Source organism: Pseudonaja textilis, chromosome Z (assembly GCF_049901715.1).
Source record: "Pseudonaja textilis isolate UNSWEBS1 chromosome Z, rPseTex1.2, whole genome shotgun sequence".
NCBI lineage: Eukaryota > Metazoa > Chordata > Lepidosauria > Squamata > Elapidae > Pseudonaja > Pseudonaja textilis.
Window position 1 is genome coordinate 107,545,552 of NC_142008.1, and position 72,089 is coordinate 107,617,640.

The 72,089-nt window shown below is 39.0% G+C and overlaps 1 protein-coding gene across 1 annotated transcript; it reads left to right on the forward strand.

Annotated features, from left to right (window-relative positions):
- The first annotated feature begins 9,174 nt into the window (after positions 1 to 9,174).
- On the forward strand, positions 9,175 to 49,711 carry LOC148124227 (vomeronasal type-2 receptor 26-like). The gene is made up of 6 exons (XM_087916064.1): positions 9,175 to 9,593; positions 43,657 to 43,948; positions 45,029 to 45,886; positions 46,316 to 46,543; positions 47,482 to 47,608; positions 48,810 to 49,711. The coding sequence occupies exons 1-6, from the start codon at positions 9,175 to 9,177 to the stop codon at positions 49,709 to 49,711; spliced, it is 2,826 nt and encodes a 941-aa protein (XP_087772190.1).
- The last annotated feature ends 22,378 nt before the right edge of the window (positions 49,712 to 72,089 follow it).

Below are 72,089 nucleotides of genomic sequence, written 5' to 3' on the forward strand. Positions count from 1 at the left end.
CCAATGACAGCTATCAAATGGTTCTCAGGATCATATTTGTAGTTGGGGATAAACCTGTTCTTTGTGGAAAGCAGGCGCAGAGTGGCATCATATGTGATCTGTCTACTACAGTAGTTATCCAAGATGCGCAAACCCAAAGTGACATTGGGAAGAATTGTGAAATCCTCATTGATCTCTTTTATTGCAAATACAAGAGCCAGAATGTACTGGTAGTTCTTTGGCATCACACTGCAGATTACATAAAGTGTAGCAAAGCATGTTTAGAAAGAATACATAGAGTACTTTAGTAAATCAAAACTTTTTTCTTGTACTATAAACACTAGCAAATGTAGAATGTCTTAAACTGTGTAGACAAAATCTAGCATGCCTGAAAGAAATAAAGTAACAGAATAGTAGAATAACAGAGTTGGAATGGACCTTACTTGTCCCACCATTGAATTACATTTTCTTAAATAGGACCCAGTGTTCAAGGCTATTGAAATCCTTCTGGATCTTGAACCTATCTTGTGGAGTGTTGGCTATTCCTGTCAGCTTGGTATCATCTGCAAATTTGATAAGTTCCCCTTTTATTCGCTTGTCTAAATCATTTATGAAGTTGTTGATGAATACTGAGCCTAAGACAGGACCTTGGGATACTCTACTGCTTACTTTTCTCCATGTAGAAATAATTCCATGAAGGACTACACATTGACTGGGATTTGTTGGCTAGTTATGAATCCATCTGGCAGTGATGTTGTCTATTCCACATTTTTCTAAGTTAGAAAACTGTGTTTTTTCTAAGTTAGAAAATGGTGGCTTAATTTGTCAAATGCCTTACTAAAATCCAAGTATACTATATCCACCACATTTTGCTGATCCATTAATTTAGTCACAGTCAAAGAATGAAATAAGATTTGTTTGGTATGATCTGTTTTTGACAAACCCACATTGGCTTCTGGTTATAACTTTGCTTGCCTCAGGTGTTCAACAAGTTTGTTGCTGATCAAGTAATTTAAACAAGGATGAATGTGTTCCCCAAAATTGGGCAAATACACTCACTTGTTTATTGTGAAGCATGCTGATAGGCATTTCCCTATATTCATTGTTGCTTGACATAAAACTTTCAATACTGGATTCAAAGTTCTGAAACAAAACACACTCAAACATATGTTAGCTTGGCAGGTTTTTTTTTTTTGAAAAAAAAATACCTGTCACTACTTTATTCTGAAAAGCTACCGATATAGTGCAGAGTTCTTGTGTCAGAAGTCCTTGCCTATAGCTGGATAATATGCTGAGAATTTTGGAAGTATCATTAAATATATAAGTACATTCATAAAGCAGGGAAGAATTTGGTAAAAAAAGAAGGAATGGGGAAAAATAATTTGCAATGGATTAAAAATACCTGACAATAGAGCACAGCAAAGCATGAATAAAATGTGGAACTTTGAAGAAATGAAACTAAAGAGCTTAATAGCTTTTTTTCAATACGGAAAAGTGAGAAGCTCGGCTTAGTAAAATAAAATAGGAGGTGAATGAAAAAATTAACAGGCAAGCAGTTGATAATGAAAAACTACTGTAATACATTTTGAGACCCAGAACCAAAATGATATGTCAAATAATATATTTTACTTTTTAGATTGCCAGTAAATATTGTCATCAGAAATAAATGAATTTCTAACAAAATACTGAAAATAAAATAAATGCAATTCTCCAGGAGTTAACAAAGGCGTAATACAAAGAAGCAAACAACAATAATGTCATAAAATGAAAGTATGCAGTATCTTAAATTCATAGAAGTTTCTCATGTTCCAATTATCTTGGTCTTAATGAATGGATGCTTACGGAAGAGGGAGTTGGCAGAAAAAGAGAATGAAATGCTTACATGGCTTCCTTGATACTAAACAGGGATGGTTGCTCATTGAAATTAATTGAAAAGTGAAGGAACAAGATTTGAGAAACAATCTGTCCAATGGCAAAGTTTCCCAGCTGATAGAATTCATGTGAAATTTTGACCGGATCCTTTATGTTGCATATAATGGAAGAAGTCTTAGTGTTGTTAGAAAAGGAATGTGTCTTGAACACGATTTGATATAATAGCATGAATAATATTAACATTTTGAAATCAGGATTACTTTGCAGATTAGTATTCTGGTTTCATCAGTAATGTCTAAATTGTTATATCATTGAAGGAAATATCTGCACTTAATGATTGCCAATGTTCTTGGTATTCATACTTTGTTGATTCTAGCTTGATTTTTTCAAGCTATAATTGTACTATTCATTTATTTCTTTTTACTCATTTGTAGGTTATGTTAGGTTACATATATGTTTCCTTTCTATAATTCACAAGACCCCAAGTAAATCCTTCAGATATATTCTGGTTTCTGGACATTTATTCCATCACATACAACTAGAGAGAGTTCTTATGGGTCTGTTTCTCTCAATTCCCTTTGATCCTCATCTAGTAAATGAAGTAATTAAAGTTGAGGATATAATAATGAATTTTAACAAGTCCTCTGGCACTGAAAGTGCAGTTGACATTAGGGAAATGTTTATTCTCAACTTAAAGATCATGCAGTTGATAAAAATGGTTTCTCAAAACACAAAAGCAGGATGTGTAAGTAATTTAATATACCCAAATGCTCTTTGGGTATAGCCAAAGTGAGAGAAACCTACTATAATTTATGATGGTTATTGTTGTGGTTGCAGTTGCTGTTGGGTATGTGTATGTGTATGTATGTGTGTATGAGGGTGCATATACACACATATACATTCTGATATGTGAAGGAGGGGAAGCAATTGATAAAAGGAGTACTGTGCTGTCATGATACAAGTTCAACCATTTTTGTATTATATCTCATTCACCTATAAAAGCAGTGGATTATGATGCGTCAGATCTTATGGAATGCCTCTATATTTTAGACAATGGACAAATGTATAGAATGGATTCCATCAATAAATGAATTTGATAGTCCATAAATTGAGTATATGTAAAACCTTCTGGTAGTATGTAGTCTGCTTAGCTATGGATCATCATGGAGAGCTGTGGTGGAGCAGTGGTTAGAATATAATACTGCAGGCTAACTCACTGCTCATTCCAGGAGAGAGCCTGGTGTCAGGGTTCTGACAGTTACTCTAATTAAATCATGAACCTCAAGCCATACTCCCAAAACTAAAAAGGATTTATTTGAAGGTAACATTCTACATCTGGCATTAACCTGGGCATAGCCAACTCTGAGGTATATAATTCACTGTTACCCTTGATCCTGCTTTCCCCTCCACCCCTCTGGGTGTATCATCCAATGAAAAACATCCATAGCTAAGAGTCATCAATCATGCTCTCCAATTAGATTTTTTCACAGCAGAAGCTTCAGCCATCTAATCAGTCTTTGAAGAAAATATGAACGGAATGTACTTTTGATTTCACACTATTGCTTGTCTTTGAAACTCCCCCGCTTCTTTCTGTTGTCAACTATAAAACATGTATACAAAATGTTTTATGAGTTGACATTCGGCTCCCCTCACTTCTTGAATGTGACCTGTATAACACACACAAAATCAATTTGATTGCAGATACCCTCCCCAAGGTTTGGTTGGATTTTCTGCATGGAACCTTGCTACAAGGTGATCATCTTGGATGTTCCTACTCTTTACCCATGATGTCCCTGATAAGGGGTAGCCCTTCCACTTGATTAAATATTGGAATTGTCTTCTGTATCACCTCAAATCGAGGATTCGCTGCACCTCATAATGGGTTTGGCCTCCTATGACCATGGGATCTGGGGGCTCATGAGGTAGGGGCCTCAGCATTGATCCAACCACAGGTTTTAAAAGGTTACTATGGAATACCGGGTGTATTTTCCCTAACAATCGGGGCAACTTCAATTGCACTGTGACTGGGTTGATGATCTTTACTATGGGGAATGGTCCCATGAACTTTGGCCCCAATTTCTTGCTAGGGAGTCTTAACCCCAGATATTTGGTGGAGAGATAGACCTTCTCCCCCAACTGGAATGGTTGATGTGGGGCTCGGTGTTTGTCTGCCTGTCTCTTATAGGTCTGTGCTGCTTTTACCAGTGCTTTTTAAACATTCTCCCAAATTGCTTTCAGCGTTGACATCCAATCGGTCAGCTGACTGAAGGGGGATGTCCTTGGATACTCAGGCATTGGGACCAAGTCCATGCCACTCACTACCTTGAAGGGAGTTTGTCCTGTGCTATTTTGAACAGCATTATTGTATGCAACCTCTGTGAAAGGCAGGAGGTCGGCCCAATTGGACTACTGATAATTCACATAGCACCTCAGATACTGCTCTACCATGGCATTCAATCTTTCTGCCCCCCCCCCCCACTGGTGCTTGGGTGAAATGCCAAGCTAAGACTCTGGGATGACCCAAGAGACCGTAGGAACTCCCTCCAAAATTTGGCTGTGAATTGGACCCCTCTGTCTGAGATAATTCATCATGGTATTCCATGCAGGCAGTAGATGTGCTTCAGGAACAGTTTGGCCAACTGGTGGGCTGAGAGTACTCTGCTGCAAGGTATGAAACGTGCCTGTTTGGAAACTAAGTCTATTACCGTGTTTCCCCCCACTTTTTGGCATCTCCACTATAAAGTCCATTGCAATCTCCTCCAATGGCCTCATCGGCTCCACTACCATTTGTAGCAGTCCAGGGGGGTTTCCTGGTCATTTTTTCACTGCAGTGCAGATGGTGCAGCTTTTCACATAACTGTCCACATCTTTCTTTGTGCCAGGCCACCAGAACTGCCTCCGAGCCAAGTGTAAAGTCTTTAAGAACCCAAAGTGGCCTGCCAGTTTGGCATTGTGGCTTCTCTGAAGAACTAGTAAGGATTCTGGGATGTAGAGTTTTGTCCCCTTCCATGCCAGGTTATCTCTTTTTGTCAAGATGTGTTGATAGTCATGCCTTTCAGACTACAGGGCTTCCAGCTTTTTATGGTTGGTCCAGACTTCAAATGGTCTCTGCCCCCTTCCAGCAGGTGGTGCCAGGTTTGCAGTGCCCATCTCACTGCGAAAGCCTCTTTTTTCCCATGCAGCCCATCATCTCTCTGTGACTGTGAGATTGCGGGAGGTATTGGCACAGGGCTGTAGGCTTCCTTAGTTGTTTCTTTGGAGTTACACTGCTCCTACTGCCATATCACTGGCATCTGCTTGAATGATGAAGGGATGTTCGGGGTCAGGATGCTTCAGTACTGGTTCTTTTGCAAATAGTTCTTTCAGTGCTTCAAATACTTTTGGCAGGTTAGGTCCCACTGTCAGGGTTGTCCCAGGTGATGTTTCATTCCTGGACTCCCTGTCTTTAGGGGGTCTGTCATGGGTTTGGCAATATTCGGAAGGAGGGGATGAATCATCAGTAGAAGTTTGTGAACCCCAAAAAGCTTTGTAGTTGTCTGCGGGTACGAGGGAACTGCCAGCCCAGAATGGCTTATACTTTGTCTGGGTCCATCTCTATTCCCTCATTGGAGACTTGGTAGCCCAGGTAGTCCAACTGTGCACAGTGAAACTTGCATTTTGACAGCTTGACATACAGATTTGCTGCTAGAAATTTTTCTAGTATCTGGTGGACTAGGGGTATGTGGTCATCCATCGTTTCAGTGTAGATGAGAATGTTCTCCAAGTAGACGAGAACCCCCTTATAAAGATGTTTGTGTAGCACCTCATTTATTAACTGCATGAACACCGCTTACCATCAGGTCATTTTCACCCTCATTGTCACTGTCATAAGAATCTGGCAACTGGGTGGGGAGGGACCTCTGCCACATGAAGGGACATCTGGGATATGTTGGTAGCACATCTGGGGCCCCATTCTGGTCATGCTCTGGGGGTTGGTTCCAGACTTGGTTTCAGTTCTGGGGTTGTGCATGTCCTTGCCATGTGCCCTACTGCCCCACATCAATAACATTTAAATGGATTTTATGAGAGGGGTGATTTCAGGGCTGGTCATGGTGCTGCAGTATCCCATTGGCTGGGTGGACTCTGATCTGGCTGCCCTCTCTCTTTGGCTCCCAATGGCTTTCTCATATCGTTAGCATGTAATGCGCCATCAACTTTTATGTCCACTTGGAACCACTTGGAGAGTTGGTTCGGGATGTCCCAATAGGCAGTTACTTTGCTAATTTGCTTGTCTAGGCTGGTTCTGAAAAAATGAACCAGCATCCACTCAGGCAAAAAGGGTATCTTCCCACTGATTCTCCTGAATTCATGGATGTGTTCCTTGATGGGCCGTCTTCCCTACTTTAGGCTGCTGAGCTCATCTTCCGTATACAGGTCCTGCTCTGCCTCTTAAAATCTGACCTCTATGTCATGTAGTTGGGGGCCCCTTCTCTTGTGGAGGGTTGCTAGCCATCCTCTTGCTTCTCCCTATATCCCCTCAGAAATGGCATTCACCGTGGCTCTAGGGAAAGGATAGAGATGTCCATAGCATTCCAGGTAGATCTCAGCTGAGTCAAGGAATAAAGCTAGCTGGTCTGGGTCTCCATCAAATTTCCTACTGAACTGGGGTGGTTCATTGGGCTCTACTCCTTCCTCTCCCTGTTGCCCTATGTAAGCCTGCACTCGAAGTGGCTGACCTTCCTCCCCAGCTCTAGTTCGCACAGGAGGAAGGGACTGCCTGATCTCACTGTGGGCTCTTTTTCCTTCTGATATGTAGAGAGGAAGGGCTGTGGTCTTGCCTGCTTCTCCCCACTTCAAAAGGCTCTGTAAAAATTCCCCTGTTTTGGGTGGCTGTCATCTTGAATGGTGGCCTGTTCAGATCCCTCCCTCAGCTGCTCTATGGATCTCCCCAGGGATTCCATCAGGTACCATACCTGGGTCTGCAGCAAAGGTGCTTGGTGGGGGTAGGGAGCTGTCCGTGCTCCACCATGATTGGCCATTAGGAGCAGCCTGGTGGCAAGGTGAGTCTGCCCATGGGCTGCTCCTAATGCCCTTCACCCTTCTCCCCCACCCTTCCCCATTTTGCATGCTTTAAACAGGCCCAAATTTTGGGGCTGGGGCTTAATTTCACCTCATGCCTATAAAACATGCTGGGCCTTCCTATTGGCGGGTGCGTATTGTTGGAGAAACATGGTAGTTAGAAATCCTGAATATAGCATTTAAACCATTTATTTTTAAATTTGAACAGAGTAGACTAAACAATTTGGTATGTGGTCTTAAGGCCCATATTTCTCGAACATGTAAAGAAAACCACGCAGGCAGATCAACTATGGACAAGATAGTTGGAATAGTCTTCCAAACCAAAAGTCCCAATGGCTATCTCAATCCATCAATCAGAATAGAGCTGGAAGGGACTTTGGAGGTCTTCTAGTCCTGCCCTCTGCTCAAGCAGGAGACCCTATATCATATCTGTAATTGCATCCTATATAGTACATGCTTAATTGCATACATGACTTCTTTTCCAGATCTATGAGGTTCTGTAGCATTGTTCCTTAAAATATAAGATTGAAAATATATGTCCCATCTATCTCCCATCCATGTTCTACCTAAGGACTACAAAGTAGACAATAGGGAAACTTGATTCTTCATTGTGCAGATGGCCGAGAATGCTTTCAGAGTCTTACCAGTAAATGCATTAAATTGAATGTCATAGTATCTATAATCTGTGAGTTTGCCTGACCAATGGAACAGCATTTCTCCAGAAATCTCTGTGAGTCTGGCCCTGTTGTATTTTTACATATATTTAAAGATTCAATAACTTTTTCAATAGGTCCTAGAATTGGGTGGGTGACTATGATCTATTCCATATTAGCCTGGAGTTATTTCTTGCTTAAGGTTGCTTTTTGTGCTTTATTCTCCCCTAATAGACTATAGGTTACTGCTATTTATTAGTATTAGTATGATGTTGTGGAATATGTATTTTGTTTTTGTTGTTTCATACATTTAGTCCTAATATGTAAGTCACCTAGAAATTTCTTGTGGCAGGGATGTCTTATGTTAGATATTTACATAGTCACCTCTGATTGGTTGGTCTGCAGTGGCAGGAAATTAAAGAGCCATCACTGGTTGTAGCCACGAGCAGCTCTACTGTAAAAGGAGCTTCCGCAGCTGCCGTGGTTGTTCTGAACAATGTAATAAAGAAGCTAAGCAATTGGAGCCTCCCACATTATCTGTCACCCACAACATAACACTGGCAATGATGATGGGATACTGAGAGAAGTGGGACCACAAACACGTGGCTAACCAACCAGACAAAGAACTCAACATGGCCGGAAACAATACGCCACCTGCACCATTTGTTCTGATGACCGAGGACTGGGAATCCTATGTCGACTGATTCCAGATGTTCCTGGAAAGCAGCGACCTGATGAACATTACAGAACAGAGGAAATGAGCTGTCTTCCTCAAGCACTGCAGCCCTGCCATTTTCACAATGGCTAGCCCCAAGTGATGTAAAAACGATGGCCTGGCCAGACTTAGAGAGAATTCTGAGGGCCCATTACACACCACCAGTATCCAGTCTAATCAAGAGACTTGAGTTGGAGAGACCAGAAGGACAGAGAGAGCATGAACAATTTTGTTGTGAGCCTGAGGGACCTTGCCGGGGCATGTGAATTCCTGAATGTGGACAAGGAGATGAGGGATCACGTAGTCCTTGGACTCAGGGACCTGACACTACAGAGCCACCTCCTAACAAAGCCTAAAATAACATTAAAGGAGGCCATTGAAGAAGCATCAGCTGTAGAAACATCCCAGAAATTTGCTGCAGCCATGAGGAAGATGAATAAGACTCTGCAGCCCCCGCAGGAAGACACCGCCTCCATTTACCATGAGGACCTTGAGTCTGAGTTGGGATCGGCCAATGACGAGGAAGTGAACCAACTACATCCAGAAAGGCACCAAAAAAGCCAAGAAAAGAAGCTGAAGGAATTTTGGTGTGTGGGATGTGAGGGGAATCACCTCCAATTGGAATGCCATTTCTGTGATGCTGTTTGCCAACAATGCAAGTGGAGAGGACACATCGTGAAGGCATGCTGAGCATTCAAGCCCAACAGCAGAAGGCCAAGACAAGGCACACCTCCAAGGAGCTGAGAGAATCAAACTGAGAACTGACAGAGCCAATTCAGCCAGAGCCGATGAAACAACCACGGCAAGGAGCAGAACACACCAGACCATGACAGTGGACCATTCCAGCACGACAAATGCCAGAAAGGTCAGTGTGCAATTAACTATAGAAGGTAAACCATGCTGGAAGTGGATTCCGGATCTCTTCTATCAATGGTGTCGTGGGACACTATCAAAAGTGTAATCCCCAATCTGACACAAGACCAGTTGCACAAACAGAAACTAATCCTGAAAGACTATCAAGGGAACAAGATTCCTGTCATTGGCATAGGGAAATTCCGAGTGACTTTATGTAACTACTCTGGAATTCTGCCTTTAACTGCGGTCGACTGGAACCAGCCAAGCCTGCTGGGACTCAAGTGGTTCAAGCCTTTGGGGATCAACTTCACTGGAATATACAGCATCACTGAAAGCAAATGGGAAGACAACCTTATGGAGGAATTCCGGGATGTGTTCGATAGAAAATTGGACAAGTATTTGGCGTTCCCAATTTCCTTCAACATAGACCCAAACATAGCCCTAATCAGACTAAAAGCGAGGTGAGTCCTATTCGCACTTAAACCAAAAATAGACGAGTAGTTAGATAAGCTCATTTCCCAAGGAATAATAGAACCCATAGACCATGCAAAATGGGAAACACCTATTGTCACACCTATAGATGGGTCTCTGTGCATCTGTGCTGATTATTGAGCCACACTTAACCATGGCCTATAACAGAGTGCATCCCCCGTACCAGTGATGCAACACCTTTTACACTCCCTGGGGCAGGGGAAGATTTTTGCAAAGCTCAATCTCGCACAAGCCTACCAGCAATTGCCAGTAGATGATGAGACAGCAGAAGCCCTGTTAGGAATAACAAGGTTACCTAACGTAGTTTGGGTAAAATAATATATATATAAACTATGATAGTAAGTTTAAGTGTGTGTCACTTTAAATTGCAAAGCATGTAATTTTGGGTGCGGTGTGAAGCCGCCATAAGAGGGAGCAAGAGAACCTGACGATTCCTGACGATTGATGGTTTGATGGATTGATGGTTTGCTAACTGCATGTTTTCCCTACTGCTGAGTTGCTGAAGGAAGAAAGGAGGTGTGACTTCTTCATATCTCTACTGCGAGGAGATATATTACTGAACTGATATTTGTAAGTTTACTGACCTCTTTTTCGACACTGGAATTTGCAACTGAATAACCCCTGGACGGACTGAATTAGTGAATGATATATGGACTGTTTGACTATGCTAAAACTCTTGCTGGAATAAACTATTTAATTAGTACAGTGTATCTGTTTTACTGAGTGTAAGCTACAAAAACGTTTATCTCACATATTTTGCCTGCCTGCCTGACTGCCGTGCAGATTCTGCTAGGGTGTATCCCTAACACTGCACAGTCAGACTAACCAGGATATAACAGGCTTATATAAAGTGAGAGTTAGTGTAGTTACACAATACTGTAAACAGACAGCTGTGTTTTATTAATTATATTTTAATATCCAGAGAAAGATGGCAGGTCAATTTACAAAGTTTGTCTCTAATATCCAAACTGAATGGAACAAACTATGTTTCATGGTCTATGAAATGCAGCCTACTTCTACGCAGAGAAGGTTTGTGGAGTATAATTCAAAACCTACCAGAGGTAGATGCTTGGGATCCGGAAGATGAGGATGATGCCCAGAAAATACAAGAATATAAACTGAAGAATGAGCAAGCTCTCTGTATAATAGGACTGACACTCTGTGACCAGCAGGTTGTCCGTATTCGTGGAGAAGAAACAGCTGCGAAATGTTGGGAGAATTTAAGGAAGATTTATGTTCGAGACAGTGTAGGATCACATATAAATCTTACACGGAAGCTGTTCAGAACACATCTTCAAAAGAATGGAGACATGTTGACTGATATAAACACTATGAAGAGGATTTTTCAGGAACTGCATGAAAAAGAACTTATCTTCACTGAACTACATCAGGTTTATATAATTTTGTCTTTGTTAGATGAGAGCTATGATGACTATGTAACTTCACTGGAAGTACTGCCAAAAGATAATCTCACATTAACTGACATTACTGGCAGATTAATTGAAGAAGCCAGGAGAAGGCTTGAAAGGGATCAACTGAGAAGGGAACAACCACAAGAAGAGAAATTATCTTCATCAGCCTACACAATTAGAAAATGTTTTAATTGTGGAAGAAAAGGACATTTGGCTAGATTCTGCAAGAAAGTAAAAAGCCACAATGCCAGCCAGAATGCAAAAAGGCATCAAAAGGATAAAAAAGGCTAAGAGTTAGCCATGTATAGCAACCAAACTGTGAACAATAATAATTTTTGGGTTGTAGATAGTGGAGCATCGCACTGCATAACGAAAGATAAGAAAAGATTTATTAAGATGTCCACGAGTTCACAACAGATATCGTTAGCTAATGGCTGGAAACTGAAAGCAAAAGGTCAAGGTACTGCATATTGTTCTTGCATACAAGAAAATGTAAAAATGTTATATGTACCACAACTTAAGTTTAATTTGCTTTCGGTTAGAGTTTTGATTAAACTAGGTTATATAGTTACCTTTAGGGGAGAAAACTGCATAATAGAAAAGGAAGGTAAAAAAGTGACTGCAACTTTAAAAGGTGAATTGTATGTGTTAAATGATAATCAATTAGAGGTGGCTAACACAGTGTATAATAATGTTAAACCTCATGATGAATGCATACATTTGTTACACAGACGTTTAGGGCATATAAATTTTAAAATGCTCAAGCAAACGGTTGAACTGTCTAAAGGTATAAAACTGAAGCCTTGCAGTAAGTATTTGCACTGCAATGCTTGCAGTCAAGAAAAAAGAAAGGTAATACCAGCAAATAGAATTAATGGATTTAAGACTAAAGAGCCTCTAGAGGTCGTATTTGCTGATATTATAGGTCCTAAAAAAACAAGTGTGGGAGGTGCTCGTTATATATTAAGTATAATGGATCATTATTCTAGATATGGTTTCTGTTATTTAATGAAGAGTAAAAAGGAAACATATCAGAATTTCTTTAATTGGTTAAAGTTTGCAGAAAGAAAAACTAAAAGGAAACTAGTAACTCTTGTAACTGATAATGGTACGGAATTTACAAATAATAAATTCCAAAATAGACTGAAGATGGCAGGTGTAGAACATAAAAAGTCTGCACCATATAGGCCACAACATAATTCCTTTATAGAAAGACGAGGCCAAACAATACAGGCAATGGCTCGTACTATGTTGTCGGATTCAGGATTACCTGAAAATTTGTGGGGAGAAGCAATAATGTGTGGTAATCATATATTGAATAATGTTGTTAACTCAACAACAGGTGAATTACCATTCACACGGTGGCATGGTAGAAAACCTGACCTAAGCTACATGCACACATTTGGAGCACCAGTATGGGTGCATATTCCTACACAACTGAGACATAAGGGGCAGCATAGGGCTAAAAGATTATTTTTTGTAGGTTATGAATCTAACCACAAATCATACAGGTTCTGGGAAAAAGGTACATCTAGAGTTTACTGTAGTGCTAGTGCACAATTCCTTGAACATGTAAGATGGGAAAAACTGGAGCAAGATTCAAGCAAGGATGTAATTATAGAAACCTACAAAAGACCAAACCACCATATCAGTAATAAGAAAATTCAAATTAAAGAGGAAGTAAAGGAAGAGCAAATAGGACCAGAACAGGAAGAAATAGGTAAACAGGAAGAAATGGATAACCAGGAACAGGTAGTACATGAAAGTCCACCTGTAAGCCCTGTAATACCTAGACAGTCAACACGTGAAACCAGACCACCTGACAGGTACCAAGCAAGTGTAGTTTGCCAAGTTAGTAAAGTTCCAACTACTGTGGAAGAACTTAGAATGTATCCTGCAAAGGATCAAGAAAATTGGCATAGACAAATGGAAAAGGAACTAAATTCATTAAAACAGATGGGAGTTTATGAGAATGTTAAATTACCTCCAGGTGAAAAGTCCATTGGCTGTAAATGGATATTTAAATTAAAAACAGGTAAAAATGGGACTGTTACCCATAAGGCTAGGTTGGTAGCTCAAGGATTTAATCAAACTGCATGTGATTATGATGAAGTGTTTGCATCAAGTCTAAAAGCAACAACCTTGAGAGCAGCTTTAGTGTGGGCAGCTAAGAAAAACTATATCATAAATCATTTAGATGTAGAAACTGCTTATCTGCATGCACCATTGCAGCACACTATATACCTAAAGAAACCTGTAGGAATTAAGGATGATAAAACTAATAATGACTATTGGAAACTGAAAAAGAGTCTCTATGGATTAAAACAATCTGGTTTTGAATGGAACCAATATATTGTTAAGGAGTTAAACAATATAGGGTTTAAAGCAGGTTTAGCTGATCCATGTTTATTTAAGAAAGAGACAAATGGAATAGTGTCATTATTATTGTTGTTTACAGATGATATTGCTTTAATTACAAAAACTAATAATGAAGCTACTGAAATAATATCATTATTAGGTAAGAGGATAAAATTAAAGCAATTAGGAGAGATAAAACAGTATTTAGGATTGACAATAAATAAAACCAACAATGGCTATAAGATATCTCAAGAGGATAAAATTTATCAATTACTAAAAACATACAAGATGGAACTTTGTAAGCTGGCAAAAACTCCAATGGGTAAGGAATTTGGCCACACTGATGCTCAAAGTTCAAAATTCGATAAGACTATATATCAATCGCTAATTGGAAGTTTATCATACATTAGTAATTGGTCAAGGCCAGATATTGCCTATAGCATTAATCAATTGGCTCGATTCAACGCTGAACCCACTGAACGACACTGGCAAGTGACAAAGCGTATCTTAAGATATCTTAAAAGAACAATGCATTATGCATTGTATTTGGAGCCAAAAGATGATTTGATTTTAAGTGCATATGCTGATGCAAGTTTTGCAACAGACATAAACACTAGGAAATCAACTTCAGGAATGGCTATACTGTTAGGTAAAGCATTGATTGGTTGGAGGTCAATTAGACAGCAACACATAAGTATGTCCACAATGGAAGCAGAATTTTCATGTCTATCTTTATTATGTACTGATTTAATTCTGTATAAACAGTTACTATTGGATATGGGAGTAACTGTTAAAGATTCCATTGTTGTGTATGAGGACAATCAAGCAGCCATACAGATGGCTACAAATATTGCTGTGAAAACGAGATCTAAGCATACAGATCTTAGATATCTGAATGTAAGGCAATCGGTAAAAAATGGTTTAATAAGATTGGAATATTGTTTGACTGAACAAAATATTGCCGATCAATTTACAAAAGCCCAAGGTGCAGTCAAACACAAAGAGAGTTGTGATGACTATGGGTTAAGGTTGTAAATAGATATATATATTATTATATTACCCAAAAGGGGAGAATGTTAGGAATAACAAGGTTACCTAACGTAGTTTGGGTAAAGTAATATATATAAACTATGATAGTAAGTTTAAATGTGTGTCACTTTAAACTGCAAAGCATGTAATTTTGGGTGCGGTATGAAACCACCATAAGAGGGAGCAAGAGAACCTGATGCTTGCTGACAATTGCTGGTTTGATGGATTGATGGTTTGCTAACTGCGTGTTTTCCCTACTGCTAAGTTGCTGAAGGAAGAAAGGAGGTGTGACTTCTTCATATCTCTACTGCAAGGAGATATATTACTGGACTGATATTTGTAAGTTTACTGACCTCTTTTTCGACACTAGAATTTGCAACTGAATAACCCCCGGATGGATTGAATTAATGAATGATATATGGACTCTTTGACTATGCTAAAACTCTTGCTGGAATAAGCTATTTAACTAGCACAGTGTATCTGTTTTACTGAGTGTAAGCTACAAAAACGTTTATCTCACATATTTTGCCTGCCTGCCTGACTGCCGTGCAGATTCTGCTAGGGTGTATCCCTAACAAGCCCAAACAATCATAACACACTGAGGGGCTTTCAAATGTAATTGTCTACAATTTGGGATCAGCATTGCCCCGGGGCTATTCCAGATCCTCATGGAACAACTATTACAAGGGATAAAAGGGGTGATGCCCTATTTTGACGATGTTCTCATTTCTGCAGAGGACAAAGAACTATTACAAGAACATTTAATGGAAGTCCTAAGCTGATTCAAAGAGGTGGGGCTTAAAGTAAAAAAAGAAAGATGCCAGCTAGCAGCCAACAGGGTAGAATTCCTGGGCTATCTAATGTGAGGGAATCCACCCCATGGATTCCCTCACATTAGATTAGATTTAAAGCAATCAAAGAAGCCCCTAGGTCAACCAGCAAAACAGATTTGCAAGCCTTCATTGGCCTCATTAACTTCTACAACATATTTTTACCACAGAAGGCAATAGTGGTGGAGCCACTCCACAGACTCCTGGACAAGAAGGCCGCCTGGGCCTGGGGGCAAAAAGAAGCAGCATTCCAAGAAATATATAAACATAATTACATCAGATCGCGTACTAATCCAGTACGAGACCTTACCCATAATATTAATATGTGACGCATCACCATTTGGGTCAGCATGATAATCAGCCACATTTTATCAAATGGAAAGCTAAGAATAGCATTGAAAACACTGAATGGAAATAGCAGACACTTACCAGACACACAAAGGCAGGAACAGGCTATGGAAGAGATCAAAAGGGCAGCATCTAGTGAAGATAAAATGACTGCCCTAACTAGAAGGTTCCAGGAGTTTCCAATGGAGGGAGAAGGAGAAGCAATGGGTCCATTTGAACAACTCAAAGACCAGCTGATGACAGAACTGTGCAGGTCCAGTCATACCCATAAGAGTCCTGCCTATCTACATGATTACGTGCATTAGGTAGGACAGGATTGGGTGGACCGGACCAGGTGGGGAGGGGTGATAGATATTTACATAGTCATCTCTGATTGGTTGGCCTGCGGCGGGGGGAAATTAAAGAGCCGTCACTGTTTGTAGCTGCAAGCAGCTCTACTGTAAAAGGAGCTGCCATGGCTGCCATGATTGTTCTGAACAATGTGATAAAGAAGCTAAGCAATCAGAGCCTTCCACTTTATCTCTCACCCACAATATAATAGCTTACATGTTTATTAAATTAATCAATCAATATTGCCATTTTGACACATCAAGGACTCCCTTTTTATTTACCCTGTTTTTGCAAGTGATAGTTTTAGTTTTTACAATCCATCTGTTTCCTAGAGCAAGAAAAAAAGTGTTTCCTTTTTCAAGAGATGGCAACCTGGGACATTAGAGAGGCAGCCAAATATATTCCAAGCATAACAAACAATAGGCCCTCCTGTTAAAACATGTATCTCAGCTAACACTAGATGAAGGTCAATTTTTTTTTTACATATTTTAAAGACTAAAAACTCTAAATAATTTAACATGTGGCTTTCACTTTGTGATGCATAATTGCACTGCTCTGGCATAAAGAAAAAAGTAAGGAAAGACATAAGTAAAAGATCCAGCTGATTAGAAAACGCTGATATTTGATGGAAATTCTTCCTACACTTTAATAAAAATAGTCTAATCAAAGGGAAATAGGAGGAAACATCTCAATCCTTATACATGATTTTGTTTTCCTAATCAGTTGCTCTTTGTTCAGTTCTGGTCTGAAGAAGAGGATGTGGTATTTAGGGAAAAAGATGCAAACCAGTAAGCCAGCACTGGAGCTTAAAATAGAGTAGATCTCTACAGCTACCATATATTTCCCTTTTATGCTAAGGTAAGTTGGCACAAAGGAGACCCAGACACTTCAATAGACCAATATGCTAAAGGTGGTAAATTTGGTTTCATTGAAACTGTTAGGTAACTTTCTGGCAAAGAAACCCATTTCAAGGTGACAAAAGCGAGGAAGACCTTATAACTTAAAACCCAGAAGAACAAGAAAGTTGACCCTACTGCAGTAGGATTTTTCCATTCAGTGAGTGCATATCCCTATCAGGAAACGGGGGACCCATACATAGTCAAAGAGTTGAAATTCTCACTTGAAGAAAGGGGAAAAAAAGGAAGATAGTAATTGTTATTTTTTCCCCACCCACCTTCTCAGTCTGGATTCTGGTCTTATAGCCATAAAGGCTAGAACAACTAAAATGGTTTTTGTCAAAATACTGGAAAGACACACAGAGAAGAATATAGCAAAAGCCATCTGCCGGAGAAGGCAGGTTAACTTTTTTGGATGTCCAATGAATAGGAAGGGGCAGAAAAAGCAGAAGATGTGGGAGGTGAGAAGAATGTAGGTAAAGCTTCGGTTGTTGGCTTTGACAATGGGTGTGTCCTGGTGCTTCAGAAAACCTCCAAGCACAAGAGCTGTGATGAGAGCAAGAATGAGAGCTGAAAGAACAAAAGTAATTCCAGGGGGTTCTTCATAAGAGAGGTAGCTGGTAACCTTTGGAATACATTGGTTTTGACCTATGTTTGGATAGTAATCTTCTAAACAGTCAATACAGGCATCCATATCTAAAAAAAGTTAAATCAATGTAGACCAACAAGCATAGTGTAGTTACTTTACTGTTGGCATAGCATGTTAGCATAGCAAACTTTCTTATTGATACAAATGTATACATGTATATGAATTTAATATTTGCAATTAAATACCTTAACAACACAGTGGGTTTTCAGTATATCATAACTCCATCTTCTGCTTGGTTTCTGTAGTTTAAAATGGCTCTTCTCTACCTGGTTAAATTTTTTGTGCCATACAACGCTTTCATCCTGAATCATTATGCCTCCAAATAGCAAAGTCGAAGGATCCATCCTTCTAACTATGACTCGAAGAGAAGACTGATTTTGGCAAGTTATCCAGTTTGAAATCTCAAATCCTGTAATTAACTCTTGATTGTTGTCATATGATATGGCACCTCCAACACTGTTGTGTTATGAAATTTTCCTGAGAAAATGATGGAGCTAAATTCAAAAGAACATGGAATAAGACACATGTTGCTTTATCTGCCCTGAATCATGTGGATTTAATATTTTTTAGCCAAGGATTTAGTCACAAATTATTCTAGTAAATGTCTTTGAGAAGAACAGAGGAAAGAATGAATGAGGAAGATGAAAAGAAGAAAAAAGGAAAAAAAATAATATAAAGTGAATGGACATTTATAATTTGGACATGAGGAGGAGTTATCATTCAATTGTTATGGTCTTTTATTTTCTTCACAGAAAGAAGCTGTTTTGTGTTATTCTCAAGCAATAGCTCTGAAATGTTCATGTTATTGACCACAACCAAATAACAATAGCTAGATTATTCAGCAGAAACATGATTTCATTCTTAAACAAGCAAACAAAAAACCTTCCAGTATAACAGCATTGGAAGGGACCTTTGAGGTTTTCTAGTCCAATACTCAGGCAGAAAATTCTATACCATTTCAGACAAATGGTTGTTTTATCTCTTCTTAAATACTTCCAGTGTTGGAGCATTCACAATGTCTGGAACAAGTTGTAAATTCTAACTGCCAGGAAATTTCTCCTTGGTTCTTGGTTGTTTATCTCCTTGATTAGTTTCCATGTGTGGCTTCTTGTCCTGTACATATAACACATAAAGAATGATTCCAGTAATCATTCTTTATGTGTTTTAGCCTCAATCATATTTATCACTCTTCTCTGCACTCTTTGTAACATCTTTTTTACATCATGGTGATCAAACATCTTTTTTTACATCATGGTGATCAAAACTGGATGCAGTATTCCAAGTGTGGTCTTACCAAGGCATTATAAAGTGGTATTAACATTTTATGTGATCTTGTTCTATCCCTCTGTTAATAAAGCCTAAGATGGTGTCTCGTTACAGAATTGCTTACAATTGATATTTTCCCATTAGTGAATAAGTTTGAATAACCAGTTTCTTATAATTATATTTCTGGTAGTAAGACTTGTTGAGTCTTGTCCATAAGTTTGGGATAGAACTTGAAGCTCATGCCTACTAACTGCAACACAAACTTTTCCATTGCTATTTCATGAAAAGAAAAAGCCCTTATGACATCAACTTGCCTTTAAACTAGTAGGCAAAGTAGTTTTTAATAAGATAAACTTCTATTGATAATCTATGACAGTAAACAGATTTCCCAGAGAAAGGTGCTATAACTTACAGTTGTTTTTTTTATAGAGTTTTATTTGGGTTTTCACAAAACAAATAAAATATCTTTTTTTGAGAACAGCATGCTCCTGGGTTATCACTTCTCCATACAGACATAAATCAATTACATATTCATCTTATGTATTCTAATCCATATCTTATAACTATTTTTGCAGTTTTCTCAATAGTTTTTCTCTTTCCTTGCTTTCTGTAATCTTATTTTTAATTATCTCATTCCTTTCTAAGTTCATTTACATATCTTTTTCTATTTTTCAGTATCTTTCAAATCAATATTTTTATACTTTTGTCTGTTCTGTTTACAATTTCATTTTTTTTCTCATAAAACAAAATTTCCCCTGTAATTACTAGACTGGAATGTAACACCTTTGTATCTTTTAATTACTATCCATTCAAATCTTCTTTAAAGTTTAAATTATGCCTTTACAGTTATACTATTCTTTTTTTGACCTCTATTTTATAACACATAACTACTATCAACTGAATTCTGCTTGGTACATTCCCTTAAAAATACACACTAAGTTCTTGAATATATATATATATATATTCTTAAGTTTTCGCGGGTACTTACATATATAGCATTCGGCTTTGTTTGGGTATTTTCCCACGTCATAGTAGTTGTGCTTTTAAAGTTGTAGCGACGTTTCAGCAGAATCTCATCTGCCATCATCAGGCTTCTGTATAGTGTTCATCTGTGAGTCAGGCTTTTATAGTGGTTTCAGATTTAAATTTGGGGCAGCCTATTGCTGTGCCAGAATGGTTTTTTCTTCACCCTGATTGGTTGGGAGTCTTGGTCTGTGTTTATTGGTCTTGGAGTTCACTGTGTTCTGCTTGATTGGTGTTTCTAATATCTCCTGTCTGTTTTTTGTCTCTTTTTGTCTCTTGATTGGCTGGCAACATTGTGTTACTTTATTGGAGGCCTTTAGTTAGGAAGCTAGGTTTCATCTGGGTGCCTGGTTGGGGTGTGTTTGAGCTGGAGATATCGGGGGGGGGGTCTGTCTGTGCCCAGGTGTTTGCCTGGCTTGTGGTGTGGAGATTTTTTTGTTTGTGAGTGCTCGGAGGGGTTTGAAGTGGGTAGCCACAGTGCGGCTTCTGGTCCATGGTCGTGTCTCATCTTTTGTGTGGGTGTGAGTCTGTTTTCTACGTGGAAGTGTGGTGGTGGCATCTTGTGTGGCTCTCATGGGTGTGGGTCTGGACCAGAGGCCGCACTGCAGCTGCATCACTACCCACTTCAAACCCCTCCGAGCCATACATGAAGCAAACCGACACCCACCATGAAGATACGGCACGACCCGCAGACTCGAAGCAAGCGGCAGGATCACAGCTCACCAGCTCAAATCCCCCAGCAACTAAGACTAACCTGAGCACAACCAAGCCCCCACCTGAACAGAATACGCCTCCAGCCAATCAGAACACGGCGAGCCCCCCAACCAATCAGAACACAGCGGTTTTCTCCCGCATAAGATCTTAAAAAAAAACCCAAATAACCAAAGATCCACATACAAATATCCGTGAGAACCTCAGAAAACATATAATTAATATATATATATATATATATATATATATATATATATATATATATATATATATATATATATATAAATATATATATATTTGTTTTCTGAGGTTCTCAAGGGTATTTATATGTGGATCTTTGGTTGTTCGGTTTTCTCCCGCGTAAGATTCAAGTATCTAGGCAACGTTTCGATGAAGTCTCATTCATCATCTTCAGGCTTCTGTCTCCGGCTCTGTGCTTCTCAGAGTAATGTGAGATTGCAGCTGCTTCCTCCTTTTAACTGCCAGTGGGGGTGGGACTTGATTGGGTGGGGCTTGGCTGTGTTCTGATTGGGTGGGGGTGTGTTCTCATTGGTAGGGGGTTTGGTTGTGTTCTGATTGGTTGGGGGTTAGCCGTGTTCTGATTGGTTGGAGGCATGTTCTGTTCAGGTGGGGGCTTGGTTGTGCTCCGGTTAGTATTAGTTGCTGGGGATTTGAGCTGGTGAGTTGTGATCTTGCTGTTTGGCTTCTAGTTCGTGGTCCTGCTGCATCTTCATAGTGGGTGTCGGTTTGCTTCATGTATGGCTCGGAGGGGTTTGAAGTGGGTAGTGATGCAGCTGTAGTGCAGCTTCTGGTCCATGGTCGTGTCTCATTTTCTGAGTGGGTGAGAGTCTGTTTTCTACATGGAAGTGTGGTGGTGGCATCTTGTGTGGCTCTCATGGGTGTGGGTCTGGTGTCCTTTCTTCATGTTAGGTACTGCCTGTTCATGAGGGCGGGTTTCCAAATGGCTGGAAGGCGGGAGGTGTCATCTCGTTTGTTCATGCTGTGTGGGCGTTTTTTATCTCTATGGCTTCTCTGATTATTCTGCTGTTGAAGTGTTCGGTTTTGGCGATAGTTCTGGTATTTTTAAAATCAATTTCATGTCCTGTGGCTTTGAGGTGTTGGACCAGAGAAGAGGTCGTTTCTTCTTTTTTGATTGAGTTCTTATGTTCTTCAATGCGTGCATTTATTCTTCTGTTAGTTTGTCCAATGTATGTGGTAGGGCAGCAGTGCAGGGGATTTCGTAGATACTCCTTGGTTTTCTAATTCGATTTTGTCTTTGGGGTTTCTTAGGATGGTGGATATTTTTCTGTTTGTGCAGAATGCTGTTTTGATGTTGTATTTTTGGAGGATCTTGCTAATTTTGTCTGTAGTGCCTTTTATATATGGGAGGAGGGCTTTGCCGTTTTCCTGTTCTCTGTCTTGGATTTTGGTTGGGGTTTCTTTTTGGATTAGGTGGGTAATCTTCTTTCTTTGGAATCCATTGGCTGTAAGTACGTTGGTGAGAGTGTGTAGTTCGGTTTTTTGGTGTTGTTCATCGGCTAAGCATTTTGTTCTGGAGATGAGTGTCTTGGCTACGGAATTGATCTGTGCTGGGTGGTGGTGTGAGAGTGCATGTAGATAGCGGTTAGTATGTGTTTTCTTCTGGTAGATGGTGTGTCCTAGGAGCCATTGGATCTTTTGTATACCAAGACGTCTAGGAAGGGAAGTTGGTTGTTGGCTTCTGTTTCCATGGTGAATTGTATTTGGGGTGTAGGCTGTTGAGGTGTGTGAGGAAGTTGTTCAGTTTTTCTTTCCCATGTGGCCAGATTATGAAGGTGTCATCTACGTATCTGAGCCAGAGTTTGGGTTTGTGGTCGTATTTTCTAGAGCTTGTGTTTCAAAGTGTTCCATGTAGAGGTTAGCGATGACAGGTGAGAGGGTGATCCCATGGGTGCTCCTTCTATTTGTTTGTATTTTTGTCCATTGTAGGTGAAGTATGTATTGGATAGGCAGTGGTTGGTTAGATCTAGGATGTGCTTGGGGGTTGTATTTGTTTTGGATGGCTGTCAAGGCTTCTTTTATTGGCACTTGGGTGAAGAGGGATATGACATCGAAGTCTTACTAGTAGGTCGCTAGGTTGTAAGTTTTGTTTCTTTATGATCTCGATGAACTGGAATGAGTTTCTTACGTGTGAGTTGATGGATTCTGCATAAGGTTGTAGTTGTTTGGCGAGAAATTTGGCTAGGTTTTGTAGAGGTGAGCCTATGGAGCTGACTATTGGTCTGAGTGGGGTTCCTTCTTTGTGTATTTTGGGGAGACCATAAAGCTTGGGGCATCTGGATGATTTTTCTCTGGGTATGATTCTTTGCTGGATTACTTCACTGACGGGGAGGCTTTTATTTTGGATTTGGTAGTTTTTCTAGGTAGGTGGTGGGGTCTGTCTTTAGGGGTTTGTATGTGGGGTCTTGGAGTAGGTTGGTTAGCTTGGTTTGGTAGTCAGATGTGTTCATAACCACTGTCGCGTGCCTCTTGTCTGCTGGTAGGATTATTATGCTGGTGTCTTCTTTCAGGTTACGTAGTGCAGTTTGTTCTTCTTTGGATAAGTTGCTTTTGGGTGGTTTGCTAGTGCAGAGGATGTTGGTGATTTCGAGTCTGATTTTGTTAGCATCATCAGGGTTGGTTTTGGTCAGGCTGGTTTCAACTCCCATATGATGGTTTCTGTGGGGATGTGTTTGGGAGCGACAGCAAAGTTGAATCCTTTTGAAAGGACCTTGGTTTCAGCTTCAGTGAGGATCTTGTCTGAGATGTTGTGCAATGTTTGTTTCATGTGTGGCTGTGGGGGAGGGGGAGTTGGTTTCTGGCATTGTTGTAGTTTCCTGAGTTTGTTGGTGTGTGTCTGTCTTGAGGGTGGTCTGTGTTTCTGCTCTCCAGACAGCGAGTTGTTTAGATTTGTCCCAAAGTAGGGGGTGAATCTTGTTGCTGAGTCTGAGGTGGAGTGTGAGGAGATCTTTGTTGATTTGGTCTAGGAGAAACCTTTTCGTGTGAAGTTCATTTCTAATTAGGGCCAGTTCTGTTCTTTTAAGGATGCGTTTGGTGGCTGCTGTGTTGGTGTGGAATTTCAATTGGAAGCTTGTGGGAATTAAATTTTGATCTCGGCAGTTGCATAGGAATGCAAGGTCACATAAAATGGAGGCTCTTTGGACTTCAAGTTTTTCATAAGTCCTGGTCAGATGGTGGGTTTCCTCCCGTAGAGGTGCAATATTTGTTTTCTGAGGTTCTCGGGTATTTATATGTGGATCTTTGGTTGTTCGGGTTTTCTCCCGCGTAAGATTGAAGTATCTAGGCAACGTTTCGATGAAGTCTCATTCATCATCTTCAGGCTTCTGTCTCCGGCTCTGTGCTTCTCAGAGTAATGTGAGATTGCAGCTGCTTCCTCCTTTAACTGCCAGTGGGGGTGGGACTTGATTGGGTGGGGGCTTGGCTGTGTTCTGATTGGGTGGGGTGTGTTCTCATTGGTAGGGGGTTTGGTTGTGTTCTGATTGGTTGGGGGTTAGGCGTGTTCTGATTGGTTGGAGGCGTGTTCTGTTCAGGTGGGGCTTGGTTGTGCTCCGGTTAGTATTAGTTGCTGGGGGATTTGAGCTGGTGAGTTGTGATCTTGCTGTTTGGCTTCTAGTTCGTGGTCCTGCTGCATCTTCATAGTGGGTGTCGGTTTGCTTCATGTATGGCTCGGAGGGGTTTGAAGTGGGTAGGTGATGCAGCTGTAGTGCAGCTTCTGGTCCATGGTCGTGTCTCATTTTCTGAGTGGGTGAGAGTCTGTTTTCTACATGGAAGTGTGGTGGTGGCATCTTGTGTGGCTCTCATGGGTGTGGGTCTGGTGTCCTTCTTCATGTTAGGTACTCGTCTGTTCATGAGGGCGGGTTTCCAAATGGCTGGAAGGCGTGGAGGTGTCATCTCGTTTGTTCATGCTGTGTGGGCGTTTTCTATCTCTATGGCTTCTCTGATTATTCTGCTGTTGAAGTGTTCGGTTTTGGCGATAGTTCTGGTATTTTTAAAATCAATTTCATGTCCTGTGGCTTTGAGGTGTTGGACCAAAGAAGAGGTCGTTTCTTCTTTTTTGATTGAGTTCTTATGTTCTTCAATGCGTGCATTTATTCTTCTGTTAGTTTGTCCAATGTATGTGGTAGGGCAGGCAGTGCAGGGGATTTCACAGTTATGCTGTCTATAATGCTATCCATGTTATGGCATGTAAATGTAAAAGATTGCTATCAATATTAATGGCAGAGCTGAACTCAGATAGAATAATTATTTCATTTACTATTGTTATACATATACATATACATAAACATATGTTTTCTTAAGTTTTTGCAGATATTTATATGTATGGTATTCAGCTTTGTTCGGGTATTTTCCCATGTCATTATAGTTGTGCTTTTAAAGTTGTAGCAACGTTTCGGCAGAATCTCATCTGCCATCATCAGGCTTCTGTATACTGTTTGTCTGTGAGTCAGACTTTCATAGTCGTTTCTGTTTTAAATTTGGTGCTAGCCTACTGCTGTGCCAGAATGTTTTTTTCTACATCCTGATTGGTTGGGAGCCTTGGTCTGTGTTTATTGGTCTTGGACTTTGCTGTGTTCTGCTTGATTGGTGTTTCTAATATCTTCTGTCTGTTTTGTAGCTTTTTTTTGTCTTGATTGGCTGGCAACATCGTGTTTCCTGTATTGGAGGCTTTTTAGTGCAGCTTGGCTCCGAGTAAATGAATAGCTATCATTTATTAGGAACCTAGGTTTCATCTGGGTGCCTGGCTGGGCTGTGTTTGAGCTGGAGATATGGGGGTTCTGTTTGTGCCCAGGATTTTGGCTGGCTTGTGGTGTGGATATTTTTTTATTTGTGAGTGCAGGCTTCCAAATAATTGACAGTCTGGTTGAGTCATCTCTTCTATTCATGCTTTCAGGTCTTTTTTCAATCTCTATGGCTTCTCTGATAATTCTGTAGCTGGGGTTTTCTATAGTGGCTAGAGTTTTGGTGCCATTGAAGTTGATGCTATGACCTGTGGCTTCCATGTGTTGGACTAGTGAGGAAGTGTGTTCCAGGTTTTTACTGCATTTTTGTGTTCATCCAGGCGGGTATTTATTCTTCTATTGGTCTGTCCAATGTATGTGGCAGGGCATGATGCATAGGGGACTTCATATATGCCTTGGTTTTCCAGGTCAATTTTATCTTTGGGGTTTCTTAGGATGGCTGCTATTTTTCTGTCTGTTTTGAAGGCAGTCTTGATGTGATGCCTGTGTAGTATCTTACTGGTTTTGTCTGTAGTACTTCTTTTTTTTTTTTAATATATAAATTTTTTATTGTTTTTTAACATACAAACACAACAACAAAACATAAAAGCATCAGCTCCCCCATATTTTTATACAAACAGTAAGTTGGTTGGTCCATCAGTTTTGTGCATTCATCTCATAGTCACAATTACAATTACCTTATATAATACTCTTATTATCAATACAAATTTATAAATCATAGTATCACTATTAAAAAAAAAAAGAAATTTGACTAAACTTTTATTCGATCATGCCTTTATGAGATAACTATATTTTAAATAATTTATTCTAAAACAAGTCTTATAATCATACCAATTCTCTCCTAAATAGAAAAGAAAAGAAAAAAAAAGAAACAGAAAACTATTATATAAATATAGTATCAAACACCAATAAGAAGAAAAGAAAAATAAAATCAATATTATTTCTTATTGTCTAACCTTTATATTTTAGTATTTCACCATTCAACCATTGATAGAAGAGATCCCAAACTATATAAAATTGTTTATCTTCTTGCTCTCTAATTTCAAAAGTCAATCTACTCATCTCAGCACATTCCAATATTTTCTTTACAACTTCTTCTTGCAATGGAATTTTCTCATTTTTCCAATTTTTTGCAAATACAATCCTAGCAGCAGTCAATACATTTACAATCAAATATTTCAACTCTTTACTATAGGTATCTGGTAGGATTCCCAATAAAAAAAACTCCGGTTTCAAGTCTATATGCTTCTTTGTCATTTTTTCCAACCACATGTGGATTTTAGTCCAATATTTTCTAGCATCCTCACAAGTCCACCACATATGGTAGTATGAACCAGGTTTCTGATGACACTTCCAGCATTTTTCAGATTTATTCTTGAACATTCTTGCTATCCTTGTCGGGGAAAATGCCTCCTGTAAAACATCTTATACAAATTTTCTTTATAGGCTGTAGACATTGTCATTTTATAATTTTGCAACCATAAATTCTGCCATTTCTCTAAATCAATCCCATATCCAAAATTCCTCCCCACAATCATAGTTTCTTTAACTTGTTCTTCCTCCAGCTTAATTTCCAATAAATAACCATACAGCTTTTAATCACCTTTTCATCAGTACCCATCAAAATCTTATCTAAATCAGTTTGCTTATCATAAAATCCCTCTGCTTTGGAATCCTCATAGTACTTTGAATGTATTTGCAGATATGAAAACCAATTCATCTGTATACCTTGTTCTTCTAGTTTTTGCATCGATTTAAGTTCACCCTTTTCATCTAGTAATTCCCCATAACTAACTGTTTGTTCCTTTTATAAATTATAGGATAAGAGAACGCTTCTATCGTCGATAACCAAACTGGAATTTTCAAATAACACTGTTTTTTTGTCTTCTCCCAATTTAACCACAGAGACTCCGGTATATAATGTCTTCTAAAATACCCTGTGTTTTGGTTCCTTGTACCATAAAAAAGCATGCCAGCCCAACAACAAATCATGACCTTCTAATGTCAACAATCTGGTTTTCCTTAATGTTATCCATTCTTTAACCCACGTCAAATTTGCAGCTTGGTAGTACAACTCCCAATTAGGCAGACCAAACCCTCCTCTAAATCTAGCATCCTGTAAAAGCTTTAACTTTATTCTTGCTTTCTTGCCTTGCCATATATACTTCAAAACAATTTTATTTAAATCCTCAAAGTATTCTTTTCCAAGCCTAATTGGTATTGTTTGAAACAAAAATAAGATTCTGGGTAAAATGTTCATCTTAATTGTTGAAATCCTTCCTATTAATGACAGTTGTAAGTTTTCCCATTTTTTCAAATCTTGGGCTATCTGTTGTTTAAGTTTAATATAATTGTTCTCCTTCAATGTACTACATCTTGACGTCAAGTATATCCCCAAATACTTAACCTTGTTTGTAACTTGAATTTTTAACAGTTCTGCCAGCTCTTCTCTTTGTTTCAGCAACATATTCTTTGACAAAATCTTTGTTTTATCTTTATTTATTTTCAAACCAGCCACCTCCCCATAGGCCCTCTATCTTTTCCAATAGCTTGAGGCTGTTTCTATAGGATCTTCCAGGATGAAGACTAGGTCATCTGCAAAAGCTTGTAGTTTGAATTCTTCCTTTTTGATTTTCATTCCTTTTATAGTTTTATCTTCTCTGATATTTCTATTCAACACTTCCAAAGTCAATACAAATAACAAAGGCGAAAGAGGACAGCATTGTCTTGTACCTTTTCTTATATTAATAGAATCTGTAAGTTCTCCCTCCATCATTACCTTAGCTGTTTGTTCACTATAAATTGCTTCTATTGCTTGAATAAATCTTCTAGCAAAGCTCATCTGTTCCATTAAAAGTACCATAAACCTCCAATTTACATTATCAAATGCCTTTTGAGCATCTAAAAATATCAAAGCCATTTGCTTTTCAGGGTGTGCCTCATAATATTCCAAGGTGTCCAAAATTACTCTCATATTATCTCTAATTTGTCGCTTTGGCAGAAACCCATTTTGATCTGGGTGAATAAAGTTATTCAAATACTTTTTAAGTCTTTCTGCTAATATTGAAGCAAAAATTTTATAATCTGCGTTTAATAAGGAAATCGGTCTATAATTCTTGATTTGAAGTAGATCCGCCTCCTCTTTTGGAATAAGTGTAATATAAGCCTCTGACCATGTTTTAGGAATTATCTTTTTACCATAACTTCATTCATAACTTCTAACAGTGGAATACACAATAATTCTTGAAAGGTTTTATAAAATTCTACAGGAAATCCATCTGGACCTGGTGCCTTTCCATTATTTTGTTTCTTAAGTGCTTGACTTAACTCCATCATTGTTATATTGCTTTCTAGCATTTCTTCAATCTCTTTAGGTATCTTAGGTAGATTTACATTCTGCAGGTATTGTTTAACTTTCTCCTCATCAATATCTTCTTTCTTATACAAATGTTTATAAAAATCATAAATAATTTCTTTTTTTCTCTTTGCTGCCATGACAAGTTTTACCTTGGTCATCTATTAACTGCAGTATTTTCCTCGATTCTTTCTCCTTTCTCAGTTTGTATGCTAGCCATCTACCTGGCTTATTTGCATCCTCAAAATAATTCTGTTTAGCATTCCTAATTTTCTGTGCCAGTTCTTCTTTCTCTATTAAGTCCATTTTATGTTTAGTTATATCCAGTTTCAGTTTGACATCTTTTCTGTGTGGTATTTTCTGTAATTCTTTTTCAAGTCTTTTATATTCATCATCCAAGGCTTTAAAAGTTTGCCTTTTCCTAATATTCTTTTTTCTTGTATAGTCTATTATCAAGCCTCTAGCATAAGCCTTCATTGTGTCCCAAACTTTCTGTATTGAAGTGTCTTCTTTTCTATTCTCTTTAAAGAAAAAGGGCAATTCTTTCTCCATCCATTGTATAAATTCCTTATCCTTTAAAATAGTATTATTTAATGTCCATCTCGATCTTTTCCTTTGTCCCTTCCATTTAATTGTCAATGGGTTGTGGTCAGCCCAATTACTTGTTTCAATATTTACTTCTTGGATACTAGACATTAAATCTGTTGAGATCCAAATCATATCCAGTCTGGACCATGATAGATGCCTATTTGAATAAAACGTAAATTGCTTAAGTTTATTATTTCTTTCTCTCCATATGTCTTTTAAAGTTAATTCATCTATCATTTTAAAAAAGGATTTAGGAAGAGTTTTTCTATTATGTTTTACTGCTATTGCAATATAATCAAGTTTATTATCCACAATTCCATTAAAGTCTCCCATCATAATTGTATTAGCATAGTCCAGTTCAGCCATCTTAGTATGTAGTTTTTTATAGAATTCTTCCTGTTTATCATTCGGAGCATAAATTGCAGTCAAAAGTATCTTTCTATTATTGTCCATTATTTCTACCATTAATATTCTCCCATCATCATCTGTATAAATCATTTTTGCTGGGATGGCCTCTTTAATATATAAGACCACCCCTCTTTTCTTAGATTGGGTCAAAGAGGTAAACAATTTCCCTAATTTTGGTTGTGATAACAATTGTTCATGTTGCTTTTTAATATGAACTTCTTGTAAGCAAATTATGTCAAACTTTAGTTTCATTAATTTATGGAAAATCTTCCTTCTCTTAGCAGCTGAATTCAGTCCATTTATATTCATTGTAATCAGTTTTTTCTCTTCCATGATTATGTTTTATATTTAGATTTAACCACTCTCGTGGGTCTTGCTTCACGTTGATCTTTAATATCCACTTGTCCACCTACTGCACCTTCTTCTTTTCCAATCTCCATTTGTTCCTCTTGGGATTCAATTGGTGGAACCTCCTTTCCTGCCCCTCCTTCTCTCCCTCCAAAAACTTCTGCATAAAACAGTTCTGCTTTCTCAATTGAATCAATTCTATGTCTCTGTTCCTGCCACGTAAACATCAATCCTTCTGGGATCAACCATCTGTAAGACACCTCTTTTTCCAATAACCTTTTGGTCAGGAATCGATATTCTCTTCTCATCTCTCTCACTCTTCTAGGTATTTGTTTTAAAACCAAAATTTCTTTACCTTTGTATTTCAATGTCTTCTCTCTTGCCACTTGTAATACTTGTGTCTTCATAGATTTTTTAATAAATCTAATATGAACTTCTCTGGGTAGGTTATTTCTCATCGCATATCTTGTAAAAACTCGATATATCTCATCTATTCCATCCATCATCTTCTCTTCTGTTATCTCCAGCGCATCCGCCAAGATTCCTACCATTATCTCAGCCAGATCTTGTCCTTTTCTTCTTCTATATTTTGAAATCTGAGATAAAATTCTGATCTATCCAACTCCCACTTCAACATCTCACTTTTTTCTTGTTCAATCACTGTTAATCTATTATCAATATATCCAATCTTCTCCTGTCTTTGTTTGCCCCCCTCTTCAACTTTTTGAAGTCTCTCCTCATATTTTCCCATCATCTGTTGGATACTTTCCACTTTTTCCTCCATCCTACCTGTTCTTTGTTCAATAGTATCTATTTTTACCTTAAGATCTTGAATTCCTTGCATAATCATCTGAAAGGATACTCTTTCTTGTTCTTTTTCTTTATCTTGCTTTAACAATGTCTGAATTGAGCGCTGTCCAGATGGTGGGGAGGCAGAAGCAGACATAGAGGCACCGAAGATATAAATTTCTTACTCATTTTAGGTGGTTCCAGCTCTTCAAATTCTTTCAAATTTTAATCCAAAAAAAAGTATGAAGTTATAATCCAAGATAAAAGGGCCAACAATAAAAAAGCCAATAATGAGAGAAAAAGAAGAAAAATTCTTCCTGACCTTAATCCAATTAAGAAAAATAATCCATAAAAGAGAGTAAAAATAAGAGTAAAAACCCAGTGATAATAATAATGAACAAGACAAAGCCAAAAAAGAAAAAGGAAAAAAGAAAAAGAGAAAAAAAAAACAAAGCAAAAACCAAGAAAAATAAATTTCTTCAAATTCCACACCTTAGTCCAGCCAAGAAAAAAAAAAAACCTCAATTGAAAAAGGAAAAGAAATAGTCCACTGATGTACATTAAAAAAAAAAAAACAGGATCCAAATAGAAAGGAGAAAAAATAAAGCAAAATAAATCAAAATAGAATAAAAATAAAGGAAAAATTCAGAGGCTTCCCTTTGCAAATAAATCAAACTTAAAAATAAAGACCTTGATGTTAGTGGAGGGGGTGGCGGAACTAAAAAAAAAGAATTAAAAAAAAGGAATAAGCAACAATACACTGCACTCTATTTAATTGTCCAAGGCTCTAATTATAACTCCCTTCTCTTTCCCACAAGCTTCAAAGCTAAGCCATAAATATCCAGAAAGACACCTGTAATAATATTCAACAAAGTGCTTTCCTCTATCTTATCAGAGGGTGTCCTTGAGAAGAAGAGTTTGTTTTTTCCAGTTCAAGTAAAATATTTCCGAGCCTCTAGTTGGCAGTGTTACAAAGTTTCTTAGTTCTCACTTTCCCCCCTCCTCTCTGAAGAGCATAAAAAAAGGGGGAAAGGGAAAAGCCGATATGGAATACACAAAAGCAAAAAAAAAAAAAAAAATCAAAGGGAGCCTCTAGCCTAAAAATAAAAAATCCAAAAGAAGAGTAAAACATATAAATATAAAAAGAAACAGTCCAGTTATCCAGTAAATAACAATAAAGTCCGGAAGCAAAGAAAAAAAAAAGTAAATGGATTCTCTCTTTGACGTTTCCCTAAAAAACGCCGCTTAGTCAGTTTTGTCAAAAAAAAAAAAAAAATCACACAGGTTTCTTCAAGTAGTCAGAGTGAACTTTCAAGGCTCAAAAAGTTAAATAAAGAAAAAAGGTTCTCACCCAACCGACGAACTCTTTCTCAAACTCATTCTATCTGGAGCCACCCCGGCTTCAGCAGCATGGGGGCTGCCTCTCCGCCGCTGGCAAGAAGAGCTTCACCTGGGCTCTCCAGGGATTTTGCGTGTATCCCCGGAGTCCTCAGGGTACACTCTTCACGATGGCTACCCTACGGGACAGCGTGGGTCCGTTGGACCGGCCGGTAGCGGAGATATCGGCTGCAATCGAGGAGCTCGATTGCAGACCGTATCGCCACGGCGCAGGCTCCTCCCATCTCTTGTCTGTAGTACTTCTTATGTAGGGCAGGACAGCTGTTCCATAGGTCTGTTCATCTTCATTATGTCTCAGTTTTTTGTGTGTGGATCAGGCCAGTGATTTTGCTTTTGTGGAAGTCATTGGCTGTCAGTACTTTAGTCAGGGTGCATAGTTCCATCTTTATGTGTGTCTTGTCTGCCAGGCATTTGGTTCTGGCAACTAGTGTTTTGGCCATGGAGTTTATCTGTGCTGGGTGGTGGTGGGATTGGGCATTGAGGTAGCAGTTGGTGTGTGTTTTCTTCTCGTATATGGTGCGTCCTAGTGTGCCATCTATTTTTTTGTAGATTAGTACATCTAGGAATGGTAGTTGTTTGTTTTTTTCCATTTCCATGGTGAATTTGATTTTGGGGTGTGTGGTGTGTAGGTGTGTTAGGAAATTGTTTAGATTTTCTTTTCCATGGGGCCAAATAACAAATGTATCATCAATGTATCTTAACCATAGTTTGGGTTTGTGGGTGGCATTGGCTAGGACTCTGCATTTGAATTCTTCCATGAACAGGTTTGCAATGACGGGTGACAGTGGTGATCCCATAGGGGCTCCTTCAATTGTTTGTATCTTTGTCCTTTGTATATGAAATATGTGTTGGTTAAGCAGTATTCTGCTAGTTCCATGAGGTGTTTGGGTGGTTGGTATTTATTTTTGATGATTTCTTGGGTTTCTTTTATCAGGACTTGAGTGACTAGTGAAACTACATCAAAACTTACAATCAGATCTTTTTGTTCTATGTGTAGATCTTTGATCATTTCCAAGAGGTGGTATGAGTTTTGTACATGTAAAACTGCTGCTTCAGCATGGGGCTGTAGCTGCTTTGGTAGGTATTTGGCTAGATTTTGTAGTGGTACTCCTCTGGAGCTGACTATGGGTCTGAGAGGTATGCCTTCTTTGTGTATTTTTGGGAGGCCATATAGTTCGGGGCATCTGGAAGATTTTTCTCTTGAGATGATTGTCTGTTGGATCTCTTTGTTCATGTGGCTGGTTATAATTTTCTTCTTGGTTATTTTTTCCAGATATGTGGTTGGATCCATGTTTATGGGTTTGTATGTGCACTCACAAACAAAAAAATCTCCACACTACAAGCCAGCCAAACACCTGGGCTCAAACAGATCCCCCCCATACCTCCAGCTCAAACAAACCCCAACCAGGCACCCAGATGAAACCTAGCTTCCTAATAAATGATAGCCATCTGTTTATTTGGAGCCAAGCTGCACTAAAAGCCTCCAACACAGGAAAGACAATGTTGCCAGCCAAAAGACAAAAATAAAAGCTACAAAACAGACAGAAGATATTAGAAACATGAATCAAGCAGAACACAGCAAAGACCAAGACCAATAAACACAGACCAAGCCTCCCAACCAATCAGGATGAAGAAAAAACCATTCTGGCACAGCAGTAGGCTAGCACCAAATTTAAAACAGAAATGGCTGTGAAAGTCTGACTCACAGATGAACACAATACAGAAGCCTGATGATGGCAGATGAGATTCTGCCGAAACATTGCTACAACTTTAAAAGCACAACTATAATGACATGGGAAAATACCCGAACAAAGCTGAATACCATACATATAAATATCTGCAAAAACTTAAGAAAACATATGTTTATGTATATGTATATGTATAACAATAGTAAATGAAATAATTATTCTATCTGAGTTCAGCTCTGCCATTAATATTGATAGCAATCTTTTACATTTACATGCCATAACATGGATAGCATTATAGACAGCATAACTGTGGCCTGTCATGCTCATTTCAAATAAACTCACTGGAAGACTCTCCAGATTTTTTTCTCCTGTACAAATTGGTTAGAGATTGTCTTTTCCATTAAGATTTTTCAAAGAACACTTGAAGACCTTCTCCCAGAAATCATGGAAACGAGGATCTTCTTTTGCCCACAATGAATTGACACGTTGAAGAAATGTCCTGAATCCTGCAGGTTCTTTTGAATGAACTGACATGGAAAGGGCATCTTGGAAGACTTGTATATCCCAATCCATCTGGCTAGTGGTTCCTTTGAAAGCCCAGGATGTGGTAACAATCAATACCTCACCTAGAGATGAATCCAGGAGATTTGGGTGAAGGTATGCATAAAAAGTATACATTGGTAAAGTAACAAAGCTGATTACAAACACATGGCTTTGCTTTTGGTGAGAACTGAAATTGTCTTCAATTTATTAGAAAATAATGCTGGCATTTCATTAGCACGCATGGGTATCATTACAATGAAATCTGTACAGATTCCATGGAGGTAAAGCAGAGATGGTACTATTTCTAAAAATCTTACTCTAAAGATGTGTTCCCAGGAAATCAGCCCAATCCAAGTCCACCTGAAATGAAGAAGCAATTGGACAATCCCAGAATACTCCAGGATTTCATTAGGGACCATCTGATACAAGTTAAGATATAGCCTTTTGTCATTGAGACTTAGGTCAACAGATCCATAAGGGAACTGTGTAAAGAAATAAATATATTACAAATAAAGTATAGAAACATATGTTCTGTACCTGCATTCAGTACATGGTTAATATGCAATTCTTTGCCTTTGAACTTGTACGAAATTCATAGCATAGTAAATATCTCTTTCCTCTTTTACAGAAACATTTCAATTCTGTGATATTTTGCAAGACAATAAATTTAAATAACTTTCAAGTGACCTTAATCCTTAGCTGATCCAGCTACACACTCAACCAACCCACATTTTCTCTTGAACAAATAAATTTGAAACTTGTTTTATTGTGCGTATTTCAAAATATTTACCTGAGGTATTTTATAGGTATTTATAAGAGTAGCTAAGTTGTGAGATGATATAGAGGACATTCCACCAATGACAGCAATGAACTTATTTTAAATGATGCATTTGTAATTAGGACCATGCCTGTTTTGTGCAGAAAGAAGATCCAATGCAATCTGATAAGTCATCTGAGGATTACAGAAATTATTGATGATATGGAACCCCAGTGTAATATTAGGTAAGATTTTAGGATCACCATTAATCTTCTTTATTGCAAATATAATGGCCAGAATTTGCTGGTAATGTCTTGGTATTAGGCTGCAATAAAATATACATTTTGTGTAAAAGAATATGAAAAGACTTTTAATTTTTTTTAGTTACTATTAAATATAATTCTTATGTTCTCCATGAACTGACTTTACTCAAATATTTATTTCAACCCTATTTTACTCTTTCCTGACTTCTAAGTATTACATATTTTGGATGAGAAAGCTAACTTTTGAACATGTGTAAGACACAATTGGAAAAAGTAACACTTTGCCAAGATGGTTAACTTGATCATAAAATAGTTTTGAAAAAATGGAACTGAGAAGATATGGGGTAGGAACAAACTGCAGCAATATTAATGTTAGAGATGGGTAGGTAGGACAACCTTAAGGGCAATCTTACAATTAAATTAAAACTGCAAACAATGTTCATACTTATATAGAACAGAATACCAAATGTTAACTATGTGTGTTTAGGATAATATATTCACCCACCCACCCACCCATCCATCCATCCATCCATCCATCCACCCATCCATCCATCTATCTACAGCTGTGTGAAAAAGTCCTGCATGCTTTATGGTTTATGGTTTATGACATTTTTTGGATAGGCCATTGATTTTATATTTTATGCTAACTTCTATGCAAATATTGTTATATTTAAATAAATACTGATGGTTTTTAAGTGAAAAGCATAAGTTTTTTGCAATTAGGTACTGTTTGGATGGGGATTGTGAATTTTCTTGCATACTTACAATGCATGCTTACAATGACTATGAAAACAGATTAACTGATGCAAACCCAGTGGCATACGTGTTGCAATTACTCAGGTCAATGCTAGTGTTTTGTTAACATTTTTATTGTTTGTGGCCCTGAAAAGGACTGATTAGTTACCAAACATGGTTACTAATATGAAATTGGCCAGCCCTTATTGCTTATCACCAGGCGGCATCACTTCGGCACAGACTGTATAAACCTTTCATGTGATCTTTGATGACAATGTGGTGCCAAGCTGCAATAATGGATTCAATTAGCTCCTGCTTGGTCTTTGGATGTTTCTTGCTTATTTCGTAACTAATCTTGGCCCACAAGTTCTCAATTGGGTTCTAATCTGGGCTCTGACCTGGCCAATCCAGGAGTCGAATACCATGCTTCTTCATCCACTGCTGGACGGACTTGGCTCGATGACAAGGAGGGTTGTCATCCTGGAAAAAGTCCTTCCCTACAAGTTGCTGAACTGAAGGAAGCATGGTCTTTTCCAGGACTTCAACATACTGCTTGGAATTCACGATTCCCTGTACGATTTGTATCCGACCAATACCAGAAGCAGCGATACAGCCCCAGATCATCACATGCAATGGATGCTTCACAGATAGATTGAGGCAGTACGGCCTAAATTCTTCAGCTGGAAATCTTCTGACGTACTTATTGCACTGATTCCCAGTCAAGTAGAAATTGCTCTCATCACTGAAGATGACCTTGGCCCACTGTTTGTTGATCCACTTGGCATACTGTACAGTCTATGCTGAACTGATGCCGCCTGGTGATAAGCAATAAGGGCTGGCCAATTTCAAAAAATAGTTTTGTCACATTCAAAATCATGCAGTTTCTTATCAGCTTTAAAATGTTTTGTGAGTTGCAAATATGAAAAATATTGACAGTTGAAACTTCTAGTGCCATATCTTCTCCAGATTTTAATTTAATATCAACTGTATAATATTCCAATAATTTTGCACATCTTAACTAATTTTGTTTAACCCTCATTTCCATTCTATAATATGTTTCATGTGGGGAAAAGAAATCATACGGTATTTTTAGGCATAACCTCATTTTATATTTGTTTCAAATTCTGAAAATGGGTCACCTACTAAAGTGATTTCTAAGGTCAACATTTAACTTTATAATACCATATGTATGCATCAGTGGTGGGTTTCAAAGAGGTTTACCACTGGTTTGGTGGGTGTGGCTTGGTGGTGCACTTTGTGCATGCACACACACACTTTGTGCATGCATGCGTGCCAAACATGTACTTTGCGCATATGCAGAGGCTTTCCTAGTCACCTCCTGCAATCCTTGTAGTTTCAACAGCTGATGCGCGGCAATCTGCTGTGCTGCACAAAGCAGCTGTGCTTCAAAAGCAGGGAATAAAAGTCAGTATGGGAGCCTGGGTGGGTGGGTGGCCCCAACAGCAGCTCCTCAGAGAGAACTGGTTCAGTCTCAGCTGATCTTCGGTGCTACCTGTACACCAGAACCGGGCCGAACAGATAGAGTAGCACCACTGATATGCATGGCTTCAAATCTCAAATCAGAATGGGACAATTGGTTACAGCCACCAGGCAATGCCCACTTCACACCGGTCCCCTTGCCCCAGTTGATCCACTGCAGGCATCTGCCCCTTGCTGCCCCTTTCCCAGCACTCCTCCCCAACCACTGGTCCCCTGCTGCTCCTCTTCTGCCTCCTCACCTAGGCAATTGTGCTTTGGATAAATAACTATGGCTGATTCATTGTGCAAGACAATTAGCCCCACATTCCAGTGTCTACTCTGCATGCCAAAGTGGCCCTCCCATTCGATGAGGTCTGTAGAGAGGGTGCCACTTGGAGGCAGGCATCAGCTTCGGGAGCCTCCTGCCCTCATGGCCACTGCTTCTCCAGGGTTTGGTATTGTAGAATCAAGGGAAGGCTGACCAACAAACATACTGAAGCCTCCCCATGGCCTCCTGATACTGAATTCTTGCAGAAGAGCATGCCCCCACCTGGAGCCTCAAATGGCCCTGGCTGCAAGACAAGGCAGCGCTTAAGTCTCCTGCCCCTCCTCCAGGTGCTGGTAAAGTTCTTGGTCCTGCCTTGAGCCACTTTGCTATGTGGTAGATGCTTCTGCAGAAAGGTACTGAACTATCTGGAGATTGTTCAGAACACATGCATTCTGTTTCTGAGGAGGCTTGCCTGAAATGAGAGGGGCCATCACCAGCATTGGCTTTTGAACAGCTGACACCAGCCACATTGAAATCCACATCTCTTAAAGTTGCCAAAGGGGAGCAACACTGCTGAAGAGCACCTGAGCATCTCAAAAAACAAAAACAAAAAAACCCACCACCACCAACCCACCATTGAAGGTGCTTTTCAAAAGGCAAATGGACTGTTTTTTTTTTCCTTGAGAAAGAAAATGACTTCTCATCCTAGAAGCTTCATCAGTTCTTGCAGGATGGTGGGGGCTATGGAGGAATTAGTTCTGACAGGATGGAGGAGGGAAGGTTGAAAGGATCATATTTCTTTATAGTCATCTGGTTTTAGCAATCTCCCTGAGAGCTCTTGGGGCCATTTGGGGAGGTTTATCTATGACCCCAAGGTCACCTGTATCAGAGTGGAAATGGGGGTGGAATCTTGGAACTGATGAAAGGATTGCATTGGAGATAGGAGATAGGAGACAAGTGGAATCTCTGATTCTGTTGAGAGATTCCTCCTCCTCCTCCTCGGAAAAAGCAGTCCACTTGCCCTTGAAAAAGCATCTTTGAAACAATTATGACCTGGATGACTGAGAATCTACACAGATGTTCTTCTATTGAAAGGAGCCTCAAAACCAGCTCCTATCAGAACCAGCTCAGATCTGAGGCCAGGACGTTATATGTTTTTGAGCCAGTTTTATGCCTTCCCATTGGTTTAGAAATATTCTTTTCTGAATCGTAGAAAGAATACTTATAACAATGAAATTGCTTTCTTTCTTTCCTTTATTTATTTAACTTAGATAGTAATTCTTTTGATTCAATGACATGAGTCATTTAAAAAAACAATTGAGAAATTTTAATGTTTTTTTCCTTGTGGATCCTTTTAAAGCTTTTAGTGCTTTTGGATGAACATAGTTAATATATACATTAATACAATTTCCTTTCATATAATCTTTTTCAACATGGAAAGATTTGGAGAACATCTTAGCAATAACAATAGCACTTAGACTTATATACCACTTTATAGTGCTTTAAAGCCCTCGCTAAGTGGATTACAAAGTCAGCATATTGCCCCCAACAATTTAGGTCCTTGTTTTACCCACCTTGGGAGGCTGAGTCAACTTTGAGCCTGATGGGATTTGAACTGCCAAATTATAGGCAGCTGGCTGCAGAAGTAGCTTGCAGTACTGCATTCTAGCCACTGCACCACAGAGGCTCCTTGTTGGAGATTTTGTTCCCTCTCCATAGTTAGTGTTGCCTGAGGAGAGCTGCTATCATAAATAAACTTTTGCACTACATTGAAATCACATAATTGAAACAATCACAAAACAAACCATAAAACAATATTATACATATACACTGTGCATCTTTTTCATATTTCATGGACCAGATCTATTATCTGAGGAAGCTTCAGGACTTGGTTAGAAGTCAGCCACTTTAATCAACTAAACTTTATTATATTAACCAGAAAACAATCTCTTCATAAATACTGATTTTATGTCAGAAACATAATTTTGTTGTCTTTCACTTTTGAATGCATCTCAATCTTTTTGTTTGGCAAATTAATCTGACCCAACAATATCCAAGCAAAATAAAAAAATCAATGTATTCCAAAAGTGTTTAGCTATCTCTCATATAATGAAACTTTGGGAATCCTCTTTATTACATTGGCTATTGTTTTCTCATTGATTACAGTCCTTGTGTTTGGAGCATTTTGGATGAATAGAGTGACTCCAATTGTCAAAGCCAATAACTGGAGCCTCACTTGTATCCTTCTCTCCCTTCTTCTCTGTTTCCTCTTCTCTTTCCTCTTCATAGGAAGGCCTAAAAAGATGACCTGCCTTCTCCGACAAACAACTTTCAGTATTATCTTCTCAGTGGCCCTTTTGTCTGTATTGGCAAAAACCATGATTGTGATTCTGGCATTTATGGCAACTAAACCAGGCTCTGGAATGAGTAGGGAAAGGGTAGGGAAAGGACTGGCCAATTGTCTTTTTTGGGTTCCTTTATTCAGGTGGGAATTTGCACTATTTGGCTGAGTATTTTAATTTAATTTAATTTAATTTAATTTTAATTTTATTCATATACAAGCCTTATGTAAACCTTGTTAGAGTTGATATTCTATCAAAAATAGATGTTCTTTTATTTCACTGACCAAATTTTAATAAGAGAAGAAGAATTACTGATTTATACATTTTTAAAAGAATTTTACTTTGTCTTCAATTGAATGTAAAGTATCATGTTTTATGTACTATAAAAGAACAAAACAAAGAAGACCGTTTAAAAGAAGCCACCATTTGTCAAGAACTGATAAGGACAAAAAATGCTTATTGCCTTTTTTGACATAGTGAGTAAATTGGAAGGCAATACAGTTTATTAGACTTCAGAGAGACTTTAAACAAAGTAGATCATAGCTTGCTTACTGGTAAGATAAAACAATGTGGGATAGATAGTACCACCACCAGATGGATTTGCAACTAAATGTTCAACCACACTCAACAGATAGTCCTGAGTAGAGCTATGGATGGAAGCATTCAGCTGAGTACCTCAACGTTCTGTCTTTGGTCCAGTACTCTTCAACATCTTCATAAATGATTTAGTTGTGGAGATAGAAGAGGAACAAATCAAATTTTCAGTTATCAATTTGTAAGCTAGGGGGGAATAGTTAATATTTTATTTATTTAATTAGCACATGGTGTATCATATATCATATATGGACTTGTAATATAAATTAATATTTCAACTAAATTACTAAAATCCAATAAAATATAAATTTCTGGACCGATATATGTCCTCAGCTTATCAGTTGATCATGATGTGATCTACATTTTGACATAAAATTCATTAGAGATTTTCAGGTCATGTTTGTCCCAAGAGTGCTTTTTCAGGAGGCAACTGGAGTTTTTTGTTTTTTCTTTTGAAGATGTTTTGCTTCTTATCCATGAAGCTTCTTCAACTCTGGCAGGATAATGGGAAATGGAAAGATTTATATTCCTTTCAGATATCTGGTAATCTGCATCCTTTTAGAGGGACACATTTACCTGCCCTGTCATCTGACAGTATTTTTTTTAGTATTTATTTGATTTGTCAATCACTTACAAAATACAGGTATAAGAATAAATATAGTTTTGAATACATGAGATAGATACTTATAAGAAAAATAAAAAAACCAAAAGGACAGGGATGGTAGGCACGATTGGTGCGCTTATGCATGCCCCCTACAGACCTCTTAGGAAGGGGGTGAGGTCAATAGTAGACAGTCTAAGACAGTGCTCCTAGTTCCTGTAGTCTGCAAAGAACTTTCTTGTTCTTTCTTTTGAGGATGTTTCACTTCTCATCCAAGAAGTTCTTCAGCTCTGACAGGATTATTTCAAGAAAATCCAGTTGCCTCCTGAATGACCTGGATGACAGAGAATCTCTGCAGACTTTTAGCTATACAATTTGGGATGAATACCCTTTGAATGATGTGGGAGTCGTAATGGACTTCCAGAGGAAAAATTGCAGACTATAGGAACCAGGAACACTACTCGGGTGACAGGACACAGACAAATCTTCAAATACTTCAATGACCCTCTAAAAAAATGCAGATTACCAGGTGTCTACAAGAAATTTAAATCCTTCAATTCCCCAATATTCTGTCAGAGCTATAGAAGCTACTTGGTGTAAAAAAAATCAAAGCAAATTACAGTAATTAAATACACATTTCAATCCCTTTTCTCAGGAAAGATGTGCAAAATATTAAGAATTGGAGAGGACTTGATTATTTCCCCAATGGGCCAAATTATATGTTCTTTATGAAACTGAATTTCCAGAAGGTCAACTTATTGTGAGTGCTTTTACCTATCTTCAAAATATATTTTTGGAATATATAGACAGTTATCATTTGAAGTATCTCCATTCAAATCTTCATTTCATGTTCTAAACTGTTTTATTTCTATTTTATTCTTAATAGTTTCTGTACTTTTTTCTCTCTCTCTTTTGTTCTCCCCTCTCCTATTTCTTTGTAGTACAGGGCCAATCGTCTTAGAGACTATATATGTAAGGATAATGAAAAAAGAAGCAATGTAGTTTAATAGGGTAGAGATAGGATATTTTTCTGTATAGGGACATCTACATTTTTCAGGATGGAAAATATTAACACTGGGATGGAGTTGATAGCAATGATGTTTCTTGTGTTCCTGTTCTGTATTACATGCAAAACATATGCTATGAATTGTAGCATACCAGATGATCCTCTTCCTATAGCCCATCAATTTGCTCAGCCAGGAGATGTTATCTTTGGGGCAATTGTCTCTCAAGCTTTCTTCTTTCATAAAAGCCCTTCCTTCACAGAAGATCCCTCTTGTACATTGAACAATGAAGTGTTGTAAGGAATTCTATTTTTTTCTCTTCAGACTAATAATTGAGGGAAAAATAAATTCTCTTCAGACAAAATAATTGGGGAAAAAGAGTTAAGCAGCAGGATTATGGTGATAAGTCTCTGAACATTTTCATACCTATAATGTCATTGGGAATTTTCTGTTAATTAGTTTTCTCTCTTTTTGAAGTATAAGAATTGGCTACCGAGTAGAAAACTTCATGTACCTTCACACACTGCACCAAATTTATATATGATTCTATTGATGTTCAATTTATGATTAATAAATCATTTGTAATAGTTTATGATAATTTGTCAGAAGGACAGACTAATAATATCAGTGCTTCTACCTATTTTCAAAATATCATTTGTTGAACAGTGTATAGAGAAGTTTCATTTGAAACCTTTCTATACTAATCCTCATATAATATTCTGATATAACTCTAAGGAGAGTTTGATTGAAACAGCAGTAAGATACAGACTCAAAACTCAGTGGAAAAAATATGTTTGGACAAAACATTCCAGTAATGTTAACTTTTTCTTCCCAAAGACAAATTATGCAAGGAGATTAAATAAAAAATAACAACTTTCTTTTTCTTTGGACAGGTAGAAATTGTACCTCCTTGTCACCTCAAGGAGGTACAAGCATTGTTTTCTCCTAGTCCATTCAGGCACTGATCTGAGATGACATTGAATTTTTCCTTGAATATTTTCAGTGAGGCAAGGCATAGCAACTCTTTTGAGGAGTTTAGTTATTTCAGAGTTTCAGCATCTCTTCCACCTATTACTGTTGAGTTTCAGCAACTGTAGCTTCTGGTGACTGCCTCTCAATTATTTACAGGGCTAGTTTATGGATGACTTTGAACTTCATGGCATTCAGTTTTATAGCTTTGAGTATACATGAACAAGAGAAGGACAGGAAACACTTTAGTTATATTGATAGTTCTTGTTGCAGCTGTCTGCCAAAGATGTATCAGCAAATCCTTGCTTTGGTGTTTGCTGTAAAGGAGATCAATAGGAACCCTGAGCTCTTACCAAACATCACATTGGGTTTCCATATTGTGAACAATTATTTTCCTGCAAGGATTACCTATAAAGCAGTCCTGAGCTTACTTTCTACCCAGCAGAAGTTTGTTCCCAACTTTACCTGTGATTTAAAGAAAACATTGATTGCTGCTATTGGAGGACGTTTGACAGGGACCACATTCAACATGGCCACAGTCCTTGCCAACTACAAAGTTCCACAGGTATACCCTTGAGATTGCTCCCTAGAAATCCCAATTTCTTTAATTCCTTTCATTCTTATAGCACCTTTAGGTCACTTTCTAGAGTCTACTTTCGTAGTGGAAAATCTAAGAGAACACTGTATTGTACATTCAATTAATATAAATACAAATACTCTATAGGGATAGTAATTATTTAGAAATTAAGGACTCTGTGGATTCCCACAAATAAAGAAGAATAGCAAATTCCTGTTGGCATTGGATTTCAAAATGCTTGGGCCACTACAGAAAATACTCTACCTCTCCTACATGCTACTTAATTCCCTTCAGATAGTCAAGCAATAGGACTTTTGCAGATAATAAATGCCTTGCTTTCAATTTTGTGCTATGTTTTAAGTGTTTTCACATTCAGTTAATAAGTGTTGAGACATAGATAGACAATATTTTAAACCAGTGGTTGCCAACTGGTGGGCCGGGGACCACTGGTGGTCTGAGAAAAATTTGGTGGTCCACAGAGAAATGTCCCTCCCAAAGCAATTAATCCAGGCTATGCAGGAATACAAGGCTGTGCCGCCCACATGGCCTGCCCACCCACTTGCCCCCACCCTTCGGCCAAGCACAAACCTTACCTTGAGTAGAGCCATGAGAACTGGAACTGGAAGGTAAGACGAATGGCGTCCTATATTCCAGAGCTGCAGTAGTCACAAGACTGGCCCTTTGGTCACCCGGAGCAGCTCCTCCAGTCCATAGGAGGCCGGTGCATCTGGGTGGAGGAGCAACTGCTCTGGGATGACCAAAGGACCAGTCCAGTGAATACTGCAGCTTTGGAATATGGGACCAGTTTTCCCACCAATGTCAGCAAGCCACTGTCAGTCAAAATTCATATTAATGGTCTACGGGATTTAAAATTTTGAGTTTGGTGATCCCTGAGGTCCAAAAGGTTGACGACCCCTGTTTTAAACTGATATAATATTGCTGGCATATGACTTGACTATTTCCATCAATATTTCAGTGCTGCCTTTCTGATTTACCTATGATGACTATGAATCCCATTTCATATTCTTATGTAATGGTTTGGATTATTTGCTATATATTGACTTTCAGCTTGCCTATGGAACATTTTCTTCAGTACATGGTGAGAAAAATGTATTTCCATCCTTGTACCAGATGGTCCCGAATGAAATGCACCAATACACTGGGATTATTCGATTACTTCAGCATTTTGGATGGATATGGATTGGGATCATGGCTGTAGATGATGACTATGGGAACATGTTTTTGCAGAAAATTGAACCATTGCTTTCCCAAAACAGTATTTGTTATGCTTTCATACTTAGAACACCACCAAAGGCATATCTAGATGAATATATACAGTTGATTTCATTGGAGTTAAGATATAATCAACTCTTTATGGATGATAAAATTAAAGTGTGTTTAATATATGCCCTAACTCCAGCCATGCAAAATCTGAGAGTGATCATCCTCGTAGCATCTTGGACTTCATTGCCATCTTTGGGTAAAGTGTGGATTGTTACATCCCATTGGGATTTTGAATCACTGTCCTTTCAGAGACTTTGGGATATACAGAGTTTCCATGGTGCTCTATCATTTGCAGTTCGTTCAATGACGCCCCCTGGATTCCAAGAATTTCTTCGCACTGTAAGGCCATCCTGGGCAAAAGAGGACAATTTCATTCAGAATTTTTGGGAGCAGGCATTTGACTGCCCATTACAAATTTCCAGTATAAATGAAGATAGCAAGGTATTGTGCACTGGGGATGAGAAGCTAGAGAGTCTGCCGAGTATATTATTTGAAATGAGCATGAGTGGACACAGTTACAACATTTATAATGCAGTCTATGTTATAGTGCATTCTTTGAATGTCTTACTCAAATCAAGATCCAGATGTAGAAATGCAATAGGAACAGAAGAAGTAATGTTTCAGGATTTACAACCGTGGCAGGTATTTTGTTTCATTTCTAATATATACATTTTTAGTTTAATTGCACTATCATGTATTAGGAATGGTGTAACACATAAAGGTACTGGGAATATTGTTATGCAGCACTGTTATACCAATTAATTTGGTTGAATAAAAAACACTTCTTTTTGAAAATAAAAGTTTTTATAGTAGTAGTTGTTTTGTAGAGATATTTCTTTCCTAATCGTGTAACAGTATAACTACTAATTTAAAACATCTTTGGTTTAGGAGGAAGTGTTTTTCTATTTTGCAGAATTTATTAGACCCACAGCCTTTATATAGAGATGGCCATAGTTGTTTTCTCTAAGAACTGTAATTTTACAGATTAATTTTTTGGGGGAATGTAAGAGCTGTAGAAAACATGATTACAAAGTCTTACTGTTAATTTCTTTCATTAAAAAAAAAATCTAGTTCCATTCTTTCTTGAAAAGCATCGTATTCAACAACAGCATGGGAGACACTATTACATTTGATGAAAACAGAGAACTGATTACAGATTTTGATGTTGTAAACTGGATTACTTTCTCCAATAATTCATTTTCTCGAGTGAAACTTGGAACATTGGAATCTCAGGCTCTACCAGGCAAAGAATTAGCTCTTAATGACAATCAAATTGTATGGCACAGAAACTTTAACCAGGTGAGAATTCTTAACTAATAACAAAAATAAAGCGCACTTTGTAGCAATTGTCAAATACATGGCAGTAATTAAAGAAAATGACATTTCTGCCTTTTGGAATCTTTCATGATGATGAGGTATAACATTTTCTATATATGCAATTGAGCATTAATATGTTCATAGAAAGTTTATGGCAAATGGTTCTGATTGGGCTTGGGAGACAAAAATTACCAATATAACTGCGGATAGTCCTAGAAATACAATTCTTCATTTAACCACTGAAAATCTGAAAAAGAAAGCCCTTTATGACCTGTCATCAAAACAGAGACTGCTGCCTAGCTTGTTGTCATATGATCACATTTCAGGCGCATGGTAAGAGGCTCAGATTTATGAACAGTTGCATTGTTCCATGGTTACATAACCATGATTTGCAGAATTTTTAGTTTGTTCCCAGCAAAAAAAGCCTATTTGGCAGAATTGTTTATTTTAATGAATACACAATTAAATTAACAACCATTTTGCCACCATTGCAAATATGGCTGCAAAATTAAATTTTTCACATAGTATCCTGACTTTCAAGTGCAACATCTTATGATTGAAACCCTGAACTCATTGTGATTGTATGTCTGGGACTATGAATAGGGCCATTTTCTGGTTTTAAAGTCTGGCTGCAAAGATCCTGTGTTGCATTTGCTCATTTTCGAAAAACAAAACAAAACTAATGAATCCATTAGGAGTAATCCAAACACATGTCACTTCCAATGCAAACATAATTTTCTGCCACTCCAGGTTTTCTGCCAGAATATTCAGACATCAATGCCAATTCCTTCTTATTAACTCAAGTTTCTTCATTTTCATTTTCTTCTGCTTCTTCAGCCTGGATGGGAGTTCTTATTCGGGAAATTTGTATTAAAGCAGATGTTTTATCCTCTGATTCTCTCACACCCATTACTGTTCAGGTGCTTCCTCTTTCTGTGTGCAATGACCACTGCTATCCAGGCTCAAGCAGAAAGAAGAAGGAAGGAGAGAAATTTTGCTGCTATGATTGTGTGCCCTGTTCAGAAGGAGAGATATCTGATGAAATAGGTAGAGCAAAAAGATGTGAGGACTTTGGCTAGCTGAACAGCAAAAATCCAGTCCAGTGCATGTATGTATGTATGTGTGCATGTATGTATGTACCGTATGTATGTATGTATGTATGTATGTATGTATGTATGTATGTATTTGGAACTCATCCAATAACTTCTTGTAGTTTAAGTCAGCAGTGCTTAAATTAATTTTAATGAATCCATTCATAGACAAAGGCCATCAGTTTTAAATGAACTGAGTAATCTAGGCCATATACTTATCCTTCCAATGTTGAAGGTTAAATAGGTCTCTATAAAAAAAGAAAATCATGTGTGAATGATTTCCATTGACTCTGACAACTAATGTCCCTTGATGCCTCCAAAATAGTTGAAGCACAAGGGCTGTAAGGGAAGAGAAAGCAATAGCCAATGTAATAAAGAGAATTCCCAAAGGTTAGTTATAACGTTCATTGTAATAGAGATAGGTTAACACTTTGGGAAAACACTGGTTTGTTGCCATATTCAATTCAGCTATTACTTTCTATTTATTGGAGATGTAGTTAAAAATATGTAAATATGTAACTATTTGAAAATATTAAATTCCACCTCATGGTGAAATAAATACAAATGAGAAATATATACGACGTCAGAAAAATATAACTTCATGAAGCATTACTCTCTTCACACCTGCAATAACAGTAACAGTTTTCTAATAAAATACAGTTTGATCTAATAAAATAGGTTATGATCCATTAAATCATTTAATCTGGTTGTTCTGATTGATTTCCATAGTTTAGGGTTCTCCAATTTCTTGTTCTATCTGTTCCTTAAAATACCACATCAAATTGATCTATTATTATTGTTTATAATATTTATTTCCGCAAACATATTTGTCTCTAAAACTGCAAATATTGCTTGTCCAAACTGCAACAGCACTTAAGAATCTATTTGTAACTCTCTAACAGTACAAAAGAAGATAGCAGACAGAAATCATGTTTATTTACTTTTGTTTTTCAAACAATACCATCTGTGTATAACAAAGGATCTCAGGTTTAAATTTATGTTATGAGACTGACATATACTTTGGCATTAAAAAAATAATTGCTATCATCTCTTCACAAAGTAGATAATTTATATCAATGTCAATTTTATTGCATATATTTTATACTGATGGAAAGTTTGCTAGATTGGAAAAAATATATTCTATTTTCTTTTTCTAGATATGGATGTCTGCATGAAATGTCCAGAAAATCAGTATCCCAACAATATAAGAAATCAATGTATTCCCAAAGTGTTTAGCTATCTCTCATATAATGAAACTTTGGGAATCCTCTTTATTACATTGGCGATTGTTTTCTCTTTGATTACAGTCCTTGTGTTTGGAGTATTTTGGATGCACCAAGAGACTCCAATTGTCAAAGCCAACAACTGGAGCCTCACTTCCATCCTTCTCCTTTCCCTTCTACACTGCTTCCTCTGTTCCTTCCTCTTTATAGGAAGGCCTACAAAGATGATCTGCCTTCTCCGGCAAACAACTTTTGGCATTATTTTCTCAGTGGCCCTTTCGTCTGTATTGGCAAAAACCATTACTGTGATTCTGGCATTTATGGCAACTAAACCAGGCTCTGGATTGAGGAAATGGGTAGGGAAAGGACTGGCCAATTTTATTGTCCTTTTGGGTTCCTTCATCCAGGTGGGGATTTGTACAATTTGGCTGAGTACCTCTCCTCCATTCCCAGATACAGACCCGCATTCGCTGAAAGGAGAAATCATAATAGAATGCAACGAGGGCTCTGTGATTATGTTTTATTGTGTTCTGGGTTACATGGGGTTCCTGGCCATTGTCAGCTTTAACATTGCTTTCCAAGCCAGGAAGCTGCCCAGCAGTTTCAATGAGGCCAAGTTTATCACTTTCAGCATGTTGGTCTTTTGCAGTGTTTGGCTGACATTTGTTCCAACCTACCTGAGCACCAAAGGGAAATACATGGTAGCTGTGGAGACCTTTTCTATTTTATCCTCCAGTGCTGGTTTACTGGGGTTTATATTTTTCCCCAAATGCTATATCATTTTACTGAGACCCGAGATGAACAAGAAAAACTATTTAATAAGGAAAGAAAAGTAATTATCATTTTGTATTTATATTTAATGAAATATTTTTAGATTAATGTTGACTCTTTTTGTGGCGGGAGGGTTGTCATTCATCCTGATGGAATTTAGAACAATTTCTCTGACCTTGATTTATCTTCATTCATACATAAAATTTGACTTTTGGAAAACAAGTATTTAAAAGGAGATGTGTTTCAAGATCAAAGAATAGATGTATCCTACCCAGTTTAATTTGAATGATGGAATTTAAATTGTGATTAACATGATTAGATGTGTCCATATAATGCCCAAAGCTGCAAGAGTTGACATATAGAAATATGAAATTTTATTAGATTGTGTGTGGCCCTTTGAATATTAAAGGAAAAGTTTATTCTGAAGCATGTTTATGTTTTATATGTTTTTAATAGTGGTTCATTAAAAAGAGTTTATTTGAGTAGGTTCCTTCCAATATTAATTGCCACGTTTGCCATGTAATATGCAAATCTTGAGATAAATTCTCACTCCAAGCTCAGATATTAATTTTAACTAAATCATATACTCCTTTGAAGTAATCCTGACTATTTCTGTGTACGGTAAGTGCTGGGTTATATTACCAAAAATATGTTTAATGCCTACCCAGGAAGAATGAATAACCAAGTTGTGGGATTAGGCTTTGATATTTAAAATAATTATAAATTTAAAAACTTATTTAAAATCAAAGTATGCTTTGCTGTTAAAAAAAAAACATGTATTAAAAATATATTTCAAATCTATTTTGATTTTAATTGCATTAGAGAACCAAGAGAGACCTTTACTGGAATGTGGGTTGTTTCCTTTGAAAGAATGCAATATATAATAACAAAGTTCCATTTTTAAACTCTTTGAAACTTTTATTTTCAGTTTTTTATATTTATTTTAAGAATCTTCCAAATTAGGATAAAAATCTGATTCCAATATTTTTGCTTTGTCATGCGTTCACAATTCTTCTTTCTTAATCTTTAACCCCTTTATTCCTGGGTTCTGCCTAATTTGCATAAGTAGTGTTTCCAAAGATTGTATGAAGAACAGGGGAGATAGTGGACATCCCTGCCGATCTCCTTTCTCTATTTTTATTGAGCGCATGTATTCTCCATTAATTATGATATTCACCTTTTGTGAGGCATAAATGATGGTTACTATGTTTTCAAATTTAGTGCCTAAATTCATATTATAATTTTGTTGAATTAAAAATTGCCAACTTAAATTGTCAAAGGCCTTCTGCGCATCGAAGAATACAAGGGCTATTTGTTTTTCCAGGTGGGCTTCATAGTATTCCAAAACATAACAGATAATCAGAGTTGGGAGGGACCTTGTACGTCATCTAGTCCAACCCCCGCCCAAGTGGGAGACCCTGCACCATTTCTGACAAATGGCAGTCCAATCTCTTCTTGAAATTCTCAAGTGATGGCGCTCCCACAACTTCCAAGGGCAAGCTGTTCCATTGGTTGATTGTTCTCACTGTCAGAAAGTTTCTCCTCATTTCCAGTTAAATCTCTCCTTGTTCAATTTCCATTCATTATGGATGGATTCCATCCATTATTGTCTGGCCTACAGGTGCTTTAGAAAATAGCTTGACCCCTTCCTCCCTGTGGCAGCCCCTGAAATATTGGAAGACTGCTGTCATGTCTCCCCTGGTCCTTCTCTTTACTAGACTAGCCAAGCCCAGTTCCTGCAACTGTTCATTGTATGTTTTAGTCTCCAGTCCCCTACTCATCCTGGTTGCTCTTCTCTGTACTTTTTCTAGAGTCTCAACATCTTTTTTATAATGTGGTGAGCAAAACTGGATGCAGTACTCTAGGTGTGGTCTTACTAAGGCTTTATAGAGTGATATTAGTACTTCCCTTGATCTTGATTGTATCCCTCTGTTTACACAATTTAGGATTGCATTAGCTTTTTTGGCTGCTGCTGCCCACTACAGGCTCATATTTAGCTGTTTGTCCACTTAGACTCCAAGATCCTTCTCACAGTTACTGTTATTGAGCCTGCTTTCACCCAATCTATATGTGTACTTTTGGTTTTTCTTGCCTAAATGTAGGACTTTACTTTTCTCTACATTGAATTTCATTTTGTTAGATATAGCCCACTGTTCTATTCTGTCAAGATCCATCTGGATCTTAAGCCTAACTTCTTGGGTGTTAGCTATTTCTGCCAGCTTAGTATCATCTGCAAATCTGGTAAATTCCCCTTCTTTTCCCTCATCTAAGTCATTAATGAAGGTATTGAAGAGTACTGGGCCTAAGACGGAACCTTGTGGCACCCCACTGCTTACTTCCCTCCATGTAGACTTAGACCTATTAAGGATTACTTGTTGAGTATGGTTTGCCAGCCAGTTGCGAGTCCATCTAGTAGCGGTGCTATCTATTCCACTATTTTCTAGCTTACTAAAAAATAGGTTGTGGTCTACTTTGTCGAATGCCTTGCTGAAATCTAAATATATTATGTCCACAGTATTTTGCTGGTCTACTAATTTAGTCACTGTGTTGAAGAATTGGTTTGGCATTTAACTATTCTTAAATTATTCCTAATTTGTCAGTTGGGGGAAAATCCATTTTGGTCTTTATGTATATATTCATTCAAGATTCTTTTTTTTTTAAAATAAACTTTATTAGTTTTACTTTTTAAAAAACAACAACAACACAGCTACAAATTATATACAACAAAAAGACGAACAGGTCTTGGCATAGGCCAAGAGGGAAAGAGAGGAAAGCTTGAGAGAGGAAAGAGGGGAAGGGAGGGGAAGGGGGGGGGGAAAGTGGGGAAAACAAAAGTAGAGAAAACACTTATGATAAAACCACATTTTTGTGACTGACTGTAAGGTCTTTTCTTCTTCAAAACTATCGTCGGCAGTGCTTTTCTTTATCTCTGCCTCGGAGGCCTCGGCCTTAGTTTTCTTAGAGGTGATCTATCTTTGATTAAGCCAAATGTACAAAGGATTCCAATTGCTATAATAGGTTGAAGATTCTTTATTTTTTAATGCTTGGGTTAGTTTGTCCATTTCGGCGCATTGTAAAATTTTCTGAATAACCATAAGTTCAGTGGGGATAGAGGGTAGTTTCCAGCACTGGGCAAATGCCAGTCTGGCCACGGTTAAGATATGGATTGTAATATACTTCAATTTTTTGGATATTTGTTTATCAAAAATTCCTAGAAGAAAGGACTCTGGTTTGTAGTCAATTTGTTCCATGGTTATTTCCTCTAACCAGTGCCTAATTTTTTGCCAGTACTTCTGGGTTTCCTTGCATGACCACCACATGTGGAAGAAGGTACCTTCTATATATTGACATTTCCAACACTTGGGGCTCGTGTTGGGGTGCATCTTCGCCAATCTCGAAGGGGGCAGGTGCCATCTATAAAACATTTTATATAAGTTTTCTTTATAAGCTGCTGATTTCGTGATCTTAATGTTCCTGTTCCAGATCTTTTCCCATTCTGCTAGGGTAATGCTCCTACCCACATTTCTGCTCCAAGCAATCATATTTCCCTTGACAATTTCTTGTTCTAGTTCTGTTTCTAATAAATATTTGTAAAATTTAGATATATTTTTTTTACTTGGTCCTAGTAGAATTTTGTCTAGAGTCTGTAATTTATTGTAGATTCCAAATTCCTTAATGTCTTGTTTGTATTTACTATGAATTTGAAGGTACACCCACTGATCAATTATAAATCCTCGCTCTTGTAGTTCTTGTCGTGTTTTCAACTTTCCTTGTGGGTCTAATAAATTTTCGTACTTAATCATTTTGGTTATATCCAGATTATTAGGGTGTACTATCGCTTCCATTGGAGATAGCCAAATCGGTATTTTTAGATAAAGTTTTTTACGTACTTTTTCCAATTAGTTAATAAAGAGTCCCTGATAAGATGCCTATGGAAATATGATTGCCTGGGTTTCCCAGATTCCCACAGAAAGGCATGCCATCCTTTCTGCATATCGTGGCCTTCTAATACTAGTGTTCTTTTGTTGGCTAGGTTTACCCAATCCTTTATCCATAGTAGGGTGGCTAATCTACTAATTTAGTCACTGTGTTGAAGAATTGGTTTGGCATTTAACACTATTCTTAAATTATTCCTAATTTGTCAGTTGGGGGGAAATCCATTTTGGTCTTTATGTATATATTCATTCAAGATTCTTTTTAGTCCATTTGCTATAATAGTAGCAAATATTTTATAGTCTGTATTTAACAAAGAGCTTGGTCTATAGTTTTGTATGAGTCGGGGCTGTGAAACTTCCTTCAGAATCAGCGAAATCAATGCCTCTCTCCATGAATCTGGCATTTTAGCTGCAAGTAAAACCTCATTATATACTTCCACCATAAGGGGTCCTATTTGTTCTCCTATTGCCTTGTAGAGTTTCCCTGGGATTCCATCAGGTCCCAGAGTTTTGTTGTTGTTTTTTATTTTCTATTGCTGTTTTCAGTTCAGACCATGTAATATCTTTAATTAGCATTTCTTTCATCTCATCCCCAATTGCTTTGTCTTTTGTTACACCCAAATAGTTTCTTATCATATCCTCTCACTCTTCTTGGGATTTGTTTAAGCACCAAGACTTCTATATCTTTATATGTGATTGTTTCTTCTCTGGATATTTTGTATATAGCAAATCTTACGTGAACTTCTTTTGGACATTTGTGGCATCTTGCGTAATTTGTACTCACTCTATAAACTTCGTCCAACTCTTTCAAAATATAATCTGTCTTTTTCCAACATTTCTGCTAGTATTTCTGCTATCACTTGTTCCAGATCCTCTTCTTTTGATTCTACTATATTCTGGAATCTCAAATATGCTGCGACCTTATCTATCTCCAAATAGACCAGGGAGTCTTCCATTTCTTTGCTCATGTTCCTTAGATGTTCATCAACCATTTCCAGTTTCTTTTCAGTTTGTTCAGTCCCTTTCTCTACCTCCTTTATTGTCAATTCGTTTCTCTCCAATGCTTGCTGGATTGTTCCAATTTTTTCATCCAACTTTGAAATATCTACTTTCATTTCCGCCTTTAATTTCCCCATCTCTTCTTTTAGTTCATTTGTATCAGCTCTTGTCTCTGTATGATTTTTCATCATCATTTCTTGGAGCTTCAACATAGATTCTTGTAAGGTGAGGAGTATCAACTGGATATTGGCATTCGTGATAGAGGGTTGTTTCTCCCCAGGCAATGTTTCCTCAATTGTCTTTTGTGCTATCGTTGAGGGGGATGCCACCACGGTTGTTAATGTTGGAATAGTCTTCTTCCCAGTTTTAAGCGTTGTAGTAGTTGTAGAGGTCATTTCTTTGAGAATTTGTTTCTGCTTTTGTATTATACTAAATACATTATCCCAAATTAGCATTTGCTATTCAAAAATAGATAGGAGTAACCACTACTCTAATTAATTGATTCCTAATTTCCTTAGTAAATTAGTGGACTATATACTCTTACAAGTATAAATATTATCCAAGACAATTTCAAAATTAAATTCTAAATTAAGTATCTACATTTATAAAGTTTGGTATTTATATCAAAATTCTTATACTTAAATTCTAAGTACTAATAATCCGTATATCTGTAAAAACTATGGAACACTTAATCTAAATATCAATATTTTAAAATAGTGTTTTAAATGTTTATAAGTCTAACTGGAAATAAATTGACCTTACCATACAACAATTAATTATTTGAAATATGGACATCACAATTATTTAATCTAATATCATCAACAAATATAATCAAATATCAATATTTAATTAGTTAATTAGTTAATTATTGTCATTCCCCTCTTTTCCCCTATATATTAAAGTGAAATATAGACCTCAGTATTGCTAATATATCCGTTAACTCAGATATATATCACATTTACCACAATCAAATACCTGAGGAAAGAAAAGGAAAACTGATATCAGAGAGATAATTAGTCCAAACAGCAGAGGCTACAGGGCTTGGAGTATCCTAAAGTAACTGTTCAACTCTCCATCTCTAAAATTAAAAAGTTCCGTCTCCAAACACACCGGAAGTGCAGAGTTGCTGAGTAATGTCTCTGGTTTCACAGTCTCACCATACCCTCCGCTATAGCTGTTCGTCCTTTTGTTCAAATCTCTTGCAGTCCAATCTTCCAAATTTCATATGGTCTCTTCAATTAACAGGTTTCAACTTATTAGACCTCCAAGTCAATAGTCCAAAAAACAAAAGAACTCCAGTGAATTTTTAAGTATCATCTATAGAAATACAGTAACTTTGCTTGCTTCCCCACTTCCGATCTTCCCCCCATCTCACACTTGTTAATCCAGTCTTCCTGAATGGCAACAATCCAGATTGCTTGCACTTTCCAAAAGTTAACTCTTTCCTCGCTTTTTTTTCCATTGGTGTCAATTACACAAGCCTCTCCAACATTCTTATCCTCTCTGTCCGATCGCTCGTGTCCTTACCCTCTTCCGTCTCATGAGCACTTTCACTTTCACCACCTTTCACATCCTCTTCTTAGCTGCTACTTCACGGCTTCGCTCCGACTGATGTTGTTGTCATCTACGAGACTTCTCCAATGTTCTATACTCTATCAAAATCACCGATTCCTTAACTCACACTCTTCTCTGTTCACCACAGTCCATCACTCACTTGCTTCCTCTTGTAGGTAACGATCTGGACTTCAGGACCACCATTACTGGATGGCGGTCTCTTGTTTGTTGGTCTCTACAGGGTCTCTCTGCGTCGCAATGAGAGTCACCCTCTCCACACCGCGACTCGAGTCTCCTCACACCGGCATGTTTCTCTAAAGGATAAGCGCACCCCTGAGGGTCTCTCCAACAGCAAGAAAAGGTAGCAAAAAGCCCCAGGCGAGCTTGAGCACCTTTACTTTTTGCTACCTTATTACCAGAAGTGCCAAGAATATATAAACTTTATGACAAAGATATAAATTGCTTTCAAGCTTTGATATAATATGGATTTCAAAAGACTTACAGAAGCACACCATTGCACCATTGCACCATTGTTCTAACAGTCAATAAATTTTTTCTTCATTTGAGGTTGGATCTCTCTTTAATGGTCTTCTACCCATAACTTCTTTGCTGCACCCAGGTACATTGGAGGATAAGTTTACCCCTTCTTCTCTGTGACAGCCTATTAAGTACTAGTCATTCTTAATTTTCCCTAAACCAATTATATGAATAATTCAGCTTCAACCATAATAATACAAGAGCACACAATAGATACAAACTCAAGGTTAACTGCACCAAACTTGATTACAGGAAATACGACTTCAGCAACAGAGTGGTCAGTGTCTGGAATACTCTACCTGACTCTGTGGTTTCTTCCCCAAACCCCAAAAACTTTAACCTTAAACTGTCTACTATTGACCTCACCCCTTTCCTAAGAGGTCTGTAGGGGGCATGCATAAGAGCACCAACGTGCCTTCCATCCCTGTCCTATCGTTTCTTTTATTTTTCTTATATGAATTCATTTCATGAATTCATAACTATGTTCATCCTTATACCTATTATCTTGTAAGTGATTGACAAATCAAATAAATAAATAAATAAATAATAATAAACAACCTAAAGAAAAGCAAGAATAAAACCAAATGAAAATATTTAGGATCCACATGGTATATCCTCTCAATCTATCTAATTTAATAATTCATTCCCCAACTTTAAGCATATTAACATTAAGTAATCAACTGTATATTTTAAGAGATATCTATTTTAAGGTATCCCCCCTTAAATTGTTAGAATGATTTCCTGATATGTCTCATTTCATCTTAACTTTTCTTTTAGTCCTTAATAATCATATATTTTTCCTTTTCTACTTAGCCAAAATTTATATATTTTAATACATTTCACTTTTCTTATAATCATTAATAATCATATTTTTCTTCCGTACCACTTATCCAAAATTTGTCTATCTATTTTAATACATTTCCATTCCTGTTTTATTCTTCCAATATAAGGGTTGCTAACAGCATAATTCATATACAGATATATATACATGTACATGTACATGTACATATACATATATATTTGTATGATATTCAGCTTTGTTCAGGTATTTTCCCACATTATTATAGTTGTGCTTTTAAAGTTGTCGTGACGTTTCGGCAGAATCTCATCTGCCATCATCAGGCTTCTGTATAGTGTTCGTCTCTGAGTCAGACTTTCACAGCCATTTCAGTTTTAAATTGGAGGTAGCCTACTGCTGTGTCAGAATGGTTGTTTTTTCATCCTGATTGGTTGGGAGTCTTGGTCTGTGTTTCTTGGTCTTGGAGTTTGCTGTGTTCTGCTTGATTGGTGTTTCTAATATCTTCTGTCTGTTTTGTAGCTTTTTTTTGTCTTGATTGGCTGGCAACATTGTGTTTCCTGTATTGGAGGCTTTTTAGTGCAGCTTGGCTCTGAGTAAATGGATGGCTATCATTTATTAGGAAGCTAGGTTTCATCTGGGTTGGGGTTGGGGTGTGTTTGAGGTGGAGGTATCAGGGGGAGTCTGTTTGTGCCCAGGTGTTTGGCTGGCTTGTGGTGTGGAGATGTTTTTGTTTGTGAGTGCAGGCTTCCAAATAATTGACAGTCTGGTGGAGTCATCTCTTCTATTCATGCTTTCAGGTCTTTTTTCAATCTCTATGGCTTCTCTGATAATTCTGTAGCTGGGGTTTTCTATAGTGGCTAGGGTTTTGGTGCCTTTGAAGTCGATACTATGACCTGTGGCTTTCATGTGTTGGACTAGTGTGGAAGCGTGTTCCACCTTTTTTTACTGCATTTTTGTGTTCATCTAGGTGGGGACTTATTCTTTTATTGGTCTGTCCAATGTATGTGGCAGGGCATGATGCACAGGGTACTTCATATATGCCTTGGTTTTCCAGGTCAATTTTATCTTTGGGGTTTCTTAGGATGGCTGCTATTTTTCTGTCTGTTTTGAAGGCAGTCTTGATGAGATGCCTGTGTAGTAGCTTACTGATTTTGTCTGTAGTACTTCTTATGTGGGGCAGGACAGCTGTTCCAGCTGTGCTCTTCTTCTTCTTCTTCTTCTTCTTCTTCTTCTTCTTCTTCTTCTTCTTCTTCTTCTTCTTCTTCTTCTTCTTCTCCTTCTCCTTCTCCTTCTCCTTCTCCTTCTCCTTCTCCACCTTCTTCTTAATCTTGGGTATCTTATCTCTTTTATTTGCTGTCTCTTTTGTCAATGTCTCTTTTCAAAATCTTTTTATGTCTTTTAATAATGATCCTTGTTCTCCATATTCATCAAGACTGTTATTTTCCTCTCTTAATTTGTCCTCTCCGAGGTGCTTCTTCAAGCTATAATTCCATTACTTACTCAGCATTATCTCGACTTGTCTCATTTCTTCTTTAAGTATATCCCTCAGGAAGAAGGCGGAGCCTCCTCGCTGACAGACTGTAGATCATGACTCTCTGAGGCTATGGTCCATGCTCTTTCGTTGGAGAGCCCCAATCATTACGATTAGGGGCTGAAGCTGCCTTGGAGGGGTGGTGGAGTAAGGGGAAGCTGCAAGCCAGGTTGAGGGGAGCCGCATCTCCTCCCCCTTGGGCTTTGTCGTTTTCCCCCCGAAGATGACTGCAGTGGTGGTTTAAAGTGGCCACCCTGAAGAGGATGACTCAGCTGGATTAAGATTTGTGCAGGAGGGAAGAAAGAGGTGGATAACATCTGAACTGGGACAACTGAGCAATACAATGAAACAAAAGTACCCCGGGATTAAGGTAACATGGAATTTTTAAGAAAAGAAAAGTGAGCAGTGAAATTACAAAGGGACAGGTTAAAAAAAAAGAAAATATTTTTGACAGCTAAGCGGGGCTTCAAACCAGGAAAGAAAGAAGCTGGAACTAAAGATTTAATTAACTTGGACTAAAATATTTTGGGAATAAACAGGCATAAAATAAAGCTGGACTTAAGATTGTCAAAAAATAATAATAAAGTTTACAAATTGGAGACTGGACTGTGCTGGAATATTGAGGTTTGAAAAACCCTAAATAAAAAAAGAGCTCCAAAGGCTGACACCATATCTTTCCAATTAATTGCCTCTGAAGATATGGAAATTGACATCCCAGGCACTGTGTACTTTCTCCCCACATGTCTGAAAATGATCCCTCCTGCCATGACGCCCCTCATTATTTATCCCATCTGGCACCTCATGCACCTCCGTTTCTGAGAGATTCCGATGACTTTTCCTCAGTTGCCATGGCAGTAATTGGAAATACTCCCACGAAATTTAGCAAGGGAGAACTAGTGGCAACCGCTGTTCCAGTACCTGCTAAAACTGAAGATGCTTGGGCATTCGCTGTCCATCAAACTATGGAACAAACCAGGCCTGAGTTACAATTCACAATCCATGACAAAGTCTTTTCGGGTCTCTTAGATACTGGAGCTGGCGTAAGTGTCATCCGAGCGGCTGAGTGGCCAGGCGATTGGCCCTGAAACTGCCCCAGCCATTCGGGGAGTGGGAGGAGTTCAGCACACCCACCGTAGCAAACACTGGCTACCGGTGAGTTCCTCTAACGTCTCTCCCACTGCCTACCTCCAACCCTTGGTTCTTCCACTGCATACTAACCTGTGGGGCCGTGATCTTATGTCTCAACTTAATGCAAAACTCATTATAGACTAATGGCATCTTCTGCTGGAACACCACTGCGGCTACAACTAAAAACCACAGAGCCTGTTTGGGTGGATCAATGGCCCCTCACTATAGACAAACTAGAGGCCTTGCAATCACTTGTCCAGGACCAAATTGTCAAAGGGCATGTTGAACCATCTGTTAGCCCATATAACACCCCCATTTTTGTCATAAAGAAAAAAATCAGGAAAATGAAGGCTCTTACATGATCTAAGGCCTGTGAATTTGATTATAAAACCAATGGGGACGTTACAATGTGGTCTTCCAAATCCCAATATCATCCCTGAAAAATTTGATCTCATGGTTATTGACTTAAAGGACTGCTTCTTTTCTATCCCGTTGCACGAACAAGTCGTGTCTTATTCGCCTTTACTCTACCTCGTTTAAATAACTCCTCTCCCTCCTCTTGCTTTCAATGGAAAGTCCTACCTCAAGGCATGCTCAATAGCCCCACCATGTGTCAATACTATGTAAATAATGTCCTATTACCCTATCGTTCTGCCTTTCCACAATTTCTGATATATCATTACATGGATGACATCCTTGTTGCTGCTCCTGGACCTCCGGGTACAGTGTTTGCTTCATTTTCTTTCCTGAAAGCTGTTCTCGCAAAAGGAGGTTTGCACATAGCACCTGAAAAGGTACAGGTACTAACTCCCTATGCATATCTGGGCTATAAAATGCTTTCAACTACTGCCTATCGTTCACTCCCCTCTCTCTCTCTCTGTCCCCTCAACCCACCCTAGTTCAACTTCAGCAATATCTGGGCACCATAAATTGGGCCCAACCTTTCCTGTCACTAACCACTGATATTCTTTCCCCACTGTTTGAAGCTCTTACTTGGGGAAAAAAGCCCTCTGACAAAATATCCTTGCAGCAACCTCAGCTTCAAGCATTAACTCAGATAGAAGAGAATATCCGTAGGGTATGGGTGGATAGAGCCACTGCCAATACTCCTTTGGATGTGGTCATCCTAGCCACCCCGAGGCTCATGACCGCAGCGGTGACCCAAAAGGATCAAAAACTCCACATCATAGAATGGATCCATCTCTCCCATATGCCATGATGCTCCATCACCTCCAAATCAGCCCAGTTAGCTCAATTAATCATAAAGGGCAGGAGCCGTGCAAAATTGCTTATGGGAATAGATGTCTCCACACTCTTTATCCCTTTCTCGCTGCAAATATGGGAACCTCTATTCCAAAACTCCCAGGAGCTTCAGTTTGCTTTAGCCAACTGGCCTGGACTAGTCTCCTGCCACCCGCCCGCTGATCCATGTTTTCAGATCATTCGGACAATACCCATCTCTTTCTCTCCCATCAGCAAAGAGCCTTTGGTCAATGCCTTGACTATATTCACTGATGGCAATAAAGAATGAGGGGCATGTGCTTGGAAAAGAAACGGGGTGTGGCACACAAAAACCACCCCTGCACAGACATCACCACAAAGGGCTGAACTTGCTGCAACCATACTAGTCCTCCAGAATTTTAATGAATCCCTCAACTTGATCTTAGACAGCCTATATGTTACCCAACTAATTTCTACTATCCACGATTCAAAATATCATTTGTTGAATAGTGTATAGAGAAGTGTCATTTGAAGCCTTTCTATTCCAATCCTCATATAATATTGTAGTATAACCTTGATAGAATAAGACACAACAGATGTACTCTCTGTGTGTTCTGATTAGATTATTTTACATGACCAAGTTTATCTTTATCACATGGATAAATCATGGAAGGGAAAATAAACCCATGAAAAGATTATTAACTCTAAGATATGGTAACTTATGCAGAATATTTAGTTCAAATTCAATGCGGAAAATCATCTCACTTTTCTTTCCCCCAAAAAAAGAAATGAAGATTGAAAAGCAACTTCCGAAATACAAACTCTTTCTTCTCCAGTGGAATTAGTTCATAGGGCATTAAAGAATTAAAAGAAGGTTGAAGTATAAACAAATCAAACATGCATGCACACAGACCAAAAACTCACAGTGAAAAAGAAAGAATCTGTCTAGAGAAAATATTTCACTATTGTAGTAATTTTCTTAGAGGCCATAAGAAAATTTTATCTATAGGAAAATTTTTGTTTCTTTTGATTGGAATCGTCAACAATGATTATGAGGATTACAGACCACGAGAGTGGAAAGGGGCCTTGGAGGTCTTCAAGTTCTACCCCATATCATTTCAGACAAATGGTTGTCCAATCTCTTCTTAAAAATCTTCAGTGTTTGTGCACCACAACTTCTGGAGTAAGTTGTGATAGAGAATCCACTGATTAACTGTTGTAGCTATCAAGAAATTTCTCCTAAGTTCTAAGTTGGTTCATGCTTTATTTCCATGCATTGTTCTTGTGCTGTTTTCAGGTACTTTGTTCTTGTGCTGTTTTCAGGTACTTTTCAGGTACTCTTGGAGAATCGGTTGACCCTCTCTTCTTTGTGGCAGCCCCTTGAACAGATAATATGATGATGTTATCCATTCAATTGTGTTCATTCTTGGTGATTCTATGTGCAGTAATGAATCAGCCTCAAATGGTCTTGCCATATGCCAGACCTCATGTAGGCTGAGGTCTTCGATACATGCCAGGCCTCACGTAGGCTGAAAGCAGGTATCAGGAACAAAGACAATCACCCAGGTAAAACAGGTATCAGGAAAAAAAGAATGACACCAGAAGCTACTAACTGGACTGCAGGCGCTGATTGGTTACTTTGTATCCATTAAACACTGTGATTGGATGCTACAATGTATCCACTAAAACTTTTACTCTTATGTTATGTTGATGAAATGAAACTTTCTCCTTTGTGACGTATCCCCATGTGTATTCAATAAAAGAGCTTCCCCGAGCGCGTGGTGGGGGCAGCTCACCCAAGATAGAACCAGCCTGGTGTCTTTCTTGATGCATTCGATGACTCAGTGAGAAGCCCTCCAAATGCGGAGAAGAGCCGCATCTGGTGACCCCGATGTGATCCACTAAAAGGAAACGGGCACGTTTGCCTTCGACCTCCCATCTCACCCGGCCGGCCGAGCCAGTTGCAATGCAGGGATGCCATCTTGTGCCACGGATCCCTCCCCAGGAATCTTCCCCAAAGAAGACATCCTCACTTCAGGTGAGTATGGGCGGGAAATTCTCCAAAGCACAGATAGCACATCTGCAGGAATTGGGGGAATTAACGAAGAGCTCAATTCTCATTCTTAGGAATCAGGGCAAAATGCTCCCAGTTCCAACTAAAAAGGACCTTGTTACCCCTTTGACTTACATTTACACGCAGTGTCCGGATTATCCGGAAAAAGGGTCCTTAAAAGTCTCCACATGGCAACGTTTGGGTGACTATTTTCACGATACTCCCAGGGCTCCGCCAAAGATTTTAAACACCTGGCGAATAGTTATGGAATGTTTAAAAATTCATAGCTCAGCGCTGACTAGTACCAGTGCCCCCCCCGCGGGGCCCCCCCTTATGCAACTGAAGCCAAAACCAAAGACGCTCTCCCGTTAGAAGCCTCCCCCCCTGCTCCTGAACCCTTAACTCCTCCCAAGTTAAATCCAGCGGAGGATCAAACACCCATGGGGGCAGTCGCGCAAGCCATGGCGCAGGGGCGCAGAGAGGGCTCTCTTACCCTGGAGGACCTCTCCCTCTTTCCCATGGAATATGTGGGGGATGGAGCAGGAAATATGGTGCCTAGACTTGAGCCCTTATCCATGAAATTAATCAGAGATTTAAAACAAGCTGTGGCCATGTACGACATTCAGGCACCATATGTCAGAGGCTTCATCAATACCATCAGCACTTCTTTTTTTATGTTACCCCAAGATTGAAAAGACCTTTTCTGAATGATACTGACAGGACCGCAGTACGTTGTGTGGGAGTCAGACTTTCGTGCTGAGGCTGAGAAGGTTGCTCACAATCACGGCTCGAAAGCAGATCAAATTTTTGGTACGGGCCGATTCACAGACTTAACAGCCCAGATCGCAATCCCACAACGAGTTCTTGCCCTTGTCAGTATCATAGCTATCAGGGCCCTTGATAAGGTCGATGATCCTGCCTCTGGCGCCATAGGATCTTTTTCTAAAATTACTCAAGGCTCACATCAGCCTTTACACTGAATTCATAGAGGAGCTTCAAAAGGCAATTCAAAGGCAAATCTCAAATGGAGAAGCCCGCAAGGAGCTTCTGTTGAAACTGGCCTTTGAAAATGCAAATGAGGATTGCAAGAGGATTCTGCAGCCTCTGGCTGCCCGAGGGGGGGCTTCCCTCTCGGACTATTTAAAGGCTTGCAAAATCATGGGAACTGTTTCCTACAATATGGAACATCTGGCCATGGCCCTGCAGCAAGCAACTTCTCAAAACAGGCAAGCTGGAAATTGCTTCAATTGTGGGAAACCAGGCCACTTCAAAGTGCAATGTAGGGCTAGGGACAATGCACAAAAACAACAATAAGCCAAAAGCGATTTGCCCAAGATGCAAAAAGGGTACCACTGAGCAAACCAGTGTCGCAGCAATGCCCCCAACCACAGGAAAACTAGAAGGGGGGCAATCAGCCAGCCCGCTCCAAAGGCTGACACCATATCTTTCCAATTAATTGCCTCCGAAGATATGGAAATTGACATCCCAGGCACTGTGTACTTTCTCCCCACATGTCTGAAAATGATCCCTCCTGCCATGACGCCCCTCATTATTTATCCCATCTGGGACCTCATGCACCTCCGTTTCTGAGAGATTCCGATGACTTTTCCTCAGTTGCCATGGCAGTAATTGGAAATACTCCCACGAAATTTAGCAAGGGAGAACTAGTGGCAACCGCTGTTCCAGTACCTGCTAAAACTGAAGATGCTTGGGCATTCGCTGTCCATCAAACTATGGAACAAGCCAGGCCTGAGTTACAATTCACAATCCATGACAAAGTCTTTTCGGGTCTCTTAGATACTGGAGCTGACGTAAGTGTCATTCGAACGGCTGAGTGGCCAGACGATTGGCCCCTGGAAACTGCCCCAGCCATTCGGGGAGTGGGGGGAGTTCAGCACACCCACCGTAGCAAACACTGGCTACCGGTGAGTTCCTCTAACGTCTCTCCCACTGCCTACCTCCAACCCTTGGTTCTTCCACTGCATACTAACCTGTGGGGCCGTGATCTTATGTCTCAACTTAATGCAAAGCTCATTATAGACTAATGGCATTTTCTGCTGGAACACCACTGCGGCTACAACTAAAAACCACAGAGCCTGTTTGGGTGGATCAATGGCCCCTCACTATAGACAAACTAGAGGCCTTGCAATCACTTGTCCAGGACCAAATTGTCAAAGGGCATGTTGAACCATCTGTTAGCCCATATAACACCCCCATTTTTGTCATAAAGAAAAAAATCAGGAAAATGAAGGCTCTTACATGATCTAAGGCCTGTGAATTTGATTATAAAACCAATGGGGACGTTACAATGTGGTCTTCCAAATCCCAATATCATCCCTGAAAAATTTGATCTCATGGTTATTGACTTAAAGGACTGCTTCTTTTCTATCCCGTTGCACGAACAAGTCGTGCCTTATTGCCTTACTCTACCTCGTTTAAATAACTCCTCTCCCTCCTCTTGCTTTCAATGGAAAGTCCTACCTCAAGGCATGCTCAATAGCCCCACCATGTGTCAATACTATGTAAATAATGTCCTATTACCCTATCGTTCTGCCTTTCCACAATTTCTGATATATCATTACATGGATGACATCCTTGTTGCTGCTCCTGGACCTCCGGGTACAGTGTTTGCTTCATTTTCTTTCCTGGAAGCCGTTCTCGCAAAAGGAGGTTTGCACATAGCACCTGAAAAGGTACAGGTACTAACTCCCTATGCATATCTGGGCTATAAAATGCTTTCAACTATTGCCTATCGTTCACTCCCCTCTCTCTCTCTGTCCCCTCAACCCAACCTAGTTCAACTTCAGCAATATCTGGGCACCATAAATTGGGCCCAACCTTTCCTGTCACTAACCACTGATATTCTTTCCCCACTGTTTGAAGCTCTTACTTGGGGAAAAAAGCCCTCTGACAAAATATCCTTGCAGCAACCTCAGCTTCAAGCATTAACTCAGATAGAAGAGAATATCCGTAGGGTATGGGTGGATAGAGCCACGGCCAATACTCCTTTGGATGTGGTCATCCTAGCCACCCCGAGGCTCATGACCGCAGCGGTGACCCAAAAGGATCAAAAACTCCACATCATAGAATGGATCCATCTCTCCCATATGCCATGATGCTCCATCACCTCCAAATCAGCCCAGTTAGCTCAATTAATCATAAAGGGCAGGAGCCATGCAAAATTGCTTATGGGAATAGATGTCTCCACACTCTTTATCCCTTTCTCGCTGCAAATATGGGAACCTCTATTCCAAAACTCCCAGGAGCTTCAGTTTGCTTTAGCCAACTGGCCTGGACTAGTCTCCTGCCACCCGCCCGCTGATCCATGTTTTCAGATCATTCGGACAATACCCATCTCTTTCTCTCCCATCAGCAAAGAGCCTTTGGTCAATGCCTTGACTATATTTGCTGATGGCAGTAAAGAATGAGGGGCATGTGCTTGGAAAAGAAACGGGGTGTGGCACACAAAAACCACCCCTGCACAGACATCACCACAAAGGGCTGAACTTGCTGCAAGCATACTAGTCCTCCAGAATTTTAATGAATCCCTCAACTTGATCTTAGACAGCCTATATGTTACCCAAATAATTTCTACTATCCACGATTCTTACCTCTCTCCCGCTATTGATAAAAACCTTCTCTCTCTTTTTGTTACGTTGCAACAGCTTGTTGCACAGCATCAGCACCCTCTCTTCGTAGCACACATTTGCAGCCACCAGCCTTTCCCAGAAATCCTCCAGGAAGGTAATGATGTGGCTGATCAAGCAGCTGCAGGTATTATGACCACACACACATTAACTCCTTGGGAAAGTCACTCTTATTTTCATCAAAATACTAAAGTCCTCATGAAACATTTTAGCCTTACTATGGCAGAAGCCTCAGCCATTAGACAGCAGTGCCCCACCTGCAGTCAGCAAGCCCATTATATTCCCTTAGGGGTAAATCCCTGTGGGTTGAAAGCCTGTGTAATATGGCAAATGGACGTTACTCAGTTTCCTCCATTTGCCCCCTGGAAGTATCTACATGTTACAATAGATACTTATTCAGGATTTATAATGGTGACCCCGCAGAGAGGAGAAGCCTCTAAACATGTCATTAACCACTGCATTTGCACCTTTGCATCATTGGGACGCCCAAATGAAATAAAAACAGACAATGGTCCTGCATACACTAGTACAGCTATGTCAGAATTTTGCACTAAGTGGCAAATCACCCACAAATTTGGGATCCCTTATAATAGTCAGGGACAAGCCCTGGTGGAGAGAGCCAATTTAACATTAAAAACAGTTCTAGAACAACATCTGACCAAAGGGAAAAAAACCCCTTGGCCTCCCGGCGATGCAAAACACCCTTAATCTCTGTCTTTATACACTTAATTTCCTCAATCTCTCTGGCACCCCTGCTATGATGGCAGCGGAACGACACTTCTCCCCCCCTCCCCTGACTCTCCCAAACCACAGGTATACTACCGCCAACTGCCAGACCCTACTTGAAAGGGTCCTGCTGATCTCCTCACCTGGGGCCGTGGCTACAAAGCTATCCAGCTTCCAGATCGTGTCCTGTGGGTTCCTGGACGGCACGTCAGACCATACCACCCCAAGGTAGAAAAATCAACACCTGCAGATATATCAACATGATCTGTTCTGTTGCCTTGCTGACCCTCCTCCTCCTCCTTCTTGCTGCACACGCATCCAAGGTGTCCATTCCGTCTCGAGTAACATACTTTACGCCAGATACTCCCCTCCTGCTGACCTGCACCGCATCCTGGGACATTCTTCCCCCTTATCTCAGATGGTCAACACTTCCTCAGCCATGGCTCCACATCCCCAGCAATGCCTCTCTCCAGATCAACACCTTTGAACATCCTCCTCGGAGTACACTGCTCATACTTCATCCTACTGCAACCATCTACTACTGCTCCGGTCAACGCCTTTATGATTCCATACGCAACACTTATGATTCCTGGACAGTCCTCAGACCTCGCTCACCTCTTCGTCATCGCAGACAGCTCGTGAGTCAGCCTGACATCCATATTCAGAAACCCCCTTTGCTGCATCGGGCTAAAAGGTCGCAAAACCCCACCAAGCCAGATGATTGCACCCCCTGCTTGACCAAAACCACACAAGCAGGCTTCACTCAACTAACTCTTATTTACCATACCCAGCAACCACAGAAGTGCCTTCCTACCGGAAAAACTTGCCAAAATAACGGGACTATGTACCATCTATGCAAAATGAACTCCAAAACTGTTTGTCATGACCCCAAGGCAGCCGTTTGCCTCAATGTTACCTTGTGGGCTAGACTTCCAAAGGCCTCTGGCTGAGCTGATCCTGAGGGGGAGGGAAAACTTTACTACCTAAATCACACTACTGTGCTAAAGGATGGTACTAACCCAATTGCTTTAATTTTTCATGTTTGCATTGCTTTTTCTAAACCAGGGGGATATTCTTGTGGGTCAGCCAATTGGAAAACTAGGTACGCTCACAATCATAAATACTTGTGTCCTACGCCCATCAATTGGGCCATAGGAAACCCTAACCAATGGGTCCCTTGTGGAGGCTCCATTGAGTGCTCAGGTTGGTCTTGTTTCTGTGATTACACTGGGGGAGGGTACTCAGGCTGCAATCATCTGTCACACTTCAAACGAGTATCAGGGTCTCCCACAGATAATGAGGTAGAAATCACTATCTCCAGACAACACCCCGCCATGGATACTTATGGTATAGGGATTGATGGCACAGGATCAGATCCAAACACTTACATTACCATCAAAACAGAAGTAATATATGAGGGTAAGGAAACATTGTTAGGCTGGTCAGTGTACAACAATTTAAGAAAGTTGAATAGAGCCCCTGATACCAGCATTATTGCAAAAAACTTGTTCATGGACATGGCAGAAAAAATTGCAAAACAACTTGCAATAACCAATTGTTTTGTCTGTGGGGGAACCACCACAGGAGAACAGTGGCCATGGCAAGCTTTAGAAGCCTCGCCATCACTGTTCAACAACATGTCCTCTATAGGAAATATAACAGCTAGAACAGCCTCTGACCCCCTACAATCACTACCAACTTAATTGGTAGAAACTGCTTTTCCCGAAATGGGTCCATTCTGGTAGGACATCTCCTTTGTTTAGGCACATGGATGACTCCTACCAGATTTGGACAGCACCTGACAATGCCACCATCATACCTGCTAAATTCAACACCTCCCTCCTCCCTTATCTCAGTGACACTACATCCTCCCAAAACTGGACAGTGCCCAATAACATGTATTGGATTTGTGGTAACCTAGCCTACCCATCCCTTCCAGCAGACTGGCAAGGATCATGTATGTTGGGATGGATAAGACCCCCCTTTTTCCTCCTACCAATCTCTATTAAGCAGGAACTAGGCATATGACACGTTATCTCGCAAAAAAAGGGATGCAGACAATACCTTTGCAGGCTTCCCCTGTCAATCAGAATATGCAGGGGATATCTGGAGCTCAGAGAGAATCGTCTGCACCTATGGCATGGCTATGGGCCCAGGAAGGGGCTTATGGATATAGGACCCCCATATATATGCTTAATAGAATCATTCGTTTACAAGCTGTCTTAGATTTAGCAGGCCAACGGATAGATAAGGCTCTAAACACTCTTGCAACTGCTACAGACAAATTACGTACAGCTGTCTACCAAAATCGCTTGGCTTTGGATTACATATTAGCCAAGGAAGGGGGGGGTATGTGGTAGATTCAATCTCACAAATTGTTGCCTTCAAATTGACAAAGTTGGCAAAGTCGTAGCACAATTAACAACTGAGATGCAACAATTAACCTATAATCCTGATCAAGTATGGCAAGGTATTGACCTTAAGAATATGTTCAGCTCCTGGTTCCCAAAACTGCCAGGATTACAAGCTATAGTAGCTCTCATAGGTATGATTGCTGCTGGATGCGTTATTCTTCCATGTGTATTACCAATTTTTGTTCGCACTATCTCCAATAATCTGTCATTGTTAGCAGAGAAGCGCACCATTGCACAGGTTAATGCTCTCTGGGAAAAGGAACCTCTCTACAAAGCCATACCCTGGGAAGACCCCGATATGAACATTCGCATGAGCTTTCGCATGGGCAATGACGAGGATCCAGAAGAAACTCCTCTGCATATAACCAAAACAGAGGAGATGCAGTAATGAATCAGCCTCAAATGGTCTTGGCATATGCCAGACCTCACGTAGGCAATGTCTTCGATACATACCAGGCCTCACGTAGGCTGAAAGCAGGTATCAGGAACAAAGACAATCACCCAGGTAAAACAGGTATCAGGAACAAAAGAACGACACCAGAAGCTACTAACTGGACTGCAGGTGCTGATTGGTTACTTTGTATCCATTAAACACTGTGATTGGATGCTACAATGTATCCACTAAAACTTTTACTCTTATGTTATGTTGATGAAATGAAACTTTCTCCTTTGTGACGTATCCCCATGTGTATTCAATAAAAGAGCTTCCCCGAGTGCGTGGTGGGGGCAGCTCACCCAAGATAGAACCAGCCTGGTGTCTTTCTTGATGCATTCAATGACTCAGTGAGAAGCCCTCCAAATGCGGAGAAAAGCCGCACTATGGGCCAAGTCTCTCCACAAGTTCAGAAGTTGCAATACTTCTTTGAGTTTTTCTATGTTCTGGCTGGGTTTGTCAACAATAGAATGAGGATGCTAGCAATTTTGCTCCTCGTGTTCTGGTTCTAAATTATATGCAAAACACTTGCCAGAAGTTGTACCGTACCTGATGGGAAAGATTCATTAATAAAGCAATATATTAGATAGGAAGCATAGCTTTAGAAATAGATTCAGAACATATTTCCTGTCCATAAGTTGTAAACGATTTCTTTCCAAAGATAATGTATGGCAGGAAATAAAATAAAAGACAACTTCTTTCTCTTTGGAGAGGTACAAATTATTCTGTCACCTCAAGGCAGGAACAATGGTTCCTTTCTTGCAGTTAGTCTTTCCTACTTGATACTTGACTCCCTTCAGGCAGTCAAACTACAGTAGAAGACTTTTGTAGATCATAAATGGCTGGCTTTTGATATTGTGCTGTTTTTTAAGTGTTAAAATGTGCTCTGAAACAGATAGACACCTCTTTTAACTGATACAATACTGCATTTATATGAACTGATTATATAATTTTCAGTGACAGTTCAGTGTTGACTTTCTGCCCTATGTATGATGAATATGAATCCTATTTCATATTCTTATGTAGTGCTTCTAATTATTTGCTATATATTGCCTTTCAGCTTGCCTATGGAACATTTTCTCCGGGACATGGAGACAAAAATATGTTCCCATCCTTGTACCAGATGGTTCCAAATGAAATGCATCAATACACAGGGTTTATTCAATTACTTCAGCATTTTGGGTGGAATTGGATTGGGATTTTGGCTATGGATGATGACTATGGGGATATGTTTTTGCAGAAAATTGAATCATTACTTTCACAAAACAACATATGTTATGCTTTAATAATTAGAACACCCAGGAAGGCATTTCTGGAAGAGTATATAAAGTTGATTACAATGGAATTAAAATACGATCAACTCTTTATGGATAAAGTCAAAGTGTCTGTAATCTATGCCCTACCTCCAGTCATGCAAAATCGGAGTATGATCATCTTTGTAGCATCTTGGACTTCACTGCCATCTT

Excerpts from the sequence above, each read along its gene's own strand:
- LOC148124227 (XM_087916064.1), top strand. The coding sequence starts at position 9,175 with ATGCTGGAAGTGGATTCCGGATCTCTTCTATCAATGGTGTCGTGGGAC. Across the intron at positions 43,949-45,028 it reads CCAACTACAAAGTTCCACAG|CTTGCCTATGGAACATTTTC; the intron begins GTATACCCTTGA and ends ATTGACTTTCAG. Across the intron at positions 47,609-48,809 it reads AGAGATATCTGATGAAATAG|ATATGGATGTCTGCATGAAA; the intron begins GTAGAGCAAAAA and ends TTCTTTTTCTAG.